General features: G+C 43.9%; 3 protein-coding genes and 1 long non-coding RNA gene across 21 annotated transcripts in view; 2 read left to right on the top strand and 2 right to left on the bottom strand.

Annotated features, from left to right (window-relative positions):
• Nucleotides 1-611, bottom strand: part of LOC125081617 (uncharacterized) — a 3277-nt gene extending 2666 nt beyond the window's left edge. For both annotated transcript variants that reach the window (XR_007121764.1, XR_007121763.1), the window contains exon 1: nt 376-611. This is a non-coding gene — a long non-coding RNA (uncharacterized LOC125081617). The remainder of the gene's footprint in view (nt 1-375) is intronic.
• Nucleotides 612-931: 320 nt separating this feature from the next.
• ZNF10 (zinc finger protein 10) lies at nt 932-22746 on the top strand. Of its 9 annotated transcripts, XM_047696180.1 has the most exons (6): nt 8160-9823; nt 11387-11488; nt 12237-12326; nt 14501-14627; nt 14989-15084; nt 20956-22741. In XM_047696180.1, exons 3-6 carry the CDS (start codon nt 12294-12296, stop codon nt 22413-22415), a joined length of 1716 nt encoding a protein of 571 aa, XP_047552136.1. In that variant the 5' UTR covers nt 8160-9823; nt 11387-11488; nt 12237-12293; the 3' UTR covers nt 22416-22741. The 9 variants fall into 9 exon arrangements, with proteins under 9 accessions (XP_047552137.1, XP_047552135.1, XP_047552132.1 ...); XM_047696181.1 differs by lacking the exons at nt 8160-9823; nt 11387-11488 and adding an exon at nt 932-1058 and having other exon boundaries at nt 12230-12326; XM_047696179.1 differs by lacking the exons at nt 8160-9823; nt 11387-11488 and adding an exon at nt 941-1076.
• LOC125081616 (synapsin-1-like) lies at nt 1003-1793 on the bottom strand. The gene is made up of 2 exons (XM_047696197.1): nt 1518-1793; nt 1003-1440 (listed from the first exon to the last, which is right to left on the bottom strand). Exons 1-2 carry the CDS (start codon nt 1707-1709, stop codon nt 1003-1005), a joined length of 630 nt encoding a protein of 209 aa, XP_047552153.1. The 5' UTR covers nt 1710-1793.
• Nucleotides 22747-32948: 10202 nt separating the features above from the next.
• On the top strand, nt 32949-68042 carry LOC125081608 (zinc finger protein 268-like). Of its 9 annotated transcripts, none has more exons than XM_047696159.1 (7): nt 32949-33165; nt 33491-33572; nt 33839-33949; nt 47296-47496; nt 60020-60146; nt 60458-60550; nt 65406-68042. In XM_047696159.1, exons 2-7 carry the CDS (start codon nt 33540-33542, stop codon nt 67841-67843), a joined length of 3003 nt encoding a protein of 1000 aa, XP_047552115.1. In that variant the 5' UTR covers nt 32949-33165; nt 33491-33539; the 3' UTR covers nt 67844-68042. The 9 variants fall into 9 exon arrangements, with proteins under 9 accessions (XP_047552115.1, XP_047552116.1, XP_047552114.1 ...); XM_047696160.1 differs by having other exon boundaries at nt 32949-33211; XM_047696158.1 differs by having other exon boundaries at nt 32949-33330.
• The last annotated feature ends 1700 nt before the right edge of the window (nt 68043-69742 follow it).

Raw genomic sequence — 69742 nt, 5'->3', positions numbered from 1 at the left:
TTTCAAGTCCCTTTTAATTTAGGGCTTGCCTTACAGAACAGAGACCCGGCACGGTGCTGCCGCCCATTAACAGACGAAAGGATTAAGACAGAGCAAGAAGAGCTCCCGTACAAAGTACCGGTCGCTGCAGGACGCCCACCACGGCCCCCCAGCAGCGCTCCGCCAGGTGACCTCTCCTGGGTGCGCCCTACCCGCGCCCCCTCCAGGAGCGGCTCCGCGTCTTGGCGGCCCCGTCTTCCGGCCGCAGGGCCAGGCCTGGCTGCCCGCGGAGCTCGGGTGGGCGCGGTGCACCGGAGCGACCGCTCCCCACGTCCCCTCTCACGGGACCCCTCTCAACTCTGCGCGCTCCTACGCGCACACTTGTCCCCAGGGTACCTGCCTCTCGCGTCGGGACCACCCGGCTGCCGGAGAAAGAAGAGGGGAGTACGCGCTGGACGGGCGGCGGAGTACGGAGGCCCCCAAGCCGAAGGAGGAAAGCAGCAACCTACATTCCCGCACTCAGCGGCCCCAAAAAAGCCCAGGGGCGGGGACTACATTTCCCAGGAGACCCTGCGCCACCCAGACCCGCCCCGCGGCGGGATTCTGGGCTCCTGTGCCGGCGGCGCTCCTCGGCGAAGAAGGAGCTTGCGTGCGTGGAAGGGGCGGGGCGGGGGCGGGACGGGAGGAGCGTGTGTGGGAGGAGCCGGGGCCGCGGCGCGAGCGTTAGGGGACGCGGGGCGGGCGTGTGGGGGACGGGCCCGGGCCGCGGCGCGAGCGTGAGGGGACGCAGGGTGGGCGTGTGTGGGACGGGCCGGGGCCGCGGCGCGAGCGTGAGGGACGCGGGGTGGGCGTGTGTGGGTCGGGCCGGGGCCGCGGCGCGAGCTAGAGGGGCCGCGGGCGTGAGGAGACGCGGGGCGGGCGGGCCGCGGGTGAGGAGGCCCCGCGTGGAGAGCCGGCAGCCGCCCGGACGGACCCCGCGCCGCCCGGTGGCCGCGGGGCCCCTGCTCGCGGAGGCCCGGCTCGTCATCGATTTGCCGTTGCTGCTGCCATTGTGACGGATCGCCTCCCCCGGCGCGCCCGCCGGGTGCTCGCTGCAGGTACACACGCGCGCGCCGCGCTGGGTGTGCGCCGGCTCGTCCTTCCCGCAGCCCGGGGCGTGCTGGCTCGTCCGGGCGGGGTTTTCGCCCCTGCGTGACTGACGGTTCCCCGTTGCGGGGTACGCCTCGGCAGGAACAGTGGCGGCCCCGAAGGTCCGAGTGCGCTCTGCGGGGATGGCGGTGCGGGTCGGTGGGAGCCGGAGGCTCTCAGGGATTCAGAATGCGGTTTCCTCTCCTCCCGCGGGTTTTCCCGCAGCCAGGGCCCGCTGTTGGACGGGGCTCGCGGCTGTCGAGCGCCGGCTGGAGACGGGCGTGCTCGCCTCGTCTGGGTGCGAGACTTCTCCGCCCGGAGGCCGTGCGCGCCAACGCGGGCGCGCGGGCGTTGGAACGCGCGTTCCGCCGGGTTCTGCCCGCGCCGCCGGCTCCTGCGAGTCGTCCGTCCGCGCGCGTCGCGGGAGAAGGGCTGCAGCTTGTGTCCCTGGTCTGCTCCGAAAATGCGAGGTTAGAGCCGTTCTGCTTACTGCGGAAGTTCCAGGAGTCATTCTCCTCAGGATTTCTTACCGGCATTTCCAGTGTTTGAGATGAGGCCGGCTGGTGTGCGGCTTTTACAAAACTATCCCCCCTGCCCCGCATCTCTGGCTCCCGCCTCGGTGGTCGGTATTGAGCGCGCGTGTGTTTGAAGTCGGACTAGTGTGCGCCCGGTTTTCTCGGAGACGGCTTCAGGCCGGCGTGCCGTCGTCTCTCCACGCGCGGCTCGGCGGGCGAACACGGCGCCGAGTCCCCGGCGCGGCTCTGGCGCGGAGTCGCGGGGAGCGTTCAGCCAGCGGCAGGCAGGTCCCGCCCCGAGTCCGCGGGGGAGGAGACCCAGCAGCCCCGCCCCTCTGACGGAGTGCGGGGGCCGTCCCCGGCGTGGGAGGGGAGACGACGCGTCGCGCGAACGCCCTCTGGCGATCGTGTCGGGTGGCGCCGGTCTAGACCGTTACACAGCGCGCTCCTCCTCCCCCCTTCCGGACCACCTGGGCTCTGCACTGACTTTGCTCTCCGACCCAGCTCGTCTGTCGTCCCAGTGGTCTCTGTCGTGCAGAGCCCCCCGGATGCTGCGTGTCGCACATTCCGGCCTGCTCTTGAGAGTGGTCCCCTTGCGTCATTTCTTCTCTCAGCGCGCATTTCCTGAGCTCTCAGCTTGCGCCAGACGCAGGCAGGGTTTGCATTCGGATAAAGAAGGAAGACCGTTGATCCGCGTTTTCTGTCAACCCGGGTTCCGCTTCGCACCGTACAGTATTCACGTAGATCCAAAGCGCACCGTGTGGAGACGAGACCACAGAGTTATTCGTATTGGTTAATTAGCCGTACCGCAGCCACGGGGAAGGGATTCGGTTAACATCAATGAGTTTTCACTAAAGTGCCTGAAAAAGGGGCGCCTGGGTGGCTCAGTGGGTTAAGCCTCTGCCTTTGGCTCAGGTCGTGATCCCTGGGTCCTGGGATTGAGCCCCACATTGGGCTCTCTGCTCAGCGGGGAGCCTGCTTCCCCCACCTGCCTCTGCCTGCCTCTCTGCCTACTTGTGATCTCTGTCTGTCAAATAAAATCTTTACATAAGGTGACTGGAAAGGAAACGTGTAAGTGAGCAGAGTGCTTCAGTGTCCTCAACAACAAGCTAACACGTCTTTGTAGAAGAAAGTCCGCTCCCAGCAGTAATGGAGTACCCAGTACTAATTCTAACTAGAAATGTGCCTGAGCTGAATGAAGAACTTTAAAACCTGACTAGGAGATAGAAGACTGAAGGAGGAGTAGGAATGAGAACAGTTCTGTTTTTGATTAAATTCGGTTGTCAAGGAATTATAAATGGATTTTTTTCAAGAACCCCCCCCCCCCGCCCCGTGCACTGTGTTCTTTATATGTTCATTCTTAAAAATGTTATGGAAGTGCCTTCTTGCTTTTCATAATTTGGTGAGAAAATGCTTCTGTTAAAGAGAAATACTTCTAGAAATAATGGGTTTCCTTAGTCTACATGACATAGTACTGAATATATATAATACATGACAAACACTGAAGGCTTAATAACATAGTTTAAAAAACCTTTTCGGTTTTAAGAAATTGTTTTAAGGAAAGGGAAATTTCATATTATGTCTCTTTTCGTGACAATACGCTTTGACCTTTAGTACTCCTTTTTGCCTCTCTCCTGTTAGAGACGCTGTCTCCTGTCACATCGGCATGTCTTACATCTTCTGGCTACAAAACAGCATCAGGACTGGGTGTGGCATAGCCTGTATATGTATCCCTGACACGGTACCAACACCCACAGCATCACTTTTGCCTCTATTATGCAATACCTCTCTGCCATCTCATTCTTACCTTTTATTTTATTATGAAAACTTTTTTGAGTGTACAGCTGAATTAAAAGACTGCTTGTAGGGGCGCCTGGGTGGCTCAGTGGGTTGAGCCACTGCCTTCGGCTCAGGTCGTGATCCCAGGGTCCTGGGATCGAGCCCCGCATCGGGCTGTCTGCACAGCGGGGAGCCTGCTTCCCTTCCCCTCTCTCTGCCTGCCTCTCTGCCTACTTGTGATCTCTCTGTCAAATAAATAAATAAAATCTTTAAAAAAAAAAAGACTGCTTGTAAACCTCCCTCCTCGACTCTACCATTAACATTTTATTTTACTTATTTTAATGTATATCTTTTCTTTTATCAGTCCATTTTCTTGTGTATCAAGTAAATTGCATATATCAGTATATTCCCCTAAATACTTGAAAATGTATGTGTTATTAGCTAGAATTCAGTATTTAGCTTTTTCTTTTGATGTAAAATTTACATAAAATAATGCACAAAATGAAAGTACACATTTGCTGAGTTTTTGCAGTTGCATGGTCCTTTTTTATCTTCAAGTCTTCATGCCTTTTGTATCTTCAGGTATGTCTTTGCCATCTCTCCTGGCCCCAGAGTTCTAACTCTGTGGCTGCTGGGTTCTTTTGCTAATCATTCCTTGCCCTTTGCACATGCTAAAGACCATTGAACTTACTCAAAATCTAAAGAGATTCTGTTCTCTTTTATTAAGAAGCATATACTCCAGGAGAGCTAGGGTGGCTAGCGCTAGGGTGGCTAGTCAGTTGAGCATCCAGCTCTTGATTTCAGCTCTAGTCATGATGATCTGATCCCAAGTCATGCTCTCAGGGTCCCAAAGTCAGGCTCCACACTCAGAGAGGAGTCTGCTTGACAGGTTCTCTCCCCTTTTGCCCCTCTTCCTGCTCCCTCATTCTCTCTAAAATAAATCAATCTTAAAAAAACCACATATACTTCATACACTCGAATGAAATGCTGTCCCTGACAAGGTCTTGCTGTCACTGGGCACTGGAACTCAAGTACTGGGTCTTCAAATGGAGACTGGAGGGCAGACATCTTGGGAAACAGACACGTTACCTTTGTGGGTGCTTGTAATGTACTGGACAAATGCCAGTGGAACAGATATGAAGTTGGAAGCACTCTGCTGGTCTCTTTCTGAGATTTAGCACGAGATTATCCCAATTCTCAAGTGGTTCCTTATAAGGGAGGTAGACAGTAGGTAGGGTGTTGAAGTGCTAAAAGCATGTCCAAAGTGTTCATGATTACTGGCCAGGGAACAGTCATTCTCTCTGGGACGACAGGAAGGCTTGTCAGAAAAGGTGGCATTTAAACGAGGCCCAGAGAGCATGGGGCGAGTGCAGCAGAAATTAAGGTTGAGATGTTGTCAAGGCCATGAAAGTAGTGAAGCCTGTATACTCAGTGAGTTGGTCAGAGCCATGCTGCAGAACCTCTTATGCCCTGGATAGTCTCTTTCATAGCCTTCTGGTTCATACTGGAAGCTTCTTGCAGCCCATCTCTGCCCTGATGGTAGCAGAATAATCGCTCTCCAAAGAACCAGAATCTGTGGATATATTACAATATTATATGGCAAAAGGGACCTTGCAGATGTGATTCAACTAAGGACCTTAAAATGGGGGAGATTACCCTGGATTGTTCAGGTGGACCCGGTATAATGACAGGGGTCCATCAGAGTTGGAACAAGAAGGCCGAAGGTGAGCATCAGCGGGAGACGTGACTATAGAAGAAAGGCACAGAGTGAGGTGGTTTTGCTAGCTTCCTGCCTTATAAACCTCCAAGTGATGCCTCCATCTGAGCTTCTGACTCCATCCCTTGCCCCCCTCTCTCCTCTGGCCCCAGCCCGCTTGTCTTTTACTTCCTTCCTCTCAGTCTACTCTCCAGTCCCCAGCACCTCTTCCCGCTGCGCCCTTTTTCTTCTTTTTTCACCTCCAAACTTTTCACTCCTCTTGTGGAATTTGTCCGCTGTTGCCACTGCTGTATTGAGACCAGTCTCCCCTAATCACTAGTGAACTGTTATCTGAGCAGTCCTGCACATTATGCTCTTTAACTTACCCGAACTTTTTAAAGTCTCCCCTCCTTGAAATTCTCTCTCCTTCTGGCTCTCTCTTTTCTGGATCTTCTCATTCTCTAGTGGGTCTTTGCCTCATTCGTGGTCTTTTCTCTCTCTTCTCTTTGCTTCCTAAATCTTGATTTCCCCCATAATCTAATCCTGGTCTTATAATTCGTTGTACTCTTCCCATTATCTTTGGTTGACCTTATATACTGCCAGGTGTCATCTGATAATACCGTTAGCTAGCATTATCAAATCTTACTGTTTCTTACTGGGCTTTACAGGAATTGTGTCATAGGGTTGTTGATAGGAATGTATGATCTCACTTAGACTCTTGTCCATCTGCCTGCTTCACCTTTATCTCGTAGTGGAAGAACACAGTCACTCTCAAATCTATGACATAAGACCATCCCCCTACCCCATAAATCTTGTTGGAGACTAGCTGAGTAGTTTGGATAGATAAAGATAGAACAGAAATGTGAAAGGCAGATGATACAGTTGGATAACCCTCACATCTACATATGTCTCCTAAATACCATTTCTCTGGCCCAGTTTCTGAGTTTAAAACCCAACCCCATCAGGATGTGAGGACATTTGTCATGCCCTTGATCACCAGGGTTGGTTTAGCTGATATGGCTAGCTAGGTGGATGTCCCTTTCCTCCTCGCCTGCTCTGTGTCCATCCCTCCCAAAGCTGCAGGTTCACAAAGAGGAAAACCTTCCCCAATAGAGGAGGCCCATTTTTTGGTGAAGGGTATACAAGAAGCTGCGCTCCATGCCAGAACTTCCAGATAAGCTCTTAAGGTCCATTTGTAGGAGAACATAGGGTAGTCAAGTTTTCAAGACCCCAGACACATCCAGATGAGTCACTGCATATGGCAGTTTGCCTTTCTTTAAAACAAAACAAAACAAAACAAAACAAAACAAAAAACAACCCAGTCCCATCATTCCTCTAGTGCCTACTCCTCCTGATACCTTGGTGATTAATCACTTAATCACTGGGTGATTAAGTCACCCAGGAAACTGGGAGTCATCTTTAACCCCTAACCCATCTTAACATCCATATCCATTTGATTTCCAGGATATACCAATCTTTCCAAAGTCTACCTGCTCTGCATTTCTACGCCTAACAGCCCTAATTTGTATTCCCATCCTCTGGATTATGGTATTAGCTTCCTTCCTTGTTCCTTTGCTGCTGTTGTTTCTTTTTTTTTTTTTTTTAAAGATTTTACTTATTTATTTGACAGAGAGAGATCACAAGTAGACGGAGAGGCAGGCAGAGAGAGAGAGGGAAGCAGGCTTCTTGCTGAGCAGAGAGCCCGATGTGGGACTCGATCCCAGGACCCTGAGATCATGACCTGAGCCGAAGGCAGCGGCTTAACCCACTGAGCCACCCAGGCGCCCAGCTGCTGTTGTTTCTTTCATCACACAACCTCCCCAAATGCAGAGGATCCATTTTTAAGATGCAAATCTAGTATCATTTCTGGGTTTGTAATATGTAGGAGAGAGTCTCTGAAAATGGCATTTTTCTGAAAATGGCTTTTTTTTTCCTTTTGTGACCTAGGTCTGATCGTGTGCGTCTATGGGCTCCTTTCAGGCTGTTCCCTCCCTGGCACATTATACGCCAGCTGCCCTGAGCTCCCTGCCTTATATAAAAATCATTATCTTCATCTCTGCCTTTGTTTACACAGGTCCCCACCCTTCTTTGTCCATCTGATTAGGTCTAGGACCCAGCCTTGAAACCACCAGGTGGTGCTGGGTGCATTTCTGTGCTCCATGACCCCTTGGGCATGCTGTTGCTCAGAGCAGTAATCATAGTGGACTAAGGTGTCCATTTTCAGTGTCTTCAGCTAGACCCAGCTGCTTGATGTCAAGAATAAATACTTTATTCATGTTTTTATCTCCTGGGCCTTGTACAGAGCCAGGCACATAGTAAGTGACCACTAATTATTTATTAAAATTACAGAAGAAGATCCAAATCTATAACATTAAGATAGTAGTCAACTTACCAGCTGTTTCCCTAAACACAAGTAAAACTCATCCCAGTGTTCCCACATGGTAGTGATAGTTGTTACTTAAGAGAAATCAGTTTTGGCCAGTTGCACAGAAAGATTCTTTGTGTTTCTGGTGACTCATAAAAGAATCTGATTAGGGCGCCTGGGTGGCTCAGTGGGTTAAGCCGCTGCCTTCGGCTCAGGTCATGATCTCAGGGTCCTGGGATCGAGTCCCACATCGGGCTCTCTGCTCAGCAAGAAGCCTGCTTCCCTCTCTCTCTCTGCCTGCCTCTCTGTCTACTTGTGATCTCTCTCTGTCAAATAAATAAATAAAATCTTTAAAAAAAAAAAAAAAGAATCTGATTATTCCAGGGTGCCTGCCTGGATGGCTCAGTCAGTTAAGCATTTCAGTTTAGGTCATGATCTCAGGGTCTTGGGATTGAGCTCCATGTCGGGCTCTGCATGGAGTCTGCTGGACATTATCTCCCTCTTCCTCTCCCTTGGCTCATCTCCTGCTCATGCACGCGTGCATGCTTTCTCTCCAAAATAAATAAAATCTTAAAAAAAGAAAAAAAAGAATTGGGGTGCCTGGGTGGCTCAGTTGTTAGGTGTCTGCCTACAGCTCGGGTCGTGGTCCCAGGGGTCTGGGATTGAGTCCCAGGTCGGGCTCCCTGCTCAGCAGAAAGCTTGCTTCTCCCTCTCCCACTCCTATGCTTGTATTCCCTCTCTTGCCATCTTTCTCTATCAATCAATAAATAAAATCTTAAATAAAAAGAATCTGATTATCCCTAAGAAGTGGTATAATTTAATTGACTAGTTCAAATAGATTTGAATAATTGCATAGATTAAATAATGGCTTAGATCAGTGATTCTCAAACATGGCTGCACAGTTGAGTCACCCAAGGAACTGTTGAAAAGAAACAAAGCCTGGCCACTCCCCATACACTTAAGTCAGCATCTCTCAGAGAAGGATGGCATGGGACCCAGGTCTCATAATTTATTAATATACCTGGCATTTCCAGTGTTCAGTTGGGGCTGAAAACCACTTGTTTAGATAAAGGTTTGAGTAAGTTTTCAAAAGTGGGGGTAAAGGGAAATTAAGATGACGTGATACTAATTGCAGGCTTGTTGTATTTTATGTAATCCTAAGTGGGAGTTAATGGAATGGACCTTAGATACTTACATAAAGTAGAGGCTGTACTGTAGTTGTTTTTAAAATAAGATCCGATTGAAAATTTACTGGTGGCCAGAATTTCCTGCTTTGTTAGACAACCTGATCTATTTCCAGGTGTCATATTATTATATTGACTTGTAGTAGATTTTTTTGTGACTACACTCATTACTCCTCTAATTCTGCCCTCTGGCACAATGCAAAATAAATATCCCTGTTCCACAGGACCTGTAGACACATGAAAACCATTCTCTTGGTTCCATAAAGTAATTTCTTATATAGTTTAACATCCCTCGTTATTTCAGCCTTTATTCATGTGACACTGAAAAGTAAGTTCCGGGAAAGGTTAAGAAACCTCCTAGTAAGTATTGGAGCAGGAACTGGAATCTGGGGAGGCTGGCTGCAGAATCCATGCTGTTAGCCACGGTTGGAAATACACACTTGACGGTGAGGAGCAAGCTTGGGATAGAAGACAGTGTTCTCCTCACTGTAGCTGAAACATAGTTCTGTTGTGTGCCTGGCAGTGGGATAGACAGTGGGGATAAAACAAGTAGGTATACTGTGTGTCCTGAAAGTGCCCGGGGCGGGGGGGGGGGTGTTTGAAAATGGAGACCGAGAGATGCAGCGAGGGGAAACCTACATGAAAGTTTATCATCATTGTGTAAATCATAGAGAATACTGAGAACCAAGATATACAGAGGGAAGCTAGGTGAGGAAGGAAACCAAGTAAATAAAGAGCTTCAAGAACAATCAAAGGGCCTACAGTATCCTCTGTATTAGATGTCATTGGTGAAAACCGTTTTAGTGGTGTGGCAGGGCAGAAGCCGTACTGCTTTTATTCATGTAAATTTGCATAGAACTGAGATGGAAATCCATAAGATCTCCAGAAGACAAAGGGGAAAACAATAGAAAAGAAAACAGATTCAAAAGAACTGTAAATATAAGCATGGGAAATACTCAAGCTTGGTATTCAAAAGGTGGAAATTAAAAATACAATCTAAATTTAAAACAACTTAAAAATGCAATGTTTATAGACTTCTGTTTCTGGCCAACATGGAATAACAGGGACAACGGCAACAACAACAACAGACAGAAAAAATACATGAAACAATTGTTCTAAGACCCTGGACATCAGATGACAAAGGACAGTCATCCCTGGGAGATGGAAAATCAACGAGGTAAGCCTTCTGATTGCTCCGGTTTATTGCCTTGAGAGGGTTTCCCGTTTACAGCAGAGGAAGGTGAAACTGAGGTGGAGCCCAGCAGACTTCCTGAATCAAGGATGGATCTGAGAAGCTGATCTGGGGAGAGCAAAGCAGCTGGAGTTCGTAGGACAGACCACCAGAGAGGAGAGGTCTGCAGAGGGTCTCCCACAAGTACTCAAGAGCACAGAGCAGCACATATGTGTGAGGAAACTCTACAAGGCCAGGGAAAGAATCCTCTACAGGGCTGGAGGGAATAGTCCTGATATTTGCATGGGGAATACTGCCTATTACCACTAGCCAGACTGGAAAACTCTTGTAATTCCTGGAACATGGGAGTGGAACTATTTATGTAAAGCACTGAAAGGAAAATTAACTGTACTTAGAATTCTAAATTCAGCAAAAGTATATTTCAAAGACAAAGTCAAGACGACAGAATGGGAGAAAATATTTGGAAATTATATATCTGATAAGGGTTTAATGTATATAAGATACATAAATACACGTATGTGCTCACACGTAGAATATGTGAAGAACTACAACTCAATAACAAAAGCACAAACTATCCAATTTAAAAATGGGCAAAGGACTTGAACAGACATTTCTCCAAGGAGGATATGCAAATGCTACTAAGACCATGAAAATAATGTAAATCAAAACTACCATGAAATACCACTTCACACCAACTAGGATGGCTATAATAATTTGAAAAATGGAATAACAAGTTTTGGCAAGCATGTGGGGAAATTGGATCTCAGCATCACAACTCACAGTGACACTGCCACTGTGGAAAACAGTTGTGGGTCCTCAAAAAGTTAAACATACAATTACCATATGACCCAGCACTTCCCACTTCTAAGTATAGCCTGGAAGGAATTGAAAGCAGGGACTCAAGCTGGTACTTGTATGCCAGTGTTCACAGCAGCATGTGCACAAGAGCCAGTAGATGGAAACAACCCAGGGGTCCATCAGCAGATGGAGGGACAAGCAGGATGTGGTCTCTCCATACAATGGAATATTATTTGGCCATTAGAAGGAATGAAGTTCTGATTCATGCTACAGCATGGATGTACCTTGAAGACATGATGTGGAGTCACATAAGCTAGACACAAAAGGACAAACATTGTATGATTCCATTTATATGCATTTTCAAGAATTGGCAAATTCAGAGAGACAAAGTAGATTATAGGTTATTGGCGTCTGAGAGGATCCAGGAGTGGGGAGTTTGGTTAATGTTTCAGAGTTTCCATTGGGGTGATGAGAAAGTTCTGGAATTATTAGTGATGGTTGTACACTATTGTGAATGTAATTAATGCCACTGAGTTGTACGCTTAACAATAAGATAGCAAAGGTAATTTTTTACTACAATTTTAAAGATAATATAATTGCCAAAAACCATTGGATTGTATTGAGTGGGTGAATTGTATGGTATGTGAATTATATCTTAGTAAACCTGTTTGGGAAAAAAAAAGGCAAAATGAAGACACTGTCAGACTTAAAAAGCTAAAAGAATTCATTATCAGCAGACCCACATTGCAGGAAATGTTAAGAGATGGCCTTCAGGGAGAAAGGAAATGAAACCAAGTGGAAATCTGGATCTACAGGAAAGAATGAAAAGCAGTGGCAATGGTAACTACGTAGGTAAATATATGATATTTTTCTTTATTGTTTAATGATAATACCTATTGCTGGGTAACAAACTATCACAAACTTAGTAGCTTCAAACAGCACTCACTCACTAGCTCACAAGTCTGTAGGTGGAAGTCTGAGCCTCTCTGGCTGGGTTTTCTGCTCAGATATGCAACATCTGCTTTCAAGGTGTTGGCTGCCCTGGGTTCTCATTTGGAGGCTCTGATTGTTGGCAGAATTCAGTTGCTTGTGGCTGTGGGACCATGATAGGACTGGCTGTCAGCTGGGTGTTGCTCTTGGCTCCCAGAGACCGCCCCCATTCCTTGCCCTGTGACACCATCCACCTGCAGGCCAGTAATGGCGCATCACATGTTTCTTGTGCTTCCAATCTCTGACTCCCATTTCTGGTCAGCTGGAGAAGACACTTGTTTTCTTATCTGTAAAGTAAGGGTGTTCGATTGAGGCAGGTTTTGTGTCTTGGCTTGTTTTTCTCAAAGATTTGTAGCAGCAGAACCATTAAATTGCAAATGAGATTTTGCATGGACCTCTAGAGACTAGGGGGGAAATGGCAATCTATATAGTTCTTCATACTCCTGGGAATTTCAGACCTTGTAGATGTATTTTTGGACTATCTCTGATGTTCCTCGTTGTGTGGTGGGTATTGCATTATACCCAGCCAGGTGTAAGGGAGTCTAGGTTGATGATTTATAAAACCTCCCTGTCACAGGCGCCTTCCCTCATGATTCTTTCTTTTCTCCAGCTTCCTCTTCTCAGGATCTCCGTTACTCAAAAAAGCATCATCAAGAACAAGAAGGGGATGGAAGCCGAGTCAGCACCTGCCGGGTCCCATGTAAGTTGCGCTGCCTTCTTTGTTTTCCAACTGAGAATTCCTTTTTACTTAAGTTCTGGAGTTCCTTTGCCTAGGAACTTCAGAAATTATATCTTGGGCATTGTCCTCTGGGAGACTAGCACTATTTCGTTTGCTTTATTTGTAGATGTAGTTTTATTCATAAAATACATACTATTCATATACCTTTTATATAAAAAGAAGTGCAGGTTTAACAGTGATGTGGGCAGGAGTCAAGTAGGGTAATATTGAGCACTCTGAGAAAATGCTTTGATCCACACTAGGGAATGAAGTCCAGAGCATACTTCCTCCCACAGAAATGATGTGGAAACTGGGAATGTTGTGCCTTGAGGGTCTCTCTGGTCCCTGGTTGTCCCAGCTGGGACAACCTGTAGAGCTGGCTATGTGAGGCCTCCATGGGGAGCTCGGGCACAAGTTATAGGCTTGTTCACGGGTAGTTGCCGCCCAGCCATGAGGAGCTTGGAGGAGGGCGGAGCCTCTGGGAGCGTCCAGGTGGGGAAACTGGGTCCCGTGTGGGCCCAGCTTCTGCTGGAGCAGCCTGCGTGTATTCTGTTACCTCTGGTATATTGAAAAATCCCACCAGAAAGTGTTTGCTTTTTGCTTTTAGCAGTGCTGCCTGTTTTTAAGGACTTAAGAAAACTAGCCCATTATATTTACCCAGATAATTTACTGTTTTTGTTGCTCATCCTTCAGTCCTGAGATTTAAAGGACTCTTTAAATTCTCTTTGGTAACATTTCCTTTTTGCTTGAATAACTGCTTTTGGTATTTCTTTTAGAGCAGGTATGCTGGTAACAAATTCTTTTACTTCATTTGAGAGTGAATTTTGCATCCATTCCTGAAATATGTTTTCAGTGGATATAGAAATGGCTCGACAGTTCTTTTTTTCAGTATTAAAAAAATTATTATTCCACTGTTGTCTGACCTTCCTAGTCTTTGAAGAAAAATCCTCATTCAAGTAGGTGTTTCTGTGTGTAATCAGCTCTCTGTTTGATGTAACTAAGAAGGCTTTGCTTCTTTTATCTATTGTTTCTTTTTCAAATTACTTTGTTACTATTAAAATATTATCTACATTTTTAAAAAATGCCATTCATCATTTAGGAAAAATGTCTTGGATAATTATTTTAGATCAGAAAACATGGTGAAGTTGGTCTCTTTTTTTTTTTTAAAGATTTTATTTATTTATGTGACAGAGAGAGAGCACAAGCAGGCAGACAGGCAGGCAGAGAGAGAGAGGAGAAAGCAGGCTCCCTGCCAAGCAGAGAGGCCGATGCGGGACTCGATCCCAGGACCCTGAGATCACGACCCAAGCCGAAGGCAGAGGCTCAACCCACTTAGCCACCCAGGCGCCCCTCTCTCTTTTTTTTTTTTTAAGATTTATTTATTTTAGAGCATGTGTGTGTGAGTGGGGGGCAGGGGGAGAGGGAGAAGGAGGGAAGCAGATGCCCCGCTGAGTGTGGAGCCTGACACGGGGGCTCAGTCTCATGACCCTGAGATCATGCCTGAGCCAAAACTAAGAGTTGGAAGATTAATCTACTGAGCCACCTGGGTGCCCTGACATTAGTCTTTTAAGCATTAAGTTGTACTTGGACTGAAGACTTTTTTACTGCCTTAAATTAGGTTCTTTATTTTGCAGAATATAAATGTAGAGTAACTTTGTTGTCTGATACTCCTTGCTATAGCTGTTCATAACAAACTTGATTTAAATAAAACTTCTTTTGGGGTGCCTGGGTGGTGCCACTCAGTCATTTGGGTGCCCAACTCTTGGTTTTGGCTCAGGTTGTGATCTCAGGGTCCTGGGATCGAGCGCCATATTGGGCTCTGTGCTTAATGGGGAGTCTTCTTATGGATTCTCTTTCTCTCTCTCCCTCTGCCCCTCCCCACTAAAATAAATAAATAGACAAAAAAAAATGTTCTGACAGTTTCTAAACTTAAAGCATAGCATGAAACTGGTTTTTGGACAGTAGGTATATAGTAGCCATTCCTTTTAGGACTTGACCAGAACCCAAATAAGTACTACTCACTTTTGAAATAAATTCTGGTCCATCCTCTTTTCCTACACCAATGCTGCCTGCCTAATCTCTCTTTCTGTCAGTACTCAAGAAGGGGAGGGCCGAGCTCTACTTCTGGCTTATTATAGATTTGTTCCACATTGTAGACACTGGTGACCTTCAGGGATATACTTGTGAACTTCACCAGGGAAGAGTGGAAGCTGCTGGACTCTGCTCAGCAGATCATGTACAAAGATGTGATGCTGGAGAACTATAAGAACCTGGTTTCCTTGGGTAAGACTAACTTCTGTTCTCAGAGATACCCCCTGCGACGATTTTGCTTCTTCATTGATCAAAAGGTATGGAGACATATATCAGAGTGTGAGCTTGGTGTTAGGGACCTAATTTCTCTTGAGCATAGAAGCGGGTTTTGTACTCAGTTCTGCTTTTGTGAAAAAAAGGTGTTTTTGTTTTGATTTGTTGAATTTTTAAAAATGCACATTTTGTTGCCTCTTTAGCCTCCCCTTGTCCACTCTTCAGAGTCCCCTCAGGACTAAGAAGGGATTAGGGGTTGGGGCTGAATCTGGGCTGCTCTTTGTGTCCAGCCCAGAGTTCCCCAACCCCTGTCCAGTTCTTTATCTTTTGCTGTGCACAGGGCATCAGCTTCCTAAACCACACGTGATCCTCCAGTTGGAGAAAGGGGAAGAGCCGTGGCTGGTGGAGAGAGGGATTCACCGGGAGACCCAGCCAGGTGAGCATCAGTCAAGAGACATTCCAGGCAGTGTCCCAGATGAGCTGTTAGGGGCGGGAATCCCTGGCCATAGTGGTCACTAACTAGTGTACATTTTTGTAGAGAACACTGAGTTTATTTACCTTCCGTTTCCCCATGACCAGTCTTTCTGCAGTCATGTCACACGCCATTTGCATTTGGAGACAATGATGTGTTCTTCATGCAAATTACCTTTCTGTTGATGTGCTGTTTCCGCTCTGTTGGTCTTGCTTTCCTGATTCTCACACTGATTCTCACATCCCCATTCTCTCATTCGTCATACAGTTTTTTCTTTCCTCCTTGCCTGCCTTTTCCCTTTCCTGTGGCCCCTTCCGCGTGGCCCCTTCCCCGTGGCTTTCTGTTTCTTCCTCCTGTGAGCCATGCAGCAGGGCTTGGTCACCGGCCACTCCTGCTGCTGCTTCTTTACTTTTTAATTTTTTTTGCAGTGCATTGCACACTCAAGACTTCTTTTTAAAAAGATTTTATTTATTTACTTGACAGAAAGACAGCGAGAGAGAGAACACAAGCAGGGGGAGTGAGAGAGGGAGAAGCAGGCTTCCCACTGAGCAGGGAGCCTGATGCAGGGCTAAGTCCCAGGACCCTGGAATCATGATGTGAGCTGAAGTCAGATGCTCTATGGACTGAGCCCCTCAGGTGCTGCTTCAACCTTCTGTTTCTTAACCTCTAGGAAGCAGATTTTCAATGCACAGGGAAGCTGCAGAAAGGATGTTCTGAATCCACATAATTTGCATTTTAGAGATATTAAGATGAAAACAAAGTAGGAATAACTTAAGAAAACATGAAATAAAGAGCTAGAATACAGTAAGAAAAAGGCATTTTGGGAACAGCAGTTCTGGAGAGAGGAATTCAGCCAGCAGGAAGTCGCAAGCCTTCTGCAAACTCAGAAGAGCAGCTGGTCGGGGTGCCCGGGTGGCTCAGTGCTTAAGCCTCTGCCTTTGGCTCAGGTCATCTGGCATCTTCCTCCCCAGGCATCTCGGGTGCTGCTGGGTCATACTGCAGGTAGCCTTCTTGGTGTGTGGGGAGGCATGTGACTCCATGTGACTCTAGTGTGGCCTAGTCATGCTAGGAGGACCTGTGTTGCCTCTGTCTGATCCCCCGTGTCCGCACGCACACGTGTCTGGTGCTTCCCTGCATCTTGAGCTTTGAGTATGATGTGAATAAAGTCTGTCAGTCCTAGTTGTCCTCTGTGAAACCTCTTATGGCTCCTCGTCAGGTGCAGGTCCCTTCCTTTTCCGAGCTTCCACTTGAAGTGTATTTTTAAATATCATAAATTATTTTTTACTGTTTTACATTTGGTCTTACAGGTGACTGCCTCAAAGGCAAGTCCTTCAATACACCGTTAAGAATTTGATCAGCCAGCTGCTTTGGGGCCTTGGGAGGAAAGATTGTTCTGTTTTCTTTCATTTCTCCATTATTTCTTTCATTTTTTCCATTCCTATGTTCATTCATCTAGAAAGCTTTCCTAGACTCTCTTGACAACTGTCTAAAACTAATCAGAGCAGCAGTTTAGATTTCTACTGAGACTTTGTTGTCAAAAGAAGTACCGAAGCTCCATGTGGTTAAACACATGGCTGCAGGAGCCTCAGGGTCAAAGCGGAAAGGATAATGAGTGGTGGCTCTAAGAGTGCAAATGCGGGGCCAGCTGGCTGGCTCAGTTGGAGGAATGTGTGACTCTTAATCTTGGGGTTGTAGGTTCAAGCCCCACAATGGGTGTAGAGGTTACTTAAATTAAAATAAAATCTCTAAAAAAAATGCAGATGTTGTGTTGATGAATGGATATTGTATGTTTTAAGTATTACTCACTCGAGTGTTGTACTACATAATACGTGGATTAGGATTTTGATGAAGGAAAGCAGCGTGCTCATATGTTTAAACATGCCACTCAGGGTTGTTATCCTTTGGTACCCGGCCCTCACTCTTCCTCACACGTGTTCATTTTAAAATTTTCCAGTTGGCATTTGTGGTTTGCAGAACTTTACATGGGATTTTGATGCCTTGAGTGGAGGGGAAGAGAGGGAAAGGGTGGTGTATTTCCTGTCAGAAATCATGATGGCAGTGCACACGCACACATGCACCAGGCTGGTGTTCAGCCTTAAGAAGGAAGGAGATTCTGCATCTGCTATAGCATGGATCGGCATTGAGGATGTTGTTAGTGAAATCAGCCAGACTCAAAAGGACAAGTACACGAGGTTACTTAAAGTCTTCAAAATCGTTTTTTTGTTTGCTTGTTTATTTATTTATTTATTTGACAGAGATCACAAGTAGGCAGAAAGGCAGGCAGAGGGAGGAGGAAACAGGCTCCCCGCCGAGCAGAGACCCCAATGTGGGGCTTGACTCCAGGACCCTGAGATCATGACCTGAGCCGAAGGCAGAGGCTTAACCCACTGAGCCACACAGGCGCCCCTAAAGTTGTCAGAATTGTGAAGACAAAGTGTAATGGTGCTTAGCAGGTACTGGCGGGAGGGGAGAACAGGGCCTTACTTTTTAAGAGGTACCAAGTTTCAGTTCTACAGATGAGAAGAGATGTGGGGACAGCTGCACTACCATGTGAATGTGTGGTGTACCTGAGGTATGCCCTTAAAAATGGTTAGGATGGGGGGGCGCCTGGGTGGCTCAGTGGGTTAAAGCCTCTGCCTTCAGCTCAGGTCATGATCCCAGGTCCTGGGATCGAGCCCCGCATCGGGCTCTCTGCTCAGCAGGGAGCCTGCTTCCTCCCCTCTCTCTCTCTGCCTGCCTCTCTGCCTACTTGTGATCTCTCTCTCTCTCTCTCTGTCAAACAAATAAAATCTTAAAAAAAAATGGTTAGGATGGTAAATTTCATGTTATGCCTATTCTATCACAATTTAAAATAGAAAAAAGGGGGCTCCTGGGTGACTCGGTTGAGTGTCCAACTCTTTTTTTTTTTTTTAAAGATTTTTATTTATTTATTTGACAGAGAGAGATCACAAGCAGATGGAGAGGCAGGCAGAGAGAGAGAGTAGAGGGAAGCAGGATCTCCGCCGAGCAGAGAGCCCGATGCGGGACTCGATCCCAGGACCCTGAGATCATGACCCGAGCCGAAGGCAGCGGCCCAACCCACTGAGCCACCCAGGCGCCCGAGTGTCCAACTCTTGATTTTGGCTCAAGTTATGATCTCAGGATTATGGGATTGACCCCCGTGTCCGGCTCTGTGCTCAGCAGGGAGTCTGCTTAGGATTCTCTCTCTGCCTCTCCATCTGCCCCCCACAAATATCTTTCAAAAACATTTAATTAGAACAGAAAAAGAGATCAGGCTTGGGAAGAAGCTAGTGACTCAGTAATAAAAGAAGATTGGGAATGATGGGGTTCCCACAAAGAAGGCAGGAGTCAGGAGCCTGGCACGGGGATCATTGTCAGGTGAGTTACTCTCCTGGTGCTGCTGAGATAAAGTTCCACAAACTGGGTGATGTAAGTGTGCCCTCTTAAAGCTCCAGAGGTCACAAATCTGAGATCAAGGTGTCATAGGGCCACATGCCCTCTGCAACCCTTAGGAGAAGATCCTTCTTGGTCTCTTGTGGCTCTGGAAGTCCTAGGTGTTCTGTGGCTTATGAGCACATCATTCCAGTCAGCGCCCCTCCTGCACATGGCTGTCTTCCCGGTGTGTCTTTGTGTCTCCTCTCCTCTTGTAAGGACACCATTCATATTGGATGGGGGGGCCCAGTCTGCACCAGTACTGCTTAATTTAACTAACGACATCTGCAATGATCCTGTTTCCAAATAAGGTTGCATTCTGAGATCTTGGAGGCTAGGACTTCAACGTGTCTTATTTGGGGCACAAAATTCAACCCACACTCCAGGTAAGAATAGAATATCACCTCACTTGTACAGGGAGTGGTGGTACTTTGTAGAGAGTGTTTTTCAGAAGTGCCCGGCTGGCTCAGTCGATGGAGCATGCAGCTCTTGAAGCTGGGGTTGTGGATTCAAGCCCCATGTTAGGCATATTGATCATTTAAAAAACATGGCTTTTTTTCCCCCCCAGGTTAAGACCTCACATTTTTGGCTCCTTGGTGGCTCAGTCAGTTAAGCATCTGCCTTCAGCTCAGGTTGTGATCCCAGGGTCCTGGGACTGAGTCCTGCATCGGGCTCCCTGCTCTGTGGGGAGCCTGCTTCTCCCTCCCCCTCTGCCTGCTGCCCCTGCCCCCTTTTGTGCATGCGTGTTCTTTAATAAATAAAATCTTAAGAACCTAACATTTTACCTAAAAGGCATTGAGAGACAAACAAGCTTTTAACTAGGAGAAATAATGTGCAATAATACACACAGATATACGCAAAAGGGCAGAAAAGTCCAGGAGAATATGAGTTAGGGGCTAGGTTGTGATATAGTATCCTGTGGTATGAATCCCTATCAGATGTTAAGTCCTTTTTCTTTTTAAAGATTTTATTTATTTATTTGGGATAGAGAAAGAGAGAATGTGAATAGGGGAGAGGGCAGAGGGAGAAATAGGCCACTCAGTATGGGGCTCGGTCCTAGGACCCTGAGATCATGACCAAAGCTGAAGGCAGACGCTTAACTGACTAAGCCACCTAGGGGTCCCAGTTGTTAAGTCTTGATGTTTCACAACAAAGGAATCAAAATACAAGACCAGGAGAATATGAATAATGATTACTGTGGTATTGCTTTGACCATACATGTGTGAGTCTGTGACGAACTCACATCTTATAATACTTCATAATAATCTTACACCACAAATACTGTGTCTCTTGGATTACAGATAAGCAAAGTGATATTTGAAAAGTTTAACAACTTGTCTAAATTCACCACTAGTAGCATTAAAGCTTTAAACTTGAAATTAAAGCTGTAGAACCTGTATATCCATTTGCTTTTCCAACCTGCTGCACGGCCTTTCTGAGGGGTTCCTGTACCAGTTATCTGGGCATTATTCTGTAGTCCTTTGGTGGTGTCAAGAACAGGGAGTGGCTCAGCATATGGTTGGACTCATGGCTTAGGAATGTGAGATTGGCTGTACCTGGGAAGAATGCATGCCAGTGTTGGGTCCGTTATCAAAGGAACAAGACTGAGACAAAGTTACGCAAAACCTATTCTATGCCAAGCATTAGAAGTCAGACTGACCGGCCAGGGCTGCCTCTGAAGAGCGCGACGCCCCTTGGTCTTACAGGCTAGTTTTTATAGGGCACAATCGCAGGCATCTACATACATGGCTTTGGCTGATTTGATGTCTCCTACCTGTGTGTTTTAGTAATGGTTACCTGGAACCGATACTAGTAACTGTTGAGGCGTTTATTAAACAACACAATGGCCTTGTTTTTGGTATGTGTTTTAGTAATAGTTACCTGGAACGGATATAAACAAAATGTTTTAGTAACAGTTACCTGGAGCTGATATCAATAACTGTTGAGGCATTTATTAAACAACAAAATGTCTACCTAGGCAACACAGAATCACTATGGCTAAGTAGGCCCAGGCAGGCCCTAGGGGGTTAACATGTTTTAATGTGGAATGGACCCCACACCAGGAGAAGGACCTGACAACAGTCAGTCATGTAAGGTTCTTGTGCCATTAGTAGATCAGATCGTGGGAGTGTAGGCCTTTCTGTGGGATTTCCCTGTTGCCCCGCAGCACTGAATGTCTGATCCCATGTGTCCCACCCAGTACTGTGTCTTTTTGCTCTCGTTGCTGCTCTTACACAGCCCAGTGCCTTCCCTGTTTGCTGCTCTTCTCTGCCCTTTCTCACTGTCCATGAAGGCAGCTCTATATGGCCTACATACTTGTTTCCACATCCCACCATTCAGACCTCAATGTTGTTTTACTTACTCAGAGGTTTCTCTCTCTCTCTCCCTTTTTTTTCCCCCCAGATTTGGAGACTGCAGTTGAAATTAAATCAATTTCCAGTAAGAGCATTTCTAAAAATAAACAGTCCTGTGGCATTAAAATGGAAGGAATTGCAAAGAATGATCTCTGGTACTTGTCATTAGAAGAAGTCTGGAGATGTGAAGACCAGTTGGACAAGTATCAGGAAAACCAGGAGAGACATTTGAGGCAAGTGGCATTCACCCAAAAGAAAGTACTTACTCAGGAGAGAGTCTGTGAAAATGGTAAATATGGGGGAAACTGTCTTCTTCCTCCTCAGCTGGTACTGAGAGAATATTTCCACAAACATGACTCACATACTAAAGGTTTAAAACAGAATTTAGTTTTTAGCGGTCATCAGGAAAGCTATGCAGGTAGCAGTGAATGTGGTCCAACCTTCTGTCAAAACATTCACCTTATTCAGTTTGCAAGAACCCAGCCAGGAGATAAGTCCTACAAATGCCCTGATCCTGTGAACTCTCTTACCGGTGGTACATCCCTTGGTATATCAAAGGGTGTACATAGGGAGAAACCCTATGAATGTAAGGAGTGTGGAAAATTCTTCAGCTGGCGCTCTAATCTTACCAGGCACCGTCTTATTCATACTGGAGAAAAACCTTATGAGTGTAAAGAATGTGGAAAATCTTTCAGCCGGAGTTCTCACCTCATTGGACATCAGAAGACTCACACTGGTGAAGAACCCTATGAATGTAAAGAGTGTGGAAAGTCCTTCAGCTGGTTTTCTCACCTTGTCACGCATCAGAGAACTCACACAGGAGACAAACTGTACACATGTAGCCAGTGTGGGAAATCTTTTGTTCACAGTTCCAGGCTTATTAGGCACCAGAGAACTCATACTGGAGAGAAACCTTATGAATGTCCTGAGTGTGGGAAGTCTTTCAGACAGAGCACACATCTCATTCTGCATCAGAGAACTCACGTGAGAGTGAGGCCCTATGAATGTAATGAGTGTGGGAAATCTTATAGCCAGAGATCTCACCTTGTGGTGCACCACAGAACTCACACGGGACTGAAGCCCTTCGAGTGTAAAGACTGTGGAAAATGCTTCAGTAGAAGCTCTCACCTGTTCTCCCATCAGAGAACCCACACTGGAGAGAAACCATATGAATGCCACGATTGCGGGAAATCTTTCAGCCAGAGTTCTGCCCTCATTGTGCATCAAAGAATTCATACTGGAGAAAAGCCATATGAATGTTGCCAGTGTGGAAAAGCCTTCATCCGGAAGAACGACCTTATTAAGCATCAGAGGGTTCATGTTGGGGAAGAGACCTATAAGTGTAATCAGTGTGGGATTATCTTCAGCCAGAACTCTCCACTGATCGTACATCAGATAGCCCACACTGGAGAGCAGTTCTCAACATGTAACCAGTGTGGGGCAGCGCTCGTCAGTAGCCCTAACCTTGTTCGATACCAGACCAGTCATATTAGAGGAAATGCTTATTAGTATAGTGAATGTGGAGAGTTCTTTACAAAGAGCAATAACTTTATTTTGCATTGGAAACTCTGGGAAGAAGCTGTGTAGATGTAATCTGTGCAGAAATGCTGTCAGTCTTGTTATCCTTTTGTGCACTAGAGAACTGGTCCTAGAAGGGGAAATAACCCACAGATTTCATTTTAGTACACAAATACATTAGCCTTTCTTTCCACAAATTCCTACAAAAGCAGTTGTCTTTGGAGCATTCTTTTTTTTTTTTTTTTAAAAGATTTTATTTTTATTTATTTGACAGAGATCACAGGTAGGCAGAGAGGCAGGCAGAGAGAAAGGGAAGCAGGCTCCCTGCTGAGCAGAGAGCCCAACTCGGGGCTCGATCCCAGGACCCTGGGATCATGACCTGAGCCGAAGGCAGAGGCTTAACCCACTGAGCCACCCAGGCGCCCCTCCTTGGAGCATTCTTGACCAAGCCTTAAATTGCTAAAATCTGAGAGGAAACCATTAATTAGGTGAGTTGTTGAGAGATACACCAACTTTGTTACCTTCTTCAAAAAGGTAAATCAATGAGTGTTGCTACTGCAACGAATAAAAAAATTGATACACAAAAATTGATACACAAAAGTGGAAAAATAGTATTCCAGCGCCTCCCCCTTTTTTACTTAATTGTCCTCTTCTGGGAGATTTAGTAGTGTTTACTCTGTTTTATGTGTCTGATTTAAACCACATTTTGGTTAGCAGCAGGGAAAATGTTTATAATGTAAAGCAGAAAAAGAACACATTTACTAGTAATGGTACTTACTTTAAATATATTTGCATGAGGGCAAGAATTGGAAAAGTATTAATGGATAAATGACCAGAAATGATTTGTTAGGTAATGGGATTGAGTGAGTTTTATAGTTTATTCCATGTTACTCTGATAATTATTTGAAGATATTTTTAAATAGTAAGTAAAGGATATCCAGCCTCTCTAGTCTAGCATCAGGGATGCTCAAGAATCATCTGTTAGCAGACTTTCCCATTCTTTGTTGTTTTGGGACATAGTTAGAGTTGCACTCTTTGAGACAGGGTGCTAAATGCTTCTGGGAATTTAGAAAACAGTGATTCTGTGGACATTGGGATCTAGAGGAAGATTAGGTATTTGAGCACACCAGGGAAGGTCCCCATTTGAGTGGGAGCAGGTACTTGGGCCATACTTAGAGCAACTATGATCATGAAATAAACAGCTCTGCCCAAAGCCCCCTCCTTCCAAGGTAGTCCTTCATCTTTATAAAGGGAACATAGTGGTTAAATAGCATAAGCTTGAGGTAGACTACCCAAGTTGAAATTTCACCTCTGTCCTTATCTTGCTGAGTGAGCTCGGGCATGCTGCCTAATGTCTCTGTGCCTAACTTATAGAATCTGCTGCTGTAAATTAGGGATATTACTTACCTGGTAGGATGTGGTGGGTATTAAGTGGGTAAATACATAAGCAGCTTAGAACAATGCCTGATGTATATTAAGTGCTTTATGATTGCTAGCTATGGTGCTTGGTGTTGCTGTCGTGGCCCCACCGTGGTGTGTGCCATTGAACTTTAACCTGCCTGAGTGTAAGAGCTCATAGTGCTCTCGCTTCCCTCCCAGCCACATATTTCCCTCTTATCTCCGTCAGCCCTTAGCCTGAGGAAAGCCCTGCCTGTAGTGGGTGTGTAGACTCATTTGTGAGGAGCAGTAAACAACTTGTAGTATTGTATGCAAAATCATCTTGTTTGTAGAGAGGTTTTCTTTTCTAGGGAGAGGAGCCTAATCTTCAGATTCTGTGGTAAGTTCATGCTAAAAGTTCATGCTAAAAAGATTTAGCAAGAGAACTTGTTTAAATTCTTTCATTCTGTAAATGGATCTCCTGTGTGTAGGGACTAGCCATTATCTTCCATTTGCATATAACAGGATATATGTTAGGTGCTTAATGATTGAGGGTTGAAAGCTAAATATTTTTGAGAGCAAGAGGACAAAGATCTTGATGTCTGTCTCGCAGGAAAGATCTAGAAATGATTGCTAGTGTCATGAGACTTGGGATCCGCAGGGAACATAAGACCATCTAACTCGTACTCTTCATCATACAGTTGAGAAAAGGTGAGTTGGTGCAGGTCTTACATTTTGAGTGAAGTCAGGCCCAGAACTAGACCTCTGTCACTAGTCCCTCAGTTACTGCTGCTGTCCTTGGTGCATTTATACCAGTGATACGTATAATACGCTCCTGTCAGGAGTTTTCACGATAAGCAGCGGTTCTTTATGGGAGTGGAAGAGTAGCCCCTTAGCTTGGTTTCTGTTAACCTGTGGCTCAATTTTCCTCAACTGTGTAATGGAGGTACTTCTAGTACCTACCTCAGAAGGTTATTGCATGGATTAAGTGAAATAATGTGTATAAAGTATTTAAAACAGTGCCTGGCACACAAGTACTGTATGTGTTAGCTACTGCTACTATTACTAACACTAACACACTAAGGAGTGTAGGAAGAGAGAAATGTCTGTGGATGATCACTGAAATATTACTTATAATAGTCCAGAAATTTGCGGTATAAAATGTATAGTAGCAAAATGGTTATTTATAGCATATCCATTGTCATGGAATATTATGCAGACATTAAAATTATGCAGACAAAGTTAACAGAAATGTTGATGCTGTCATGTGTTTTGAAGAAAGCATGATAAATAAGTGTTAATATGGAGTAAACTCAGATGTAAAAATAAATGAATTGTAAATAAATGCATCTTGCTCAAAACTCTTAAGGAAATTTTTCAAAAGATTAGTAACAGTTAACTTACTTTCTTTTCTCTTTCTCCTTCTTTCTTCCTTTCTTTCTTTCTTGTACTTTTCTACTTTTTTCCAAAGTCTCAACAAATACATATCACTTCTAGGATCAGGTAAACAGTCTCTTCAGTAAGGAAATATTTTCTCTTCCAAAGTTTTCATATACAGATAAACTACTAGAACCTTAATAAGGGAATTTGACAGCAGATAACTCAGAGGTTGCTGGTGGTCTGGGATGGGAGAGAACGGACAGCAGATGGGACCGCCAGGGAACCGCCAAGGATGATCTGTGTCTTGACTGGTGCTGGTTCCATGACTGCCCTTGTCTGTTAAACTCATTGTTATGCCCGAGTTTTTGCGTCCGAGAGACCACCAAGGAGCCAAGCACCGATGCATTCACACAAGGGTTTATTTGACAAGCTTAAGCCTGGGCCCAAGTATACCCGACACAGCGGAGTAGGGACTTGGACCCCGAGCCAGATTACAGTCAGAGTTTTTAAAAGCAGAGTAGGGGTGGACTTGGCGGTGGGTGAGGAGGACAAGGGGGGTGTTCAGAAGGGCTATCAGAGTAAAGAAGACTGTCAGGATTTTGAAGTCCTGGTTACTATCAAGCCAAGGCTTTTTTTCCCTTTAATGAGGCACTAGCATGAAGACAATTGGGAGTTTCCTGGTGGAATGTCACATTCTTGCTATCAAGCGTCCTTGTTAGTGAGATTTGGGTTTAAAAGAAATTTAACTTTATTTACTTTTCCTTCTACCTCAGCCTCCTTCAGTTTTGATTATGGAGGGGAGGGTAACATTAGGGCTAAAGGAACTGAGTTGTTTGTCTCTGGAAATTGGGCTAGACTCGAGGTGGGTACAGCCTTGTTTTTCTTGGCCTCCACACTCATCACACTATACATTTGAAGTGGATCCAGTTTGTTGTATGTAAGTTTTACTTCAGTAAAATTGATTTTTTTGAAAATATTCAGAACAGGAATTTCTGGGAAATCCGAGAAAATCCGCAGCTTCAAGTGAAAGCTAATAACAGTAGTAGTATTCGCTGATTTTATAATTCATCTTCATTTATAGACAGCTTAATACAAGGTAACCAATCTGCTAAGCCCTTTAATACAATAGATTATTTCTACCTATAGCCCTATGAGGAACATTTTCTCACCCCTATGTTTAAGGAAACTAGAGTTTGGAAATTTTAGGTAATTTGCCCCAATTACATAGCCAGTGAAGCTTCATATTAAAAGTAACTAGCGGGGTACCTGGGTGGCTCAGAGGGTTGGGCCTCTGCCTTTGGCTCGGGTCATGGTCTCGGGGTCCTGGGATCGGGTCCCGCATTGGGCTCTCTGCTCAACGGGACCCTACTTCTTTCTCTCCCTCTGCCTGTCATTTCCTCTGTTTGTGCTCTCTCTTTCTGGCCAATAAATAAATAAAATCTTTAAAAAAAAAAAGTAACTAGCAAGTGTGGGGCGGATCTCAAGCAAGGTAGTGTCTGGGGCTTTGTAGAGGATCTTACAAAATTAGCCGGTCCAATATGAAAAATAGACACTACCATTGTGATTTATTTTCTCCAGAGACAAATTCACTGAATTAATACCTGCATCATTTTAAGACAGGCACATGACACTATACAGGGAGACAGGACATTGAGTGGAAATTAGGATCTGAAGGTAAGAAAGTAGATTACTGTGGAAACGAGTAGTAGCCTCTGAGTTGTATGTACTATCTTACTTAGTTTTCACATTAATGCTGCTTTGAGTTCACAGTGACTGCTCCAAGTTGCACAGTAAGAAGTGGAAGAGCCAAGGTTGAAACCCAGATCCCTTTGGCTCCAGCACACTTGGTGTTTCCACTACCTGCTGCCTGCACATCTGGCTAAGGATCCTGGTGCTATCCTAAGGGTAATGGGAAAACACAGGAATTTTAAAGGCCCAGTATCCTCAATCACCACTGTTAGAGGCTCATAGGGATTCAGAAAGCATTTTCTTTCTTCCTTTTTTCCTTTTTTTAAACAGATTTTATTTATTGAGAGAGAGCATGTTGCGGGGGACGCAGAAGGAGGAGGAAGAGAGAAAGGGAATCTCAAGCAGACTCCCTGACACAGCGTTTGATCTCACGACCCCAAGACTGTGACCTGAGCGGAAACCAAGATCAGCTCAGCTTACCTGATTGAGCCACTCAGGTGCCCCAGAAAGTATTTTCTTAACATTCATCCATGAATTAAGCATACACTGATCAGTCTGTGGAATTGCCTTTCCTGTTAGACGGCAAAAAGGTGAAAATTTTTTATTTAGTTAACTTTGCTGTTAAATAAATTGTAAGGTGACCACATGCCCAGTGTCTTGGCAGCTGTATAGGAATTGGTTGAAAGAAAGGGTGTGTGTAAATGGGTGTTGGTTGAGCTTGGCAAGATATCCCAGTAATGAGATCAATTTAAGAGGAGATGGCAAGGGTCCATAGATTTGTGGCTTCAGGGAGTTGGAAAGACCCCACTGCTTTCTGCTCTACACATTAGAAATTCAGCCATTAGCTTTAGATATTTTATTGACAAAGTTCTCTTATCATACAACCCTGTGAAAAAAGATTTAGGGTGCATTACCTTACAAACAAGTTCTACTGTATCTGTTCTGGATAGAACTTTATGCTCCCAAATTTTCTGTGTTGAAGCCATTCCTATTACCAGAATGTGGTTTTACATGAAGAAAGGGTCTTCATGGAGGTCATCAAGTTAAGTCATTAGTGAAGCTATAATCCAGCATCAATGGTGCACTTCTATTTAAAAAAGGGGGGGGATAAAAATAAAAAAGGGGGGGAACATTTGGATACAGAGATGCATATAAAGGGAAGATGATGTGGGGAGCACAGGGAAAAGGTGGGTCTACAGGTTAAAGGACAGAGACCTGTAACAGATCCTTCCTTGACAGCCCTCAGAAGGAACCAGTCCCTACCAACAACTTGATTTTGGACCTCTAGCCTCCAGAACTATAAGTCAAATATCTGTTGTTGAAGGCCACACTCTGTGGTAGTTTGTTACCAGTGACCTAGGACTGCAACATTGCTTTATTTAAAATTGCAGCCACCCCGCTGGTACTGCTAATTCCTTAATCCTATTCTTTTCATGTTATCAGTAGTACTCCTTTCCTATTTATCAACCAATCATCTGTTTTCCCTTGCCAAAATAAATGCTTCACAAAGGATCCTAGTGGGTTTTCTTTTTTGAAAGATTTACTTATTTTAGAGACAGCAGGGGTGAGGGGCAGACGAAGAGAGAGAGAGGTCTTGGTTTCCCTGCAGTGTATGGAGCCCAACGCATGGCTAGATCTCACCACCCTAAGATGACCTGTGCTGAAGTCAAGGGTTGGACACTGAGCCAATAGAGCCACCCAGATGCCTCAAGGATCCTAGTTTGTTTGTTTTAAAGATTAACTAATTAATTAATTAATTTGATAGTACATAGCAGGAGAGGGAGAGAGAATCTTAAGCAGACTCCATGCTGGGCACAGAGCCTGAGCCAGGGCTCAATCTCATGACCCTGAGATCATGACCTGAGCTGAAATCATAAGTCAGATGCTCAACTGACTGCCACCCAGCTGCCCCTCCCCAAGGAGTCTAGTTTTAATTACTGATGTATCCTCTGTGCCTAATACAGTGGCTAGCTCGGAGTAGGCATTCAATAAATACTTGTTGAATGAATTGAGGAACTCAACATTCATTCATTGAATCTAGAAAGGGGAAATGCCATAAACTTATGGCCAACCAATATGTAAACATACAAAGTTCTAGCAAAGAAGGAGAGAGGATAGTTATCGGACAGTGAAGCAACCGTGTGTGCCACATGGAGATGACACCCTAATAGATCATAATTTGTTATAAAGGGTTTTACATGAAACTCGGTAATTGAAACTTAAAATATGCATGCAAGACCAAAGGAATAAAAGTAACAGACAATTTTAAAGAACAACAAAAAAGGTTTTGATCTATTACTTATCAAGGTTTACTCTAATAGAGTATGAAGACTGGTGCACCGGCATGGTGGTGACCAGGAATTAGCGAACAATGGACATAGGACAAATCTGGCCTTCTGTCTACTTTTGTAATTAAAATTTTACTGGAACATGGCCAGGCTCATTCACGCATGTGTTATCTGTGGCTGCTTTTGTGTTACAATGGCAAGGTTCAGGGACGCCTGGGTGGCTCAGTGGGTAAAGCCGCTGCCTTCGGCTCGGGTCATGATCTCAGGGTCCTGGGATCGAGTCCCGCGTCGGGCTCTCTGCTCAGTGGGGAGCCTGCTTTCCTCTCTCTCTCTGCGTGCCTCTCTGCCTACTTGTGATCTCTCTCTGTCAAATAAATAAATAAAATCTTAAAAAAAAAAAAAACAATGGCAAGGTTCAGTAATTGTGGTACACAAAACCTAAAACATTTACTCATTATTATCAGATGAGTTATCTCCCTCCCCACATTCCTATGCTGGAAGTCCTAATCCCCGGTAACTCAGAATGTTGACTGGGGTCTTTCAAGTTTAAACATTACAAGTTAAAATAATGATACTAGGGTGGGCCCTAATCCAGTCTGACTAGTGTCCTTTGGGAGGTGGGGACAGGCACACACACAGAGGGACAACCATGGGGACAGGGGATATGAGAAGAGGGATTAGAAGAAACCAACTCTGTTGACACCTTGATCTCTGACTTCCAGCCTCCAGAACTGTGAGGAAATAAATCTGTTGTTCAAGCTACCCAGTCTGTGGTACTGTATCATCATCATACTAATACACTGGACTTTTACAGAAAAAGTTTGCAGGGGCGCCTGGGTGGCTCAGTGGGTTAAGCCGCTGCCTTCGGCTCGGGTCATGATCTCAGGGTCCTGGGATCGAGCCCTGCATCGGGCTCTCTGCTCAGCAGGGAGCCTGCTTCCTCCTCTCTCTCTGCCTGCCTCTCTGCCTACTTGTGATCTCTCTCTCTGTCAAATAAATAAATAAAATCTTTAAAAAAAAAAAAAGAAAAAGTTTGCAGACCCTCATTGTAGGCACCTCAATGTAGTTCCATTGTAGCGGAATGAAATAAAGACTAGAGACAGACCCACATATACCTGGTAGGCAAAATAACGGCTCCTGAACAATGTCCACATCCTAATCCTAGAATCTCTGAATATATTACATGGCAAAGGAGAATGAAGTATGCCAATCCAGTATTATCCAAATATCGCCCATGTAATCCATACATGCTTCAAAGAGGAAGAGGGAGACCAGGGAGGCCAGAGAGATGTGAACAGTACTCAACTCTGTAGCTGGTTTTGGATGCAGAGGAAATGGGCCATGATCCAAGAAATGCATGTAGCCTCTAAAATCTGGAAAAGACAGAAAGAATCCTTTCCCAAGAGCCTCCAGAAGTGGAAGGATCCCTGCCAACACTTTGATTTAGCCCAGTAAGACTTGTGTGGAACTTTTGACCTACAGAACAGTAAGATACATTTGTATCATTTTAAGCCACCAAGTTTGTGGTAGCCTGTTACAGAAGCTTAGAAAATTAATAGCATATGAGTAACTAGTATATGATTGAAATTATTTTAACCAATCAGTAGTGGGCAAAAGATGCTAACTCTCCATTTCAGTGTAAAACTTTTAGACTCTTCCTTTCCACATTTAGTATTTAGGATTTATTTCACTTTATGAAGTCCTTGATAGAGCAGTAAAAGTATTAAATCAACTCAAGTGCTTATCTTTTTAATATCTGTGCAACAGATACTCTGACTCCGCACTGAAGTTCCATAGTTATCTCCAGAAAAAGCACTTGTGTGGTGGTTTGATCTGGGGGCTTCACCTTGCTAAAAAAGGACTGAAGACAAGGCACTCATGGATGTGGCAGACATCGTCCCAAAAATTGAGTGAGCTTGTCACTTCAAGGGAAACAAATGACCGTATTTATTTATTGGCAACATAAAATTCAAGTTTTCTAGGTGTGGAGCCTAAGGCAGGGCTTGAAATCACGACCTTGAGATGAAAACCTGAATTGAAATCAAAAGCCCATTGGACTGCCACCTAGGCGCCTGCCAAAATTAGCGTTTTCACATTAAGAGTACAATTTTGGGAAACTTGTATCTGCCACTGATTCTCACAGTTTTCCAATACTTAAGATCAATGACAATATTAAATAGGATTTTTCATATTGTAAAGCAAAATGTGTCATTTGGAATATCTGCATAAGTCAGTGAACTGATATTTACACACGACTAATTCATGATCATAGAGAAGCATGATAATAAAACTATCTGAAGTGCAAGACAGATTTTTTTTTTAAATTTCAGCGGAACAGTATTCATTGGTTTTGCACTACACCCAGTGCTGCAAGCAATACGTGCCCTCCCTAATACCTACCACCTTGTTCCCCCAACCTCCAACCCCCCCGCCCCTTCAAGACCCTCAGGTTGTTTTTCAGAGTCCATAGTCTCTCATGGTTCACCTCCCCTCCAATTTCCCTCAACTCCCTTCTCCTCTCTAACTCCCCTTGTCCTCCATGCTATTTGTTATGCTCCACAAATAAGTGAAACCATATGATAATTGACTCTCTCTGCTTGACTTATTTCACTGAGCATCATCTCTTCCAGTCCCGTCCATGTTGCTACAAAAGTTGGGTGTTCATCCTTTCTGATGGAGACATAACACTCCATAGTATATATGGACCACATCTTCCTTATCCATTCGTCCATTTAAGGGCATCCGGGTTCTTTCCACAGTTTGGCGACCGTGGCCATTGCTGCTATAAACATTGGGGTACAGATGGTCCTTCTTTTCACTACATCTGTATCCAAACAGATTTTAATGTAACAGAGTGGAAGTTCACCTATCTGGTTTCAGACTGTACACTGCAACTAAAGTATCCCTTGCTTAGTTGCTATCCAAGGGTATCCATAATTATCTGAGAAGCATTTCAAAATACTCTGTTCTCTTCCAGCCACAAACCTGTGAGGCGGGTTCTTCTCTAAATACTTCCACAGAAACATCTGCGACAGATTGAATGCAGGGGCAGACCTGAGAACCCAGCTATTTTCTGTGAAGCCAGACATTTAAAAGATTTTTTTCACCCGAGAAAAATGTCAAACAATGTCACTTAACTACTTTTTTTTTTTTAAAGATTTTATTTATTTATTTGACAGAGATCACAAGCAGGCAGAGAGGCAGGCAGAGAGAGAGGGGGAAGCAGGCTCCCTGCCGAGCAGAGAGCACGATGTGGGGCTCGATCCCAGGACCCTGAGATCATGACCTGAGCCAAAGGCAGAGGCTTTAACCCACTGAGCCACCCAGGTGCCCCTATTTATTTATTTATTTTAAAACTAATATTCATTAAAGTGTCATTTATGTTAACATGTTATTATGAATTTCTGAGTTTTTATCGTGTAAATCTGGACATTCCCCATTTCGGGAAAGCAGAGAACGAAGAACATTTAAAAAAATTTTTTTTATCTTTTTATTAACATATAATGTATTAATCGCCAGGTTTACACACTTCATAGCACTCACCATAGCACATACGTTCCCCAGTGTCCATACCCAGAACATTTTCACCTCCGTTGATACCACTCCCGCCTTGCGCTAATGCTGCCCACGACTGCAATTCTCCGCCGCCTTGAGACACTCGGCTGGGGCGTCCACCGCCAGGACGCCAAGAACCCGAGCTTCTCTCCGCAGTGTTCTGGGCGCCCACCCACCCCTACCAGGGGAGCTCCCGCAGGGACTTCTGGGAGTTGTAGTTTGCTCCGCCCTGAGGTCGCACAGACGCGTTTCCTGCGCGTCCCTAACGGCCGCCATTGGCTGGGCCCGGCCTAGAGAACCTTGTTTCGTGTTGTGTGTCAGTTTCCCGTCGCGGTGACCCGAGCTGAAGGTGGCTGACCACGTCTGCCTCGACAGCCGTGGCCGAAGCACCCGCGGCGGGCGCCGCCAACTCAAAAGGGAGGCCAGAGCCGATGTGAATGCAGATCCGGGAGGTAGAGGCGGCCCGTCCCCCCGAGTCCCCCGGCCGGCGGCTGAGGGGTTAGTGGAGCCCGACGCGCCCAGTCGCTTCAGCTTCAGGGCGGCGGGACGGTAGAAACTCTTCTGAGCTCACATCCCCCTGCCCGGACTTGGAACAGTTTCCTGACCCGGTTGCGCAGGTGTTGGGAAGGGGGCGGCGTGGGAGTCGGGGAGCCCCGGGGCTCCGAGAGGGAAGGCGTCTCCGCCGGGCTCCCTCGGTGGGGGCGGGAGGCTTTCCCCGGCGTGAGGGTGGGAGCGGCGGGGAGACCGCCTCCTTCACGTTTCTTGCCCCTCCGGCAGCCCTAGGGTCCTGCCGCCACCCGCGGGACGCATAGACCCGAACGTGGGGATGGCCACCAGGGTCCGGACAGCGGCCATCTGGGTGAGTAGCGCTTTTTCTCTCCTTTCTGAAAAGCTCTCCCTGAGCCCCAAGGTGTACTCATTCCATTTTCCGCGGGGTGGGAGTTTCTCGTGCGCCCCCGCTCCCCACTCCGCCTCAAGACACTCCTGTAGAGCGTGTTAGACCGTCCAGAAGTACTTCTTGTCATCAGACTTTTAATTTAAACTTTCCGTCTCTTTTCTGCCAATTTTGTACCCTGAACTCGTTTATCCCATTATTCAACAGTTTTTACTGTCTTGTGCTTGCTGGGTCCTGGGGCAGGTGCTAAGAGTGCAAAGATCAGTTGTTCCTGCCCTTGTTTTGTGAGAGCAGAGGTCTGGTGGGGCCGTTGGACAAGGAAACCCATAGGGACATTGACAGTAGGTACTCCGAACAGGCTGCGGAAGTACATGGGGACGCACAGCACAGGGTCAGTTTTGGAGATGAGGGTCCTCCAAGAAATGCTTGCGTGATTAATAAGACACTCTTAACCGAGGTTTGGAAGGTGAGTGTGAATAAGGGACTGAAGGTCAGCCTGGGAAAAGGAAGCAACGTGCAAATCTGAGAGTCTTGAAATGCCCCGGTCTGTTGGTGAACTTCGATGATTTTAGGGTTGCTGAAATGTGGAGTTTGAAGGTTTGCAGGTGATGGTGGAATGTATAAGAAAGGAGGCCAGAGCCACAGGCTGACCAGATCATAGAGGGGTTTGAGGATTACCTTAAAAACTTGGATTTTAGGGGCGCCTGGGTGGCTCAGTGGGTTAAGCCTCTGCCTTCAGCTCAGGTCATGATCTCAGGGTCCTGGGATCGAGTCCCACATTGGGCTCTCTGCTCAGCGGGGAGCCTGCTTCCCCTCCTCTCTCTCTGCCTGCCTCTCTGCCTGCCTCTCTGCTTACTTGTGATCTCTCTGTCAAATAAATAAAGAAATAAAATCTTAAAAAAACTGTGGATTTTATTCTCTAGGGAAGAGAGATTTATTGAAGTGATTTCCCAAAGGACTTCTGGTTGGAATAGTCTGAAGTAGGCAAGAGAAGACAAGGGTTTAAATAAACTAGTAGTTTTAAGAAAAGAGAGATGGTAGAGAGGCAGAAGCAAGTCGCCGGGATGAAAGGTACAGCATAGGGAATGTTCTCGGTGGTATTGTAATAATGTTGTAAGGTGGCAGATGGTAGCTGGGCTTATGGTGAGCATGACATGATAGACCCCTGTGTTGTACTCTTGAAATTAATGGAACATTGGGTATCAACTATACCTTAATAAGTGAATAAGGTAGTCAAATATATAGAAAACATTAATTTAAAAAAGGGTGGGGGGCAGAAGCAACTGGATTTGGTAACTAGTTGGGTGCTGGTTGTGAGGGAGATGGAAGAGCGGGTGTGACTGTTGGAATTCTGCTCTGTGGGCCTGGGTTGGGAGTGGTAGCATTCCCCGGGTCAGGGAAGTCTATCAGAGTTATTTTTGGTGGGGGAGGTGGGTGGAGATTTCTGCTTTAGATGGATTGGACCCAGTACTTGTTGGTGGGCAGAAGAGTAAGCATGTGTCTCAAGAGCAAGATCTGGACAGGCCACACTGATCAGGTGTGGCCAGATTAGCTCAAGGAGAGTGTGTAGAATGAGAAGAGGACTGGGGATAGTTCTCAGAGAACTGGCAAGGGAAGGCTGCAGAAGAGGGGCTGATTATTGAGAGCCCAGTAGAGATGAGAGAAAAGAAGAGGCTTGTGTTCCAGAGTTTAAGAAAAGGAAACCTCGGGACGCCTGGGTGGCTCAGTTGGTTAAGCAGCTGCCTTCGGCTCAGATCATGATCCCAGCGTCCTGGGATCGAGTCCCACATCGGGCTCCTTGCTCGTCCGGGAACCTGCTTCTCCCTCTGCCTCTGCCTGCCATTCTGTCTGCCTGTGCTTGCTCTCTCTCCCTCTCTCTCTCTCTCTGACAAATAAATAAATCTTAAAAAAAAAAAAAAAAGGGAAACCTCAAAACCAGTTGCCATGTGAGATGTCCCACAGAGGTCAAGTAACATTAGGTCATAGAAGTTGAAGTTGGATTTAGTGATGACGGTGGTGGTGGGTGTTACTGGTAACATTTCCAGAACAGAGTGTGGGTGTGTATGTGTGTTAGGGAGGGAAAGAAGATGAAGAGTGGAGCGATGGGAACGGCAGTCGGCTGCAGAAATGGGAAGGAGGCAGGAGGACCGTGATGGAGAATTAAGGAAGTTGTTCTGTTGCAGTGGGAAGAGTTTGAGGAGAATCCAGTAAGGTACCTTGGTACAAAATCAGTCTAGAAATCAATAGGTTTCCTTCTTACAAATGGTTAATCTGTTTAGGAAGTTCCATGAAAGAAATTATCCTATTTACTTTCACTTTTGTATCTTTTTTCAGTCTTTGTATTTTGGATGTGCCTTTTTAAAACAGCATAAATTTGTTTTTCATCAGTCATTCTTTTTTTTTTTTTTAAGATTATTTATTTATTTATTTGACAGAGAGAGATCGCAAGTAGACAGAGAGGCAGGCAGAGAGAGAGAGAGAGAGGGAAGCAGGCTCCCTGCTGAGCAGAGAGCCCGATGTGGGCCTCGATCCCAGGACCCCGAGATCATGACCTGAGCCGAAGGCAGCGGCTTAACCCACTGAGCCACCCAGGCGCCCTCATCAGTCATTCTTTTTATTTTAAACGATGCACTTTGTTTATGATCGATGCAGTTACCGATATGTCTGGGTTTAAATCTGCCATCTCACTGTGTGCTCTCTATCTGCTGTACTTGATCTGGGGTTTTGTGTTTGTTTTTTCTTCTCCTCTCTTGCCTTTGTATTTTTTCTCTCACAGAGATTTGGCCGTTGTACACATTGTTTATTGCTTTAACATTTTTTTTTTTAACTTAATGGGTGCTTTCTGGATAATTTCCAATAATTTGTCTTTTAATTTATTTCTGACATGCTATTAAAAATATTTTGGTTAAAAGTTTTTTCCATTTTTTTTTTTTTTTTTTTTTTTAAAGATTTTATTTATTTCTTTGATAGAGAGAGATCACAAGCAGGCAGAGAGGCAGGCAGAGAGAGAGGAGGAAGCAGGCTCCCTGCTGAGCAGAGAGCCCGATGTGGGGCTCGATCCCAGGACCCTGAGATCATGACCTGAGCCGAAGGCAGCGGCTTAACCCACTGAGCCACCCAGGCGCCCCATCCATTTTTTTTTTTTAAGATTTATTTGTTAGAGACAGAGTGAGTGTGCATCCACACGGCGAGGGAGGGAGAGAGGGAGAGACGCTCCAGCAGACTGCCCACTGAGTGTGGGGCCCTGCGCACAGCTTCCATCTCAGGACCCTGAGATCATGACCTGAGCAGAAATCAAGGGACGCTTAACCGACTGAGCCAGCCAGGCGCCCCATCCATTTTTATTAATTCTTTTCCTTTTTCAAATATGCTTGTTAAGTCATTTGTCTAATTCTTGGCCAAATGATAAAGTTTGCCTTCATCTTGAATGTAATAAGGTGCACGCTCTATGATCAGTGGCCATGGAGCCCGTTCATTGGCTGTTGTCTTTGAGGTATTCTCTCTGTTGTGTGTTGACTTTCATTAGTTTGTTTATGTCCTCTTGTTTTTTCAAAGTTTCGTTATCCTGGTGCTGGTCACTGTACTTGGAAATTCTCAAGCGGGGTGCCTGGGTGGCTCAGTCAGTTAAGCGACTGACTCTGGATTTCGGGTCAGGCCATGATGTCAGGGTCTCGAGGTTGAGCCCCGCGTGGGACTCTGCGCTGGGCAGTCTGGGGTCTGGAGTCTGCTTGAGATTCTCTCACTCCCTCTGCCCCTTCCCCTGCTCACACATGTACACACACTCTGTCTTAAAAAGTAAAGAAAAGAAGAAACAAGTTCTTTGAAGGAAAAAGTTAAGGCCTAGAATGAAGGTATTTTACTCTAGATGTGCATATAGTTTTGCTTTTTTCCCATCTGCTTTTGAGTACGGCTGAGGACAGGTGTATTCCCATTGTAGGGGTTGGATGTGAGCCCCGGCTGCAGGACGGCCAGAGGCTGGCTTACACGTGAGCCCGTGTCGGGACAGCAGGGTGCGTGCTCAGCACCTCCTCATTAAGCGCCAGGGGCCACCAGGGAGCTGGTGCCTTAGTTACCTCTGCTGGTGACAGCAATGAGTTTTTTATTGGATTTTTTCCTTTTTTAACTTGAGTATGATTAAGAAATTCCTAAATCTTGTGGTGTTCCGTTCGTTTCAGCCATTTGCAGTCCTTATTCTTCCAGAGGCTTCCAGTGTCCCAGCTGTGGCCGGAGGAGCCTCTTCTTCGCGGTCCTGAGCTCTCTTGAGGTCACTCTTTCAGCCTTAGCTGGCTTCCTGGCTTCCTGGCTTTTGGTCCAAGCAAGATATTCTAGGTTCATCTGAGTATTTCCTGTCCCAAATCTGGACTCAGGTTTTCCTCCTGGGAATCTGATCCCTTTTAGTAGGTTAACGCGCTCAAAGACCACAATGAAGACCAGAATGTGGTTGCTTCCAGGCCGTTTTACCAGGCAGACCTAGGAATCTTTGAAAGGAGAAAAAGTATGGTTCATATTGGTATTTCCAGTTCAAATTATGGAGTTTTCACTGTTCTAAAATTACTTTTTTTGGTGGGAGTAACCCAGTGTTCACTGAAAGATAAATGGATAAACAAAACGTGTATGTCTCTATGTGTGCTGATATGGATATGCACGACATACAGTTCAGCCTTGGAAAGAAATTCTGCTATGTGCCGCAGCATGGATGAACCTTGAGGACATTATCTTTGGTGCAATGAGCTAGTGACAGAAGGACAGATATTCTACTGATAGGAGTTTTTCAGTGTTGTCAGATTCATAGAAAGTAGAGTGATGTTGTCAGAGATGGGGGTGGGGGGAGGGGCCAATGGGGGTTTGTTGCCCAGAAGATGCAGTTTTACATATGAAAACGCTTCTGGAGGTAGGAGGTGGTTATGATGCTGTAACACTGTGAATGTATTTAATTCCACTGAACTGTACATTTATTTTATTTTATTTATTCTTTAAAGATTTTATTTATTTATTTGACAGAGAGAGATCACAAGTAGACGGAGAGGCAGGCAGAGAGAGAGAGAGGGAAGCAGGCTCCCTGCTGAGCAGAGCGCCCGACGTGGGCCTCGATCCCAGGACCCTGAGATCATGACCTGAGCCGAAGGCAGCGGCCCAACCCACTGAGCCACCCAGGTGCCCTGAACTGTACATTTAAAAATGCTTAAGATAAGTTTATGTTATGTGTATTTTACCAAAATTAAAAATTTTTCAAAAAGATGAGCTTCGACTCTTACCTCACACAGTACAAAAAAATGAACTCAGAATGGAACATAGACTTAAAATTTAAGAGCTAAAGCTATAACACTTCTGGAAGAAAACATGTAGGAAAATATTTGTGACTTTGGGTCAAGCCAAAGTTCTTAGATATACCTCCAATACCATCAGTCTCCAAAAGAAAAGAGAAAGCTTGTATGTAGATTCTGCTTTTGAAGTTGTGAATTGGACTATTACATCAAAATAAAAACTCTTGTGCTTCAAAGTCATTTCATTCAGAAAATGAAAAGGCAATTCACAGACTCTGACATAATATTTGCAAATCGTCTATCTAGTACAGGACTGTATTCAGAATATATAAATATATAAAAAATAAATAATATAAATATATAAATATATATATATTACTTACAACTCAGTAAAAATGGCCAAAGGATCAGAAAAGACACTTCACCAAAGATCTGTAGATGGCAAAGTAAGACACGAAAAGATGCTTTCCATCCTTAGTCATCAGGGAAATACAGATTTCATCGCAACGAGGTGCCATCTGTACCCACTGGAATGGCTTTAAGCTGAAAGGTCGACAGCGAAAGTAGAGAAATTGGGGTCTTTATAGACTTGGTGGGAATATAAAGTGGCTGAGTCACTTTGAAAAGATTTTGGCAATTTCTTGAAAACGCGATCTACAAATCTGTCATACAGTGCAGTCATTTGACCTCTAGGAATTTATCTAAGATAAAGGAAGAGATGTTTATGTGAGACTTGGAGGTAAATGTACGTGGCAGGGTTATTCTTAGGAGCTCAGAACTGTCAGTGTTGAGTCGCTGGGGAATGCATAGCCAAATGGGCTACTGTTAGCAGGAAAGGGGACACTGTGGGTCTGTGTTATGACGAGAATAACCCTCAAAGGCATTCTACTAAGTGAAACAAGCCAGACACAGTACAGGGTGTGGCCCCATTTATAGGAGCCGCCAGGAGAGGCAGTTCCTTAGACACAGAAGCAGGGCGAGAGCCGCGTGGGAACTGCACATGGCTTCAGAGGAGCGCGCAGAGTATACAGGGCGCGTCGGCGCCAGCCTGGACAGAGAGGGTTCCCGCAAGGCCTTCAATTTAATAAAAGTCACTGAAGTTACATACTCTCTCTTTATAAAAGTTTCATTGCAGCATAATTTATGTACTGGAAAATTCACTCTTAAAATGTACAACTTGGTCGCCTTTAGTGTTTAGAGTTGTACACATGTCACCGCCGTCTAATTCTAAACATTATTGTCACTCCAATAAGAAACTGTCCCCAACTGCAGTCCCTCCCTCTTCCCTCTTCCCCCTTTTCCTTGGCAACCATTAATCTACTTTGTGTTTTTCTGAATTTACCAGTTTCATAGAGTTATACTGTGTGTGGCCTTTTCTGTCTGGCCTCTTTGGGCATGATGTTTTCAAGGGTTGCTTTGCGGTTGGTTTCCACCGGTCAGTCGTGATGCTAGTGAGTAGGAAGGCCTGCGGCACTCCCCTGGGCCCATGTGAGCATCCAGACATTTCCGACTGGAGGCAGCGTTGCGGCTGGACTGGTGTTTGAGGTTCGTCCTATGATGGCAAGATGTGCTTCGTCAGCAACCGTCAGGGAATGTCGGAAAAACGAGGTTTATAAGTCCTGGAAGTTCATAAGCCCTGGAGGGCGCATGGTATGCCAGACAGCGAGGTTGTGGGGCGGGGAAGTGTGCCCTCAGGCCTGGGCTTGTGCCTTTATTGGAGTTGAGGGTGGGGTGCCTTGTGTTTTGCAGATTCACTTTTTATTGGTGAATTTAAAATATAAGGGTGGGAATTAGAGCACAGAAAGGGAAAACCAGGGTCACTCCCTTGAGCAGTTATCTAGGTCACCCAGTGCTTTCCAAAAGGGGGATGTCATTGGGAGGGGCATCTCTGTTCTTCGCCCTTTGGTGTAGCTGGCGATGTGTTGGTCCAAGATGAGTGTCTTCAAACTGGTCGGCTTGACAATGAAAAGCTTGCCTCAGGCACTTAAATTATAGTCAAAAAAAGCTCTTGCTGGGCGCTTCCTCTCCGAGGGTTCATCAGTGTGGTACCGTTTATCAGTACTTAATTCCTCGGTGTGGCTCAGTGGCCTCTGCTGGGCAGGCCACATCTCGTTTATCCCATCATCAATGGTGGACGTCTGGGTTGTTTCCAGTAATGAGCTATTGCAACAAACATTTGTGTACAAGTGTTTAACTTACTGTTGCATCTTTTTTGTCCCGTGCTAGGTATCTTGTTTTTATTTTAGGAAGTTACCGTTTTAATTCCAGTGTAGTTAACGTGCAGTGTTGTGTTGGTTTTGGGCGTGCAGGGTGGTGATTCGGCACTCCCACACATCACTGCACGCTCCTCGCGGAAGTGTACGCCTAGTCCCCTGACCTGGTTCAACGCCCCCTCTGCTGACCATGTGCTCTCTGTAGCTAAGACACTCTTTCTTGGCTTGTCTCTTTTTTTTCTTCCTTTGTTTTGTTTCTTAAATTCCACATATGACAGAAATCATACGGTATTTGTCTTTCTCTGCCTTATTTCACTTACCATCATCCTCTCCAGCTCCCATCTGTCTCATTGCACATGGCACGATCTCATTCTTTTTTTTTTTTTTAATGATTTTACTTATTTATCTGAAAGAGACAGATCACAAGTAGGCAGAGAGGCAGGCAGAGAGAGAGAGGGAGAAGCAGGCTTCCCGCTGAGCAGAGAGCCCGATGGGGGCTTGATCCCAAGACCTTGAGATCATGCATGACCTGAGCTGAAGGCAGAGGCTTAGCCCACTGAGCCACCCAGGCGCCCAATTCCATTCTTTTTTTTTTTTTTAAAGATTTTATTTATTTATTTGACAGACAGAGATCACAAGTAGGCAGAGAGGCAGGCAGAGAGAGAGGAAGGGAAGCAGGCTCCCTGCCGAGCAGAGAGCCCGATGCGGGGCTCGATCCCAGGACCCTGGGATCATGACCTGAGCCGAAGGCAGCGGCTTTAACCCACTGAGCCACCCAGGCGCCCCCCAATTCCATTCTTTTTGATGGCTGATGAATATTCCTGTGTGCGTGTGTGTGTGTGCGTGTGTGTGTGGGTACACCGTATCTTTATCCATTCATTGGTTGATGGCCACGTGGGCTGTTTCCATACTTTGACTACTGTAGATACTGCTGCTATCAATTCAGGGGTGCATGTATCCTTTCAAATTAGCGTTTTTGTATTCTTTGGGTAGATACCTCGTAGTGTAATCACCGCACGCATCCTTGCTGACACCTGTTATTTCTTGTGTTGATTTTAGCCATTTGGACAGGTGTGAGGTGATCTCTTGTGGTTTTGACTTTCATTTCCCTACTGACGAGCGCTGTTGAACATGTTTTCCTCTCTCTGTTGGCCATCCACATGTCATCTTTGGAAAAATGTCTGTTCATGTCTTTTGCCCATTTTTTAATTGGATTGTTTTTGGGTGTTGAGTTATATCAGTTCCTTATATATTTGGGTACTAACCCTTTACTGGATATGTCATTTGCAAATATCTTGTCCCATTCCGCAGGTTGTCTTTTATTTTGTGACTGTTTCCTTCACTGTGCAGAAGCTTTTTATTCTGCTGACGTCCCAGCAGTATGTTTTTGCTTTTGTTTTTCTTGCTTCGATAGACATATTAGAAAAGTGTTGCTCTGGCTGATATTAGAGAAATTACTGCCTGTGTTCTCTTGTAGGATTTTTGAGGTTTCAGGTGCACATTTAGGTCGCTTATCCATTTTGCGTTTATTTTTGTGTGTGGTGTAAGAAAGTGGTTCAGTTTCATTCTTCTGCATGTTGCCCTGGTCTTCCCAATACCATTTGTCAAAGAGTTTCTTTTTCCATTGCATATTCTTTTTTTTTTTTTTTAAGATTTTATTTTTTTATTTGACAGAGATCACAAGTAGGCAGAGAGGCAGCCAGAGAGAGTGAGAGGAAGGGAAGTAGGCTCCCTGCTGAGCAGAGAGCCCGATGCGGGCTCCATCCCAGGACCCTGGGATCATGACCTGAGCCGAAGGCAGCGGCTTTAACCCACTGAGCCACCCAGGCGCCCCTCCATTGCATATTCTGGCCTCTTTTATCAGAGATTAATTGACCATGTAATCTTGGGTTTGTTTTTGGCCTACAGTCCTTTTCTGTTGACTGTTCTGTTTTGGGGCCGGCACTATGCCGTTTGGATCACTGCAGCTTGTGGTAGAACGTGAGTCTGGAATTGTGATACTTCCAGCTTGGTTTTTCTTTTTCAACACTGTTCGGCTATTTGGAGCCTTTTGTGGTTCCATACAAATTTGTTCTCGGTCTGGGAGAAATGCTGTTGGTACGTTGGTTGGGATTGCATGAAATCTGTAGATCGCTTCGGGTCGTGTGGCCATTTTAACGGCATCTGTTCTTTCTGTCCGTGGGCGTGGAACACTTTTTCATTTGTGTCGTCTTCAGTTTCTTTCATCAGCGTTTTACAGTTTACAGTGTACAAGTCTTTCTCCTCCTTTTTTAAGTTTATTCCCAGGTGTTTTATTCTTTTTGGCACAATTGTAAATAGATTGTTTTTCTAATTTCTCTTTCTGCTGCTTTATTATTAGTGTATAGAAATGCAGTGGATTTCTCTCTGAATTCATTTATCAGTTCCAGAGGGGTTTGGTGCGGTCTTTAGGATTTCTCTACATGGTATTATGGCGTCTGCAAATAGTGAAAGCTTTACTTTTTCCTTACCAGTCTGGAATCCTCTTACTCCATTTTCTTGCCTGATTGCTGTGGTGGGACTTTGAGTGCCGTGTTAAATACAAGTAGTGAGGGTGCCTGGGGGGCTCAGTGGGTCAAGCCTCTGCCTTCGGCTCAGGTCATGATCCCAGGGTCCTGGGATTGAGCCCGCATCGGGCTCTCTGCTCAGCAGGGAGCCTACTTCCCTTCCTCTCACTCTCTCTGCCTGCCTCTCTGCCTGCTTGTGATCTCTGTCAAATAAATAAAATCTTTAAATACAAGTAGTGAAGGTGGACATCCTTGTTGTGTGCCCGATATTAGGAGGAAAACTCTCGCTCTCTCACCTTTGAGTATGACGTTAGCTATGGGTTTTTCAAATATGGCTTTCTTATGTTAAGGTATGTTCCCTCTAAATCTACTATGTGATTTTTTTTTTTTTAATCATGAATGTCTGTTATACTCTGTGAAATGCTTTTTCTGCATCTGTGGAAATGATCGTATGGTTTTTATTCTTTCTGTTGTTGATGCGATCTTTCATGTTGATTGATGATTGATTTGTGAATATTGAACCACCCTTGCAACCCAGGAATAAATCCCACTTGATCGGAGTGAATGATGTTTTTAGAGTATTGTTGGATTTGGTTTGCCGATATTTTGTTGAGGATTTTTGCATCTGTATTCATCGGAGATACTGGCCTGTAGTTCCTGTTTTTTTTTTTTTTTAAGATTTTATTTATCTATTTGAAGAAAGAGAGCACAGGCAGGCAGAGTGAAAGAGTGAGAAGCTGGCTTTCCTCTGAGCAGGGAGCCTGACGTGGGGCTTGATCCCAGGACTCCGGGATCATGACCTGAGCCAAAGACAGATGCTTAACAGACTGAGCCACCCAAGCGCCCCAAGTTCCTGTTATTTTGTAGTGTCTTTATTTGGTTTTGGGATCAGGGTAATGCAGCCCTCATAGAATGAATTTGGAAGTTTTCGTTCTTCCCTTTTTTGGAATACTTTGAGAAGAACAGATATTAACTCTCCTTCAAATGTTTGGTAGAACTTAACCCGTGAGGTTGCTGGTGAGGTGACTTCTGTTCGTTGGGAGTTTTTTGCTCACAGATTCAGTGTCATCGCCGGTAATCAGTCTGCTCAAATGCTCTGTGTCTTCCTGATTCAGTTTTGGGAGGTTGTACGTCTCTAGGATTTTATCTATTTCTTCCAGGTTGTCCAGTTTGTTGCATAATGTTCATATTCACGTATTCATAGTATTCTCTTATAAGCCTTTGTATTTCTGTAGTATTACTTATTATTTCTCCTTTCTTTTCTAATTTTATTTGAGGCCTCTCTCTGTCTCTCTGTCGCTCTCTCTGTCGCTCTTGGTGAGTCTAGTGAAAAGTTCATCAATTTGGTTGATCTTTTCAAAGAACCAGCTCCTTGTCTCACTGGTCCGGTCCATTGTTTGTTTTAGTTTCTCTTACATTTATTTCAGCTCTGATCTTTATTATTTCCTTCCTTCTCCTGGTTTTGGGTTTCGTTTGTTCTTTTTCTGGTTCCTTTAGGTGTATGGTTGGTTAGTTGAGATTTTTCTTGTTTCTTGAGGTGGGCCTGTAATGCTATGAATGTTCCTCTTAAAACATTCCAGACCTTTGGGACTACCGTGTTTTCAATTTCCTTTTTTCTACATGTGTTTTCTTGATTTTCTCTTTGATTTCCTGGATGACATATTACTTGTTTGGTAATATGTTACTTAACCTCTATATATTTGTGTTTTTTCCAAAAAAATTTTTTTTTAAGATTTTATTTATTTATTTATTTGACAGACAGAGATCACAAGCAGGCAGAGAGGCAGGCAGAGAGAGAGGAGGAAGCAGGCTCCCCGCTGAGCAGAGAGCCTGATGCGGGGCTCGATCCCAGGACCCCGAGATCACGACCTGAGCCGAAGGCAGTGGCTTAACCCACTGAGCCACCCAGGCGCCCCCCAAATTTTTTTCTTGGTTGATTCTTAGTTTCATAGCATTATGGTCAGAAAAGATGCTTGGAATGACTTCAGTGTTTCTGAGTTTGTTGAGATTTGTTTTATGGCCGACTGTGTGATCTGCTCGGGAGACTGTACCATGTGCACATGAAGAGAGTGTGTATCTGCTGTTTACGATGGGATGTGATGAATGTATCTGTTAAATCCAGATATCTTTGTTCTTAATAATGGTAATAGAACTGTCATATCCTACGATGTCCATAGAATGGTTTTAAAATTGTAATTTACTTTTACTAACAAGGATGCTGAATGAAGTTCAGTCTGTCTTGGTAGCTCATTTTATCTAAAGATCAGTTAGAAAAATTATTCTTTTGTAGTTTTGTTTTCAGTTTGATAAATACATATTTGTTGACACTTACTTGCAGCTTTAGGGATCGCCCTCCCTCTTTTTGATTATGTAAGATATTTACACATGATTCAGAAGTGGAAGCTGACTTGCTTCCACCCCTTCTGCCCCATTCTGTCCCTCCTGCAGAAGTCACCATTTTTACTGTTCCACTTCATCTTCTCAGTGATTCTTTTGCAGACAGAAACAAACTCATACTTCAGTGCTACGCCTTGTCAGGAAGCCCTTAATTTGGCCTCTAGCCCTCTGCTTCCTTCAGCATGCCTTGTCTTCTAATGTATTTCTTTCACATTTACGTATTTTGTGGTTAATTTCTGGAATAAGATCTGAATGCTTCCCTCTTACTGTCTGGTAGCCTTTCTCCCTTCTCTGTCTTTTCCCTCTAGTTGTTTGGACTTCTCCTCTCTTCTCCCCTCCTTCCCCCTTTGCTTCTTTCCTCTCCCGTCCCCTCCCCTCTCCTCCCGTCCCCTCTTCTGTCTCTGTCTCTCTGTCATTCCTCTCACTACCTTAATCCTCTGTGTTGAGCAATTTGGGCATGATTTTTAGCACTTTTCCCTCAGAGCGAAGATCTCTTTGTCTGGAAAGGACTGTTTGCAAATCATTTTTCAAATTCCCATGTGCTTAGGTGGCTATAGTGCTATCAAGGTCACTTAGTGACTTCGGGATTGTCTTCCGATTGGGGGCACACATTATTGGTGACTTTGGGGATCTGCAGTGTGTGGCCCATCAGAATCTTCCCTCATCGTTCACTCTTCTCTCCTGGGATCTGTCCTGTGCTCTGAGGTCACCTCTGCCTATATCTTGATGTTTGTGAGGAGACTTTGTCGCCTAGACTGTGTTGGTTTGGTGTGGACGTCTCTGGGCTTTTTCCTGCACCACTGTGATTGGGCCCGTCTGCATTCATTGGGAATTTTCGGAAGAATAAAAAACTGCGCTGCTACCTCATGCCACCCCGTGCCAGTGTTCTCGCCGCAGCAAAAAGTAAGACTCCGCGCAAGAGAGGAAGAGACTTGTTGATGGGCATTTAAATAACGAGGGAAGAGACTAACTCAGTGTGGCTCCTTTGAAATCTGTGGCGTGCATACCCCCGGCCTAAGCGCCGTCATCGCTCTCTATTTGAGTGACCGCCTGCGGTTGTTCAACTCCTAGGGTGGCTGCTGCAACTTCGGGGCTCCTGGGTGCCTGTGCGCAGAAGTGGGGCAAGGACTGTCGTCACTGCACTGGGGTCCGCCCCACAGTGACGGTGAGCACAGCGAGCAGAACATCCAGCCCGGCCTCTTGCGAGTGTGTTCTCCAGCACAGGAGACTGAGGTTGGGGCCTAGGGGAGTTCTGGTCGTTAACGTGAGTTTGCTCCTGTGCCCGCAGGTCCCACCTCTCCAGGAACAAGAGAGTTCACGCCTCAGAACCGGAGAGCTGCAAGGTCAGGAAGCCGTCCTGGGTCAAGAGACCCCTGACCACCGGCCTCTCCCTGGAGGACCCTGGCGAAGACACAAGAATCACAGGACAGAGCAGGTTCTAGAGTGGCTGTTTATTTCCCAGGAGCAGCAAAAAACCACCCAGTCTCGGGTGAGTTGTTAGCTTGTTTATTCCTGCTATTCTTTAGTTCTCTCTCTCTCTCTCTTTTTTTTTCTTTTTTTTTTTTTTTTTTTTTGGTTGGGGAGGGATGGGGTTCCTTACGTCAGAGGGCTAAGTTAATCACTTTTTAGTTCGAAGTCTGTTTATCATCGCGGTCTGTGTAAGGTCCCTATCTGTCTTTATTTACATATTTTCTGATTTCCCGTAGTCAATTTCAACCCCCCCCACCCCCCAGATTACTTTGTTTTCCATGGATTTCTTTTGTTTGTATGTGTTCACAAAATATGTATTGTTATTGCTATATATGCATTTTTAGTTTATGTTAATGGTGTGACACCTCTTTTTTTTTTTTTTAAGATTTTATTTATTTGGGGGCACCTGGGTGGCTCAGTGGGTTAAGCCTCTGCCTTCGGCTCAGGTCATGATCCCAGGGTCCTGGGATCGAGCCCCGCATCGGGCTCTCTGCTCAGCGGGAAGCCTGCTTCCTCCTCTCTCTCTCTCTGGCCTGCCTCTCTGCCTACTTGTGATCTCTCTCTCTCTGTCAAATAAATAAATAAATTTAAAAAAAAAGATTTTATTTATTTCTCAGAGAGAGAGTAAGAGAACACAAGCAGGGGGAGCAGCAGAGGGAGAAGCAGGCTCCATGGCTCTGTCCCAGGACCCTGGGATCATGAGCTGAGCCAAAGGCAAACACTTAACCTGCTGAGCCACCCGGGTGTGGCAGGTTTGTCTCGGTTTACTGTTTCTGTTCCTCAGTAAGCACTTTGTTTCATTACATACCCGTCCTCTTCTATTTATAACTCATGCTAGGAGAGAGTATTCGTGGGTTCCCCTTGCTTTAAGTTCTTGGCCAACAATTTCTATTGTTAGTCTTTTGCATTTGAGCCATTGTTGTGGTGGTATGGTGGTAGTGTCTCTTTATGGGTTTAATTTGCATTTCCTGCTAGCTAAAGAGAATGAATACCTTTTGTCATTTTTATTTGACATTTAGTTGCCTTTGGTTTTTCTGTCTTTTATTACTGGTTTACATGGATTTTTTTATGTTCTGGAAGCTTGTTAGAAATGCAGAATATCAGGGCACCTGGGTGGCTCAGTCAGTAAGCGGCTGGGTATGGCTCAGGTCATGATCCCAGGGTCCTGGGATCCAGCCCCGCATCGGGCTCCCTGCTCTGCGGGAAGCCTACTTCTCCCTCTCCCAATTCCCCTGCTTGTGTTCCCTCTCACTGTGTCTCTGTCTGTCAAATAAATAAATAAAATCTTTTAAAAAAAAGAAAGAAATGCAGAATACCATGTCCCACTTCAATCCTGTTATAATTGACTTTTCATTTTCACAGGATTCAGTGATTCATGCACATGAAAGTTCAAAACTTACTTGATACCAAATCCATTTTCAAATTTTACTCGGGGTGCTGCTTTTACCTCTAATACTGTGTTACAGAAATTTTCAAACAGAGGGCAAGGTTGAAAGGATGTTGGTGGACCTCTGTGTATCCGTCACCCAGAATCTGCCATTGACATTTTCCTGTACTTGCGCTATCACAGTATCTGCCTTTGTCTCTGTCTCTCTTTGCATCCTTTAAGCCATCTTATTTTTGGTGCATTTCTTAATATATTTCAGATATCATCCTGCTTCATCTAAATATTTCAGCCTTAACTCTTGTTCAGTATTTTTTTGTTTTGCTTCCCTTTTCATTCTGTTAGTGCTCTTTTGATGAACAGATATTTCTCATTTTAACTTATTCTGATTTATACATTTTTTTTATTGCTTGTGTTTTTTGTGTCCAATTTAAGTGCTTTTTTCTTACCTGAAGCTCAGGAAGATGTTTTTCTTTGTTATTATTTTACCTTTCACATTGAGATTTATAATATATCTAGAATGAATTTTTATGTTCGCGTGAGTAGAAGTCAAGATTTATTTTTTCCACAGAGCTGTCCACCTGTCCTGATTCCAGTGAAGCGATTGGTTTCTGCCTCCGGCCCAGCAGTGCTGCCTTTGTCATGTGTCAGGCGTCCATGCGTGTGGTGTGGTTTCCTTACTCTTTCTTCCATTCCATCGGTGTCACGAGCGTGCTGTGAAGGTGCACATGAGCTGTGTCTGGTTTCTTCAGTTACAAAACAAGGTTAACAAAATCGTGAAGCAGTTCAGGATTTCAAACTCAATGCTATTTCACTTAATGTGGCTTCGGACACTTCACACAGAGCAAAGCATCGTACAAAGTCGCGCAACAAACAGGTAGCAAGGGGTAAGAGCTGAACAAACCAAATGCGAAGTCTGTCCACGAGTGTCCATGAGTTGGGCTGAGGACATGGTCCGGTCTGGTTGCTCTTGCCACGTGCTTCTGACTGTGTTCAAGCTGTGGAGAGGCTGTTCCGCTCAGAGGTCGCTTGGGCAGAGCCTGCGGAGGCAGTTGCCTTTCTGATACGTTCAGACATGAACGAGTCAGCATCTGAGGAGTCTGGTGGTGTGTGGCAAAATCTTCCCTTGTTAAAGCAGTTTAATCAGGGGTGACCGGGTGTTTCAGCAGGTTAAGTGACTCGGGTTTGGCTCAGGTCACAATCTCAGGGTGGTGGGATTGAGCCCTGCGTCAGGCTCCACACTCAGCACGGAAGCTGCTTAAGATTCTCTCTCCCTCCCGCGCCCCTCCCTCTACTCCATGTTCTCTCTCACTCTCGAATATGTATTATGAATCGTTAAAGGAGTTTAATCAGTCTTAGACCTCTGCAGGCCTCTTCTTGTTCTGCTGGTTTTCGGTTCTGGATGCTGGTTTCCGTGGTAACTGGTCTTCCCGGCAGTGCCCTTGGCTGCTTGTGTTGCCATTGGACACGAGCGATCCCACCGTGCTCTCACGGTCTGCTTTTCTGGCCTGTGCCAGCCTCACACTGTCTTTATTTATAGTAAGTCTTGATATCCACATGCTTCCAGTTTTTGGTGATTACAAATGCTGTGAACATTCATGTATGGGTTTTTAAAATTTTATTATTTAAAAAATTATTTTTAGGGGCGCCTGGGTGGCTCAGTGGGTTGGGCCACTGCCTTCGGCTCGGGTCATGATCCCAGGTCCTGGGTTCGAGCCCCACATCGGGCTTTCTGCTCAGCAGGGAGCCTGCTTCCTCCTCTCTCTCTGCCTGCCTCTCTGCCTACTTGTGATTTCTCTCTGTCAAATAAATAAATAAAATCTTTAAAAAAAATTATTTTTATTAACATAGAATGTATTATTTGCCCCGGGGTACAGGTGTGTGAGTCATCAGGCTTACACACGTCACAGCACTCACCACAGCACATACCTTCCCCAGTGTTCGGTCATATGGGTTTTTATGTAAACATGAGTTTTCCCACCAGCTGGGTAAATACCTAGGAGCATGGTTGCTGGGTTGTATGGTAACAGTGTATTTATCTTTGTAAAAAACTGTCTGCCAAAGTGGCTGTGCGATTCTGTGCTCTTAGCAGCAGTGAATGAGGGTTCCTATTGCTCCTCGTCCTGGCCAGGGCTTGGTATTGTCAGGTCTGTGAAACTTGTCATACTCGTACGTGTGAGGAGGTTTTACATTGTGGTTTTAAATTGCATTTCCCTATACCTAGTATTATTGAGTATCTTTAATATTTTGCTCTCTGAATATCTTTGGTGAAGTATCTGTTCTGTGCCTGATCTTTTCCCCAATTTTTACTTGGGTTGTTTTCTTGCCATTGATTTTTAAGAGTTCTTTACCTATTTGAGATTCAAGTGTTTCATCAGAAAAGTATGTGTAAATGTTTTCTCCCAGTCTCTGGCTTGTCTTTTCATTTTTGTAACACCGACTTTCACAGACCAAGTATTTTGATTTTGATAAATTCTGTTTTCTCATTTTTATTTTTTGGAATGGATTGGGTTTATATTTGAAATCTCATTGCCCGGGCACCTGTTTGGCTCAGTTGGTAGAACATGCAACTCTTGATCCCTGGGTCATGAATTTAAGCCCCACATTGGGAGTGAAGCCTGCTGAATAAAATGAATAAATAAAAATAAAGTCTTACTACCCAAACCAAAGTACACAAGTTTTCTCTTGTATTTCTCTAGACTTTTATAGTTTTAGCTTTTACATTTAAGTCTATGATCCATTTTTAGTTAAATTTTGTAGAGGGTTGGGTTATGTGTTGAGGTTTACTTTTTAAAAAATTTTAAAAATGATTTCATTCATTTATTTGACAGGGAGCGAGCACAAGTAGGGGGAGTGGTGGGCAGAGGGTGAGGCAGAAGCAGGCTCCCTGCTGAGCAAGGAGCCCGATGTGGAGCTCAATCCCAGGACCCCAGGATCATGATCTGAGCCAAAGGCAGACTCTTTTTTTTTTTTTTTAAGATTTTTAAATTTATTTTATTTGACAGAGATCACAGGTAGGCAAAGAGGCAGGCAGAGAGAGAGAGAGGAGGAAGCAGGCTCCCTGCTGAGCAGAGAGCCCGACACAGGGCTCGACCCCAGGACCCTGGGATCATGACCTGAGCCAAAGGCGGAGGCTTTAACCCACTGAGCCACCCAGGCGTCCCCAAAGGCAGACTCTTAACCAGCTGAGCCACTCAGGTGCCCCTGAGGTTTATTTTTTATGTCTATGGATGTGCAAGTGTTCCTGCACCATTTGTTGAAAAGATTTTCCTCTATACATTGAATTGCTTTTATGTCTTTGTTTTAAAAAAAAACAACAAAAAACAGGAGACAAGGTTTGTATGGGTCTATTTCTCGGCTCTGCTTGCTGTCTCATTCATCTTGTGTCTGATCTTTCACTAGCATCACACTGTCTTGAGTTTACAGGAAATCTTAAAATGGGCTACTGGGGGTACTTCGTCTTTGTTCTTCAGAATTGTTTTGGCTAATTTTTTCCCCTCCACCTTTCCATGTTAACTATAAAAGAGCTTGTGGATAGCTACAGAAAACCTTGCTAAGATTTTAGAGTTTGTTTTTATGTATGATATTAGGTAAGGATCCAACTGCATTTCATTCTTGTTGTGGGTATTGAGTTTTCCCAGCAGCATTTTTTGAGATGTTTTCCTTCCTCATCGTGTGGTACTGACACCATTTCGAAATCATTTGACCATTGAATAATTATGGATGTGAAAACTAAAATCACTATTCTGACAAGGGCTTTTATTTTCTATTATCAGTATTAACTGTTGAGTAAAATTTTTAAAATAAAAATAAAGTCATTTGATCATATATGCATGGGTTTATTTCTGGGTTCTCTATTCTATTCCATTGATCTGTATGTCAGTCTTTATGCCAGTATTACTTTGCTATCGTTACTGGAGCTTTGTCGTTAAGTGTTGAAATAGGGAAACATGAGTCCTTCACCTTTGTTCTTTTTCTATATTGTTTTGGCTGTTCAGGGTTCCTTAAGATTCCATGTGAGTTTTAGGATGGGCTTTTCTGTTTCTGCAAAAAAAAAAAAGTGTCAGTGGGATTTTGACAGGGATTATACTAATATGTAGATCACTGTGAGTAGTATTGACATCTTAATGATAAGCCTACCAGTCCATGAACATACAATGTTTCCATTTATTTATATCTTTTAAAATTTCTTTGAGCATAGTTTTCTAGTTTTCTTCTCTTTTTTAAAGATTATTTATTTATTTGACAGAGAGAGAGAGAGAGAGAGAGAGAGATGACAAGTAGGCAGGGAGGCAGGCAGAGAAAGAGAGAAGGGGAAGCAGGCTCCATGCTGAGCAGAGAGCCTGATGTAGGACTCGATCCCAGGACCCTGAGACCATGACCTGAGCCGAAGGCAGAGGCTTATTAACCCACTGAGCCATCCAGGCTCCCTCTAGTTTTCATTCTGTGTCATTTACTTCCTTGGATAAGCATTTATTCTGTTTGATGCTATTATAAATGGAATTGTTTTCATAATTTGCTTTTCAGAATGATCATTGTTCAAGTGTAGAAAGGCAACTGATTTTTGACATTGTATGCTGCTACTTTGCTGAATTCATTTGTGTGTGTTTAACCTTTAAAGTTTTCTACGTATAGGATCATATCATCTGTGAACAGAGATAATTTTGCTTCTTCCTTTCCAGTTTGTAAGACTTACTTTTTTTTCCTTGCCAGATGGCTCTGGCTAGAACTTTCAGTTCTATGTTGAATAGAAGTGGTGAAAGCCAGCATTCCTGCCGTGTTCCTTACCTTAGAGGAAAAGCTTTCAGTCTTTGGCCATTGAGAATGACATTTGACTTTTGCTTCTTGGGGAGTTTTTTGTTCAAATTTTCTATTCCTTCCTGATTCAGTTTTGGAAGGTTATATGTCTCTAGTAATTTATCCATTTCTTCTAGGTTGTCCAGTTTGTTGGCATATAGTCTTTCATAATATTCTCTTACAATCCTTTGCATTTCCGTGGTGTTGGTTATTATTTTTCCTTTTTCATTTCTTATTTTATTTGAGTCCTCTCTCTTTCTCTTTTAGTTTCTGTTTCATTTATTTCTGCTCTAATCTGTATTACTTTCCGTCTTCTACTGGTTTTAGATTTTGTTTTTTCTTTTTCTAGTTCTGTTCTGTGTAAGGTTTGGTTGCTTATTTGAGATTTTTCTTGTTTCTTATGGGGCCTGTATTGATATAAACTTCCCTCTTAGAACAACACTGGTACATCCCAAAGATTTTGGACCATTGTGTTTTCACTTTCATTTTTCTCCATATATTTTTAAATTTTCTCTTTGATTTCTTGGATGACACATTCATTGCATACTCGTATGTTATTTAACATCCATGTATCTTTTTTTTTTTCCAGATTTTTTTCTTGTGGTTGATTTTTAGTCTCATAGCATTGTAGTTGGAGAAGATGCTTGATGGGGTGCCTGGGTGGCTCAGTCAGTGGAGTGTTCACCTCCTGATTTTGGCTCAGGTCTTGATCTCAGGGTTGTGAGATTGAGTCCTGCATTGGGCTTGTGTGCTGGGTGTAGAGCCTGTTTAAGAGTCTCTGTCTTGGGGCGCTTGGGTGGCTCAAGCCACTGCCTTCGGCTCAGGTCATGATCTCAGGGTCCTGGGATTGAGTCCCGCATCGGGCTCTCTGTCCAGCAGGGAGCCGGCTCCCCCCACCCCCGCCCTCTCTGCTTGCCTCTCTGCCTACTTGTGATCTCTCTATGTCAAATAAATAAATAAATAATCTTAAAAAAAAAAAAAACAAAAACAGTCTGTCTCCCTCTGCCCCTCCTAGCTCATGCACTCTCTTGTGCTCTCTCTCTCAAGAAAAAAAAAAAAAAGAAAAGAAAGGAAAAGAAAAGATGCATGGTATGACTTTGATCTTTTTTAATTTGTTGAGATTTGTTTTTTGGCCTTATATGTTCTCTATCTGAGGAATGTTCCATGTATATTTGAAAAGAATGTGTTTTCTGCTGTTTTATGATGGAATGTTCTGAATATATCTGTTAGATCCGTGTGATCCAACATGTCATTCAAACCACTGTTTCCTTGTTGATTTTTTGTTGGATATTCTGTCTGTTGATGCAAGTTACCTCCTCCTGTCACCGTGTTACTGTTGATGACTCCGCTTGTTCGTTCCTCGCGGCTGTGTGCCTTTGGGTGCCGCTCTGCCGTGTGCGCGTTTACAGTAGCTACATCTTCCTGTTGGGCTGTTCCCTTTGTGCTTATATGCAGTCATGCTTTTTTTTTTTTTTTTTTTTTATTACTGTCTTTGTTTTAAAATCTGTTTTGTCTGGATATAAGTATTGGTACCCTCGTCTTTTGATGCCTGTTTGCATGAGAAATGCTTTTCCAGCCCTTCCTTTTCAGTCTGTGTCTTCAGGTTAAAAATGAGCCTCTTATCAGCAGCACATAGACGGGTACTGCTTTCTTACCCGTTCTGTCACTCTGTGTCTTTGGGTTCAAGCATTTAGTCTGTTTACGTTGGAAGTAATTATTGTTAGATTTGTACTTACCATCATTTCTCACTTGTTTTATAGTTCTTTTCTGTTCCTTTTCTTGCTGTCTTCTCTCATGGCTTACTGGCTTTCTTTAGTGATACTGCTTAGATTCCTTTCTCTTTATTTTTTTTTTTCGTATTAGTGGTTTTTGATTTGTGGTTACCATTAGGTTTGAATATAACATCTTACGCATATGGCAGTCTGTATTAAGTTGATGGTTGTTTAAGTTTGAACCCTTGCTTCCCTCCCCCCGTCCACACATTTTAGGTATATGGTGTCATACTTCACATCCTTTTATTTTGTGAGTTCCTTCACAGATTTTATAGAGATGGTTATTTATACTGCTTTTTTGCTTCCTGCTTTTCTTACTCCTTCTTAGGTCTTTCCTTTCCACTCAAGTGGAATTAGTGTTTCTTTAGTATTTCTTGCAGGGCTGGTTTAGTGGTCACAAATTCCTTTAACTTTTGTTTGGAAAACTCATTATCTTTCTTTTTTTGAATGATAGGCTTGCTGGATAGAGTATTCTTGGCTGGAGGTTTTTTCTTTTAGCACTTGGAATATACCATGGCACTCTCTCTCCTTTTTTTTTTTTTTTTTAAATTTTATTTATTTATGTGACAGAGAGATCACAAGTAGGCAGAGAGGCAGGCAGAGGGGGAAGCAGGCTCCCTGCTGAGTGGAGAGCCCAATGTGGGACTCAATCCCAGGACCCTGGGATAATGACCTGAGCTGAAGATAGAGGCTCAACCCACTGAGCCACCCAGGCGCCCATCATGGCACTCTCTTCTGGTCTGCAAAGTTTCTGCTGAAAAATCAGCTGATAATCTAATGGGTTTCCCTTGTATTTAACTGCGTTCTTTCCTCTTGCTGCTTTACTACTGCTTTTTTGCCATTTTAGTTACTACACGTCTTGGTGTGGACCTCCTTGGGTTGATTTTGTTGGGGGTTCTCTGTGCCTCCTGGATCTGGATTTCTGTTCCTTTCTCCAGATTCAGGACGTTTTCAGCTATTATTTCTTCAAATAAATTTTCTGCTGCCTTTTCTCTGTGTTTTCCTTCTGGGATCCATATAATGCACATGTTAACTACTCTTGATGGTGTTGCTGAGTTCCCTGTCTTTTTTCATTTTGCGTTATTCTTTTTTCTCTTTGCTGTTCAGCTTGATTTCCATTACTCTGTCCTCCAGATCACTGATCTGTTTTTTGCTTCCTCTAGTGTACTCTTTATTCATCTAGTAAAATTTTTCCTTAACACTGCTTTTTGTTGCATCCTATGAGTTTTGGTATGTTGGGTTTTGTTTTCATTCAGATCTAATAAGTATTTACTAATTCACCTTTTGATTTCTTCTTTGATCTGTTGGTTAAGATATGTTGTTTAATTTCTCTGATTTTGTGATTTTTCAATGTTTTCCCTTCTGTTACTGATTTCTAACTTTATCCTACTTGGTCAGGGAAAATACTTTGTATGATCTTTATCTTTATCTTTTTTTTTTTTTTTTTTTTTTTAATGAGAGAGTGAGTGCACATGAGTGGTAAGGGAAGGGCAGAGGGAGTAGAAGAGAGAATGTTAAGCAGGCTCCATGCCCAGTGTGGACCCAACACAGGACTCAGCTGTATAATCCTGAGATCATGACCTAAGCCAAAGTCAAAAGTCAGATGATTAACCGACTGAGACACTTAGGTGCCCTGATCTTTAGTCTTTAAAATCTGTTGGGACTTCATTTATGGGCTGACACATAGTGTATCCTGTACAATGTCCCATGTGCACTTGAAGAATATGTGTATGCTCTTGTTGGGTAGAATATTTTGCATATGTCTCTTAGATCTAGTTGCTGTGTTTAGTGTTTTGTTTTCTTGTCTTCTAATTGTTCTATCCATTATTGAGAGTGGGATATTGACATTTCCAATTATCATTATAAAACTTTCTCCCTTCAATTATGTCAGTTTTTGCTTCATATAATTCAGTAATCTGTTATTACATGTATAACTTTATAATTGTTATAGCTTCTTGTGGTGTTAAATCTTTAATAATATATAATGTCTCTTTTGGTCTCATAACCATTTTTTAATTTTCAAGATTTTATTTATTTGAGAGAGAGAGTGTAAGAGAGAGGATACGATGGGGTGAAGGGAAGAGGGAGAGGCAGACTCCTTGCTGACCAGGGATTCCAATGTGGGGCTCAATCCTGGGACTCTGGGATCGTGACCCGAGCGCAAGGCTGAGCCACCCAGACACCCCCTCTTATAACCTTTTCTGATTTGAAGTCTCTTGTGTCTGATGGTGGTATTACCTCCCTGCTCTCTTTTGGTTACTGTTCGTGTGAAAGATCTTTATCCATTCTTTCACTTTCAATCTTTTTTTTTTTTTTTTTAATCTTTGGATCTGAAGTGAGTCTCTTTTAGACAACTTATAGTTGGGTCATGGTTTTTAAGGCATTCTGCCAATCTCTGTATTTGATATGAGAGTTTCATCAATTTACACTTAAAGTAATTACTGATAAGGAGGGACTTATTTCTTTCATTCTGTCTGAATCCTCTATACCTTATAGCTTTTTTTGGTCTCTCAGTCCCTATATTACTGTCTTGTTTTGTGTTTAATTTCCTTTTTGTAGTTAAATATCTAAATTCCTTTCTTACTTCCTTTTGTGTAAATTATATAGATATTTTCTTGGTGGTTATCAGGGATTATGTTCAGCTTCCTGAAGTTACAGCATTCTTATTTGAAATTATACCAGCTTAACTTTGTTACTCTACAAAGATTCTGCTCCTCTACAGTTCTATCCCCACCCATTTTCGTGACTGATGTCACAAAATTACATCTTTGTACATTGCATGCCCCTAAACACAAGCTAATAAATTATTTTAAATGTGTTAGTCTCATATAATTATGTAAGAAGACAAAATGTGGGGTTAGAAACCAAAGTTAAAGTAATACTGTCTTTTATCATTGTCCATGTATCTACCTTTATTAAGATCTTTATTTCCTCATACAGCTTTGAATTATTTTATAGTGTCCTTCTGTTTCACCTGTAAGACTCCCTTGAACATTTCTTTCAGGCAAGTCTAGGGGTAATAAACTCCCATTTGTTTTTCTGGGAATGTCTTAATTTCCCCCCCTACTTCTGAAGGACAGTTTTGACAGGCACAGGATTTTTGGTTGACAATTTTGTTTCTTTTAGCTCTTTGAATATATGGGTCCATTGCCTTCAGGCATCCAAAGATTCTGATGAGAAATCTGATTATAAACTTACTGAGGATCCCTTATGTGTGACAGATTGTTTCTTTGATGCTTTCAAGATCTTCTCTTTGTAGGAAAATTGATAGGTCTTGGCATGGATTCCTTTGAGTTCATCTTTGTTGGATTCTTTTGAGCTTCTTGGATGTTTATGTTCATGTCTTTCATGAAATTTGGTGGTGGTATTACTATTTTTACAATGTCAGCCATTCTAATAAGTGTGTAATGGTGTGTGATTCATTTGCAATTTTCTAATGATATATGATGTTGAATGTCTTTCATATGCTTATTTGCCATCTGTTTATCTTCTTATTCAGATCATTTGCCCCACAAATTGGCTGCTACTTAGAGCTTTTGCGCTTTCTTGCCACTGAAGGTTTGGCACGTCTTCTCTCACAGTGGCTGCTCCCACAGTACCCTTTCACAGATTCAGCCTGACACGTCCCGTGGCATTGCTGGCTTCCTCCTTTGTGCCCCTGTCTTACTCTCTCTGTTGCTCATCTTAGCTTCTCTAATCTCCTGTTGTGTTTGTATGTTTTAAACTTTTCTTTCTTCTGCAGTGCTAAACACTTCTCTCGGGCAGGAGTGTCTTTCATCCTTTTTTATGTCACCTGCACTTTTTGAATACTGGGCAGCTGGAGCTAAGGCCATGTTGCAGAAGGAGGGTGACCAGCTGTTCCTGTTGGCCTGTAGCTGGTCTGCCTTTAGCACCGAAGGTCCCATGTCTAGGGAAATCCCTTAGTCCTGGGTAACCTGGGACAGTTGGTTATTGTGTGTAAATGGTTCCTAGGATAAATATTCAAAAATGTCTCTATAATGAATAGCATCGCTGCTTCCGTCTTTGTGCCCTTGTTATACTCTGTGTGTTCTTTTGTCTTAGCTTCTTTGAGTCCCAGTTGCATTCACAGATGTTTAAGTTCGCTTTTCTTTGCAGTGGTGAACACTTCTTGTGGACAGGATTGTGTTTCATTCAAGTTTTTTTTTAAGGATTTATTTTATTTGCGAGAGAGACAGAGCCCACAAGCAGGGGGAGGGGCAGAGGGAGATGGGGAAAGAGAATCCTCAAGCAGACTCCCCACTGAGCGTGAAGCCCAACACGAGGCTTGATCCCAAAACCCCGAGATCATGACGTGAGTGAAATCAAGAGATGGACACTTAAATGACTGAGGCACCCAGATGTCCCTTCATTCAAGTTCTGTCACCTGGACCTCGCTCACTCTCTGGCGCCTGCTCTTCTCACATGTTCAGTGAAAGGCTGACTGATTGAATATACATTGATGGAATGTTTTCAATAAATTTTTGCTTTCTTCACAAAGTAGAATATAAACAGTGGACATCCTAGGTAGCTTGTTGTTTCCCAGAAACTCAGGAAAGAAGTGGAGATTGAATAGGAATATGCTCTTTCAGGGACCATTGTCATTCGTGGATGTGTTTGTGGACTTTACCTGGGAAGAGTGGCGGCTGCTGGACCCCTCCCAGAAGCACCTGTACCGGAGTGTGATGCTGGAGAACTACAGCAACCTGGTGTCCCTGGGTAGGAACTCCCTCCCCGAAAGGACTGTGTCTAATCTCCAGGCTTCCCCTTCTTGCTTGCTGAAAGCTGGGTGGCTTTTGGCTTGTGCAATGTTCTTAGTGATTTGGGATTTATATTTCAAGGCCAGATTTTCTTAGTCTCCTTTTGGCATCGGAATATGCTAGTTGAAAACTTTGCCATGGGACAGAAGGGCAGCTTTATCATGCTGCCTCAAAACTCTACCCCCTTCGTGAACTTCGTGACTTTTCTCCCTTCGTGAACAGGGTTTGAGGTAGTTTTGGTCCAGGTTCTTTGTGATTTTCCATTCATAGGGTATCAAGACAGCAAACCCGACATCATCTTCACGTTGGAACAAGAAGAACCGTGGATGATGCTGGCCCAAATCCCAAGTCAAGGCCATCAAGGTGAGCGATGAGGATATTTAGATCTTTTCTTCCTTTTCAGAATTGATGTGAATTCCGAATGTGTGAATGTGACATTCACCTCATGTTTGTACTTTCTGTCTTGTTCATAACCATTCTTTCATAGTTCATCTCTTTTTCTGTGGCATTCTCTGTTTCCTGCGTACTTTCCCAGGAGAGTAGACTCATTTTGTTATGCAGTTGAACAGGCTTTTTCTCTATATCTCTCTTGGTGTGACTTTCACTCTTCCTTCTACCTTCTTTCTTTTAAATTATATTTTTAAAATCTTTTACACTTACAATCAACAACCATAGTCCCAGTGTCCTTCCCTGTCCTTCAGATCTACTAGAAGTCATCACTGTCCCTTCCAAGTGCACTCCTGCCCCCTGGGTATTAGTTACCCTCTCTCGAGCCCTCCGCCTCCCTCATGGGACACCCACGGAACCCACTCACACACTGCATGACCAAGTGCGTGTTCTTTCCATGCTTTACTGGCTTCTCTTGTTCTCCCCTTTGAGTCCAAAGGCACTTTTCATAGTCACTACTTTTCTACATATTGTAACCTTGGAAGACATCCATTCTGAAGATTTGAGCTATTTTTCTCTTTTGGTAATTGGAAGCCTGTCCCTGTTTCATCTGGCCTTTGGTACCGGGCATCTTCCCTGCATGTGCCACTCCTTTGTCTCATTTTCAGAAACTGGAATTGTTTGTCACATTGCTCAGTAGCTACATCGAACTTTCTTCTCACCTTTCTTATTCTTTATTCTTTCTGCTCTGCTTCTAGCTCTTTCTCTTGGCACTGGAGAGTCAGCATAAATCTCCTTTATACACAATTTTCTTCACTAGGGTTGTTGATATCTCTTAATATTTTGGTTTTCTAAGAAGAAGTCTTTTAAGGTCCCCATGGTCCCAGTTCCCACCCAGAACAAGGCCAGTATCTCATTTCTTGATCATTCTATTTATTAACCAAATGTACACATCTTCCTCCTTTTGTTCGTCTTGATACTGCTGTAGGATAGATTTCCCTGACGTGGCTGCTCTGTCACAGGCGTAATGGATCCATTAGTCTTTGTATCGTTAGGATTGCTTCAGCTGCATTTCTGATTAATCCTAAATCAGCCTATGAAACAGCAGTTATTTATTACAACACATCACAAAAAGTCCTGAAGTGGGGCAGCTGTAGGGTTGACTAAGCGATTTGGTAAGTCACCAAAGGCCCATCTCTGCCCTGCCATTCTGTGTACCCCAGCATTTTCTTCAGGTTCACTCCCCTCCTGGTCACTGATGGCTGTGACCGTTCCAGCCAACACCTGCAGATACACCAGTGGCCAGGAGAACAAGAAGAACTGCTTTTCCCACATGGCTTTTTCTTTCTAATCAGGTGGTAAAGCCTATTCCAGGAAGTCTCAGCAAACTTGTGCTTGGTGGGCTAGGTTTTTATCCCAGGTCCCTGTCTGCAGAAGACTCTGGCAAGGGAAATGGGCCCGGCACTGTTGGCTCAGATAAGTGGTGCTTCATCTTCTGGGGTGGGGGTAGAGGTAGCAGTGGAGAAGGGTCCCCATTTCCCTGAGTGAAGCACATGGCCTTAAGGATGGGTTTGGAGGAAAAGTCAGGTTTCTGCCAGTCAGGACAAGGGAGGAAGGATCGCTGGAGGTGGCGCTGGCGGCCTTCATCTGCCTCTTTGGCCGGGCAGCTTCCAGTCAGATTCTCCTTCCAGTCCATACGTCTTCAAACATATTCCACCATTCCTGTTTCCCATTTGTGCTATATTAGTGGAAGTCTTGGATCCTCGTTCACAGGTAACATCTGGTAACGTGCAGTTAAAGATAAGTTATTTATGTGCAACCAGCCAGACAAGTCCAGAGTGGGAGAGACACGTGTAGTGTAGAAAACACTGAAAAAAAACCTGAAGACTGAGCTAACCCCAATGAAATAACTTTCAGTAGAGTGACTAGGGTATAAGAAGAGACAGTGTGTGTATCCTGGGGAGTGTGGAAGAAGTGGGTGGTGAAGGAGAATGAACTCGCCGCACTGTTATTCTGAATAATCATCGCTGGGGGAAAAATCAATGTGCAGTAGAATAAGCTGGTTATTTTGAAATACAGAAGCGGATACCATAAAAAAGAGCCAAAGGGGACGAAGGGGGTTTTTCCTGGGGAGTAGAACACCGAGTGGGGCAGGGTGAACAGAATGCTGCTGACGACAGAACCCAAAAGCCAGAATGAGACAGTGGAGCAGCAACAAGACCCAGGACTCGGTCCTCGGGCACAATGTCAAGTATTTGGAGGCTGATCAGGAGACAACGGTAGACCCAATCTAGACGTCCTCAAGTATAATATGCTGACCAAAGCAACAAATAGGAAAGAGCATGAACAGAACGTGGCAGCAAGTCGGGCTTGGAGATGGCAGATCAGAGGACCTTAATATCTCATTCCAGGTTTTCCTGCCTCTCAAATCTGATCCCTCTTCATTTTGTAGACAGTCTCCAAATTGTATTTTCCCAAGCACAAGTTCCCAAGTTGGGGAGTTGCCTTCTCCTAGATGCCCTGAGAAATGAACGTTGGGAACTTTGGACTTTCATGGGAACTTTGGACTATCATGATAGCTTGAGAGGGAGTGTTACTGGCTGTTCTGTGGTTCTAAACTCAGAAATGTTTCCATCAAGAAGAAAATAGGCCAGAGAGCAATAAATCTTTGCCTGGGAATCAGATTTGCTCATGTGTTTGGCTAATAGTCTTATCCCTGTAGACTTTCAGAGCTCATGGACACTAAATCTGTCCTAACACTCTACCCGGTAACCCTTCTGTGGCTGGAACCATAACCCTCCTACTTCCCCTGGTTAGCCACAGTTCTGTCATCTTGATTTCCTAGGAAACCTTAACACATTTTCTGTTGAGCATTCTCTTTGCAACGATAATGGCAGATAATGATATTATGGTTGGTATCTTAAGGGAAATTTCAGAGAATTATAGAAATCAGGAAATGATACCAAAGTCAATGAATGGAAGACAGAATTTTCTATGCTTAAATATTATTTAACCATGATTGAAGATGATTACTGGCTGTGGTTCAACAGTAATCCCTGGAAATTCCACTTGTACTGACAGAATTCAGATTGTGAAGCTATAGAATAGTATTATCCCAAACAACCATCTTTTTTTTTTTTAAAGATTTTATTTATTTATTTATTTATTTATTTATTTGACAGACAGCACAGTAGGCAGAGAGGCAGGCAGAGAGAGAGAAGAGGGGGAAGCGGGCTCCCTGCTGAGCAGAGATCCCGATATGGGGCTTGATCCCAGGACCCTGAGATCATGACCCGAGCCGGAGGCAGAGGCTTTAACCTACTGAGCCATCCAGGTGCCTCCCTGCCCCAAACAACCTTCTTGAGTGTAGCCACAGAAGACAACGGAAAAGGGAACTGTGCTCAGAGAGCAGAACCGAGGGCTTACCAGGCCACTGCCACAGCAGGAAGTCCTTGCACAGCTTGCCCAACCAGGGTGTCCGTGCACTGTGAGCTGGTGCCTGCTATGCAGCATTCGCTATGGCTGCTCTCCCAGAATGGGGACTCCTGTTAGATCAGTCTTCAGGTTTTACATCTTTATGACTATGTCATTCCTATTCACAGGTGAATCATGCAGCTATGCAATGGCTAATTTTTGTTCACACATCATTTTTTTCTTTTGAGTTGTTCTATTTGCCTGCTGAGTTTTCTCTCTCCTTACCATTTGTGTATTTGTCAAACCCCTGTGCTATGTTCAGCTGCATTAATGATTCTGTCTCTTCCTGATGAGGTCGCTTCGTTGTCCCTTGATGTGCTTCAGCGACCCTGGTTGACCTCATACCCAGGCTGTACTACAGTGTTTTATCCTGGAGTCTCCTTTTAGATTTTATTTTCCATATTTATTCTGTGTCATCTTTTTTCTTAGTTTATTTTTTTGGAGCACCTCTTTGAGAAGCTTCCTGTGAAAGAGTGCATGTAACATAAAATTAGAGACCTGTGTCTCTGAAGAGGTTTATGCTTCTGAATGCTCTGTGTTTTGTCCCCAATGATGCTGATGTCATTAGATTAAAGACAGATGCTGTTCTCACTTTGATCCTTTATACAAAACAGTTTTTTGGGTTTCTCTGGAAACTTTATTCCCTGCTGCTTGTCCTCAGTGTTCTGAAACATCACACTGATTTTTTTTTTTGTGCGTCTATTTTCATGTATTTGGGTATGCAGTAGAACTTCATTCCCAAGAGGACTGTAAATTGGTTTGCAGTGTTTTCTGAGTTTCTTCTAAGTTCAGCTCAGTGTTTGGCGCATAATAGGGATTCAGCAATTATTTGTTGAAAGAGTATAATGCTGAGATGCCTTCCAACTGGTTTACCTTTCTTATTTTTACTTGTGCCTATGTTACCTTCTTTACCAACATTTTAAAACTTAAAACCCATCCCAAGTCATTGTCAGTTTTCTGTGCCTATCTTCATTTTTCGTTTTATTTGTTCTCCCTGGCCAGGAGTTTTGGCACATTTACACTTGAGATTTTACTTATATTCAGAGCCAATATATGAAACTAAAAGTATACTCTCTCTTTTTTTTTTTTTAAGATTTATTTATTGACAGAGATCACAAGTAGGCAGAGAGGCAGGCAGAGAGAGAGGGGGAGGCAGGCTCCCTGCTGAGCAGAGAACCCGATGTGGGCTTGATCCCAGGACCCTGGGATCATGACCTGAGCGGAAGGCAGAGGCTTTAGCCCACTGAGCCACTCAGCCGCCCCTAAAAGTATACTCTCTTGACATGGCATTTTTAAGGTAATTTTATGCTCTGCCAGGTTCATGTTATTTTTAACAGACAACTGTTTTCATTGCTAGAAAAAGTCGGGGAAATTGATCGTATGGAATGGCATCAGGAAAATCAAGGCAAGCTGGAAAGTATGGCAAAAGGCTACGAATGTACTACATTTGGAAAACTGTGCCTTCTTAGTACAAATTATGTTTCTTCAGGACAAAACCTTCATAAATACGTTACACGCGGAATGAGTTTTAAATATAATACAGATTTCAATAGTAATCACGCTGGAAAGAATGATCCTAATGAGTTTCATGCATATAGGGAATCATTCCACCATTCTAAACATGAGCAAACTGTTATTGGAATAAAATACAGTGAAAGTAATGAATCTGGAAAAATTGTCAACAAGAAGTCACAACTCATATGCCAACAAATGTATGTAGAAGGAAAACCTTTCAAATGCAGTTTTTGTGGGAAGACCTTCAGCAGTAAGTCCTACCTTGCAGTGCATCAACGAACTCATGTAGAAGAGAAACCCTACAAATGTGAGGGATGTGGGAAAGACTTCAGCAGCAAGTCCTACCTCACTGTCCATCAGAGAACTCACACAGGAGAGAAACTACATGAGTGCAGTGACTGTGGGAAAGCCTTCAGTTTCAATTCACAACTTGTTATACATCAGAGAATCCACACAGGAGAGAGTCCCTATGAGTGCTGCGAGTGTGGGAAAGTATTCAGTAGGAAAGACCAGCTCGTTTCACACCAGAGAACTCATTCAGGACAGAAACCCTATGGTTGTAGTGAATGTGGGAAAACTTTTGGTTTGAAGTCACAGCTCATTATACATCAGAGAATTCATACAGGAGAGAAACCCTTTGAATGTAGCGAATGTCAGAAAGCCTTTAATACAAAGTCAAACCTTATGGTACATCAGAGGACCCATACAGGGGAGAAGCCCTATGGTTGTAGTGAATGTGGAAAAGCCTTCACTTTCAAGTCGCAGCTCATTGTACATCAGGGGCTTCACACAGGAGTAAAGCCCTATGGGTGCGTCCAGTGTGGGAAAGCCTTCAGCTTGAAGTCGCAGCTCATTGTGCATCAGAGAAGTCACACAGGAATGAAACCTTATGTATGCAGTGAATGTGGCAAAGCCTTCAGGAGCAAGTCGTACCTCATTATCCATATGAGAACTCACACAGGCGAGAAACTCCATGAGTGCAGTGACTGTGGGAAAGCCTTTAGTTTCAATTCACAACTCATTATACATCAGAGAATTCACACAGGAGAGAGTCCGTATGAGTGCCATGAATGTGGGAAAGCCTTCAGTCGGAAATACCAGCTCATTTCACACCAGAGAACCCATGCTGGGGAGAAGCCCTATGAGTGCAGTGACTGTGGGAAGACTTTCGGTTTGAAGTCGCAGCTCATTATACATCAGAGAACTCACACGGGAGAGAAACCCTTTGAATGCAGCGACTGTAGCAAAGCCTTTAATACAAAGTCAAACCTTATTGTACACCAGAGAACCCATACAGGGGAGAAACCGTATGGTTGTAGTGAATGTGGAAAAGCCTTCACTTTCAAGTCGCAGCTCATTGTACATCAGGGAGCACACACTGGTGTAAAACCATATGGATGTAATCAGTGTGGGAAAGCCTTCAGCTTGAAGTCGCAGCTCATTGTGCATCAGAGAAGTCACACTGGAGTGAAACCCTATGGATGCAGTGAGTGTGGCAAAGCCTTCAGGAGCAAGTCATACCTCATTATCCATATGAGAACTCACACAGGAGAGAAACCACATGAGTGCAATGAATGCGGGAAATCCTTCAGTTTCAATTCACAGCTCATTGTGCATCAGAGAATCCACACAGGGGAAAATCCCTATGAATGCAGCGAGTGTGGAAAAGCCTTCAACAGGAAAGATCAGCTCATTTCTCATCAGCGAACTCATGCAGGGGAAAAACCTTACGGATGCAGTGACTGTGGGAAAGCCTTTAGTAGCAAGTCCTATCTCATTATACACATGCGAACTCATTCAGGAGAGAAACCATATGAATGTAACAAATGTGGGAAGGCCTTCATTTGGAAGTCACTACTCATTGTACATGAGCGAACTCACGCAGGGGAAAGCCCTTATAAATGTAGCCAGTGTGAGAAATCCTTCAGTGGAAAGTTACGGCTCATTGTACATCAGAGAATGCACACAAGAGAGAAACCCTATGAATGCAGTGAATGTGAGAAGGCTTTCATTAGGAAATCTCAGCTCATTGTACATCAGAGAACTCATTCAGGGGAGAAGCCCTATGGATGCGATGAATGTGGGAAAACCTTCTCTCAGAAGTCTATCCTCAGTGCGCATCAGAGGACTCACACTGGAGAGAAACCCTGTAAATGCACTGAATGTGGAAAAGCCTTTTGTTGGAAGTCACAGCTCATTATGCATCAGAGAACTCATGTAGATGAAAAACGTGTTGATGAGTTAAATGTAAGAAATTTTCTTCCAAAAGTCAACTCATAGGAAATACCAGCAAATTCATATAGAAGAGAAACTCCGTGAGATCATCTCATTGTACACCAGGAAACTAATACTGAATAGAAACCTGTGAATGCACTGCATGGACAGGGACACCCACAGAAAGCTGCTTTTTACACATACCCTCCCCACCCCACCCCCAGTAAATGCACATAGGAATGTTATGAAAGTGAACCCCGTGGAAGTTTTCAGTAGCAAGTCATACCTTTTTTTAAAAAAAGATTTTATTGGGGCGGCTGGATGGCTCAGTGGGTTAAAACCTCTGCCTTTGGCTCAGGTCATGATCTCAGGGTCCTGGGATCGAGCCCCGCGTCGGGCTCTCTGCTCAGCAGGGAGCCTGCTTCCTCCTGTCTCTCTGCCTGCCTCTCTCCCTACTTGTGATCTCTCTCTATCAAATAAATAAATAAAATATTAAATAAAATAAAAGATTTTATTTATTTATTTGACACAGATCACAAGTAGGCAGAGAGAGGGGGGGGAGCAGGCTCCCCGCCGAGCAGAGAACTTGATGTAGGGCTCGATCCCAGGACCCCAAGATCATGACCTGAGCCAAAGGCAGAGGCTTTAACCCATGGAGCCACCCAGGTGCCCTAAGTCATACGCTTTTTAAAGCTTGTACAGGTGAGGAACCATAACAATGAAGTGAATATTGGAAAGTTATTTTTTTACTGTGATAAATTTTTTACTGTGATAAATTTGAAAAGAGGAAATTTCATAAAACAAGTAAATATGGAACACACTGCTTTGAAATTTGTATTAAACAGGAGGATTTTTTAAAACAGTATTTTAATGAGAAAAATGGAAACCAACGAATGGAAGAATTATCAAAATCACACATACTTTATGTATCAGAAGCTCATACTTTGGAGAAACTATACTATCAATTAGGTGAGTTCTTGATATAAGAAAGACAAACTTCCATGAAAAAATTAATAATATGTGGTGGTAACAAAAGTCTCAATAGAAAGGTTCCCCTTACTGTTATTTTGATTAATTTGGAAAACAATTTCCTTCACAAATTATTGTGAGGGAAATTGTGTTTCAGATGTTCCAAATTGTTAGGAAAAGGTTGGAGAAAACCTCAACTATAAATGATAGGCATGTCCAAAATGGAATATATATATTTTTCCAAGTAAATAAATGCAATCACAATAACCAGAAATACATTGAAAGACCTACAGGGATATTTAGATGTTATCTTCCTTGGTACTGTGTGAGTTTTGTGTAGTTTGGCATTTTACCTATGAATGTCACATATGAGAGGTAAGTTAGGTAGATACATGCCATTGTCCGGGAACTTGTACTTTGCATAGCAACATTGTTTTTAACAAATACAACTTGCTACTAGAATGATATGATTTATTAAAAATCCATTTCAATACTACAAACCTTCCCTACTACTTTGTAGCCTTTGTAAGTGGGCCTGGCAGTGACTTCTTTAGTTACATATGTGGGTATAGTTCCAAATCAGGTGCTTGTGTAGGTGGAATGTGTTCTGCCCCCAGCAGTTAGAACATCTTGATTTTCTTTAAGGTAATCTCTGAGCGTAGGAGGTCATGGTAGGTTCATCACTCGTGGTGCCCTGCGAAGGAGCACCTGCAAAGGAGTCGGCATGATCATTAAGGTAGGCTAAGATATTCATTCCAGATTTCAGATTTCTGATGGACTCGTTAAGTACCAGAAAGAAAACAACTTTTGTTTTCTGATAACATTTTCCTGCAATTATTAATTAGTTCCTTCTATACAGACTGCCCATGGTAGCTTTAGTTATTGTCACTTTACAACTCTAGCGCACTTGTCTTTTTATTTGAGTCCCCGGTATGTGTCTCAGGCAGACATGTATGTGATGCCATGGAGATGTGTACAGGCACACCTCATTGGCTG

This window comes from Lutra lutra, chromosome 12 (genome assembly GCF_902655055.1).
Source record: "Lutra lutra chromosome 12, mLutLut1.2, whole genome shotgun sequence".
Classification (NCBI taxonomy): domain Eukaryota; kingdom Metazoa; phylum Chordata; class Mammalia; order Carnivora; family Mustelidae; genus Lutra; species Lutra lutra.
This window is presented reverse-complemented; position numbering and strand designations above follow the sequence as displayed.

Bases quoted from the DNA above. Each gene is read 5' to 3' on its own strand.
- LOC125081616 (XM_047696197.1), bottom strand. From the start codon at position 1,709: ATGCGGGGCAGGGGGGATAGTTTTGTAAAAGCCGCACACCAGCCGGCC. The intron at 1,441-1,517 runs GACGGACGACTC...CGCGCCCGCGTT, and splicing joins CTTCTCCCGCGACGCGCGCG to GGCGCGCACGGCCTCCGGGC.
- LOC125081608 (XM_047696157.1), top strand. From the start codon at position 46,734: ATGTTTGTGAGGAGACTTTGTCGCCTAGACTGTGTTGGTTTGGTGTGG. The intron at 46,911-47,295 runs GTAAGACTCCGC...CTGTGCCCGCAG, and splicing joins TGTTCTCGCCGCAGCAAAAA to GTCCCACCTCTCCAGGAACA. The intron at 60,147-60,457 runs GTAGGAACTCCC...TTCCATTCATAG, and splicing joins CAGCAACCTGGTGTCCCTGG to GGTATCAAGACAGCAAACCC.
- ZNF10 (XM_047696176.1), top strand. From the start codon at position 12,042: ATGGCAATCTATATAGTTCTTCATACTCCTGGGAATTTCAGACCTTGT. The intron at 14,628-14,988 runs GTAAGACTAACT...TGCTGTGCACAG, and splicing joins TAAGAACCTGGTTTCCTTGG to GGCATCAGCTTCCTAAACCA. The intron at 15,085-20,955 runs GTGAGCATCAGT...TTTTCCCCCCAG, and splicing joins TCACCGGGAGACCCAGCCAG to ATTTGGAGACTGCAGTTGAA.